The following is a 69731-nucleotide window of genomic DNA, read 5'->3' on the forward strand; positions in this document are numbered from 1 at the left end:
ATGACTACTCTGTGATGTCCAAACTTCCCAGGGAGAAAACTTCACTGATGACAATACTTAGAGACCCTATTGAACGTGTTTTTAGCACTTATGAATTTTCTTTGGAGGTGGCCTCTAGGTTTTTGATTCATCCCAATTTAACATCTGTATTAACAATGTCCCGAAGTGCACGTCGTAAGACATCCGGAGTGAGTACGCTGGATATTTGGCCCTGGAAGTATCTGGTCCCTTGGATGAGAGAAGACCTTTTTTCACGGGTATGCTCAGCTACCGTGATTGAGATTTTCGGTTGAAGTAAATGTTGACATGTACATGTTCTGTCGATATTGATAGTCTTCTCCAAGGCTCTGATTTGAACAATGAATTTTAAGTTTGAATTGTATTCTCTGTGATACATGATCATCATTATTAGATTTTCAGCTTTGGTTGTAATAATGTTTGGATTCAGAAGTCTTGCAGTGTAATATGTGGAATTTTATATGCTTCAAGACCCCTCATTCCTGAGTATTGGTTTTATTAAGAGATATTCTGTTCTATAATATGTTCTTTCATCTATGCCAGAGGGACATTAGAAAACTTAGAGGGCAAATTAATTTAGTGGCTGGTGATCCTTATGACATGGAAGACATTGCGATGCCTCTGCATGAGTACATTAATGAGCCTGTTACTCGAGACATTGTCCACAATGGGGCCACTTTCCAGGTATTGCATTGTCCTCTGTACTTCCAATCTTATTAGGTTATTTCATTAGTAGATATGACGTTCAAAAAGATTTGCTTTAGAAATTCTGTTGTTCTCGCCTCATTTGTTAATATTTTTGCATTTTTAATTCAGTGTTATAGAAGGGTTGTCCCTGCCTGATTCATTTGTACTTCATCTGAAATGACACTATAAAATATTTCAGAAAATTATGTAAATATTCTATTGTAAAGTTACTGGGTCACCTTAATTAAGAGTAACTCTAAGTCTCTAAAGGGCTTTATGTAATAACAACGTATTTTTTTGATGGATAATGACAATGTATTTTTAAGTGAATAATGAATTAGTTCTTGGTGGAAGTTATATTATATTTAAACCGTAGACCATTATTAGTAGTTTTAATTTAACTTGTACTCAGGTTGGATGTTGGATTGCTAGTATTTTCCTCAGAGTTAAGTGGCCATGTCAACTCTTGTGCTACTGCATGATTATCTGTTATATGAGTAATGAAGTAGACAGAGACTGTATATTATCACAAGTTTCTTGCCATACTTACTCATCTTAAGTTACTGGAATTTTAATACCAATATTTGGTAAAAGAATATGGTTGGATTAGAATGGGAGTCATGGTTTTCATATTAAAGTGGAAGACAGGATCTTTGAGTTTGTTCCTTTGCATTTCATTATGTTCATGGATGAACATTAGGCATTTATCCAGCAAGATCACTCTTTCTTTTCTTCCTGTCCTTTTTTTTTTTGTCTTGTTTTCCTTGGCTGCAGCATGGTTCTATTCTCTTACATCTGAGATTTTCAGATTGTAGGTCTCACAAACAACTCTTATTATGCTGGAGCACATGAAGTGCGTCATTGTGTGCTTAAGTATCATTCTCTTGGTGATTATGTGCTTCAAGTTGCAAAGGTATGGTAGAAGGATTCACTAATTTTGATATCGATTATGTCAGTGTTTGTGCAGTCCCATTATGTTTTTTTTCATATTATGGTTCAGTCATGGTAGAGAATTGTGATTCTTGCAGAAGAAGTTGGATAACATGATTTATGTTGGACTGACTGAAAATCATAAAGAATCAGCCAATATGTTTGCAAATGTAGTTGCTACACAGGTGATTTCCAAGCACAAAACATCAAGCTCTAATTCAGATGGTGCTAGCGACAATGACTCAGGTTAGTGATTCGAAGTCATTAATTGTACTAAATCCAAATTTTTTGTGTATTGAATCTAAACAGTGATGATATATTTGTGCAATCTTGGAAGTAGTAAAATTTCTCCAAGTCATCACCTCTGTGTTCTTGCTATAATACTCTTGTAGTTCCGTAGATATGAATTTAAGTTCCGGAGAGAAAATTATTTTTTCCATTGACATATCTGTTGATCTGGTACAGAACAGCACTCACAACTTCCTGATATGAAGACTGATGCTAATGATAAAGTAAGAAACTGGTGTTCTTAATTCTTTTCTCCATTGACATATCTGTTGATCTGCTACAGAACTACACTGTCTTATTTTTTTCTCTGGACTACAGGATCAAAACCAGAAGAACGTGTCATCAACCGGCGAGGATAATGCAATACAGGAAAATGTGAGCCTGTGAATATTTTCTCTAGTCTCTCATGTTTAATATTATGATATTTGCCTGCTTCTTGATTAACTTTTTAGCTCATCGTCTCTGCATTATTCTATCAGTGGACTGTAGGGAAACTGATGAAAGCATACAATTCTTGTGTTTCGAAACTAAGAAACTCTCAAGCAGATAGGCGTGTGAATTCCCTGAAGCAACTTTATCCAGCAAACTTTACAAAAGAGGTAGGGCAAATGGTGGATTGCTGAGTGCTTAGCTACTGTACCTTATTATTTTTGTAATGCTTGCTACTGATGTCAATGTATTAACTTTTTTCAGGCTCGTAAGCGGGTTCCTGAGGCCCTTATCAAGGAGATAACATTGCTTAACAGCCTTGATGTAGAGCTCTATAAGTATGGCCAGTACATCTTCAGAAAGCAACAGGAACATATGACGCAGAGCATGGTTAATGACGTACGTTAAACCTCTCGCTTGAATCTAATGATGAAACTGAATCTATACAACTCCAATTTTTTATAAAACTGGCATCCAAGTTTTTTTTGGATGTATCTGTGGCTAGCATTGCATATGTAGTTTACGGAATGCAATTGGCTTGACTAATTGTTGCATCTTCTGATTTAGTGTCGGTTCAGTGATTTTGATGTAGCTAATTCTGCAGAATCAAACTGTGTCCTGGTTATGTGCTTTTATGTAGTTGTATCAGTATTGGTTGCTCTATGTTAGTGTGAATGCTTAAGTGACATTTAATGTTATGCACTCATTGCCATGTTCCAAGCCCCACTTCCTGAGAATTATAGGTGAAACATCTTTCTATCCCACTTGGGATGGGAAATAGGGTCAATCTACAATAAAAATAACTTATGTATTAACTGGTAGTTTTACACCGTAATCTTGGTGTCTTCTGTTGCTATTCTTCGGATACTAGAAACGGGTTGCAACCCATTATACATGTTGCTTTTGATTGCAGGAAGAGCTAAGTGGCATGCTCTCTACAAGCACATACCGTGGAATCTATAACACCCCTTCCTGGAAATTCGTGTCCTTATCTGCTGCTGCTCTGATGCTGCTGCTTATCTTCATTTTTATCTTTGTAAGTTCAAGAAGAAGAACGTCAAAAGTTAAGCTGTAAATACGAAAATGTCCGAAACTTAATAGATAACCGAGCCTACGCCATGATTTTTCTGAGAAAGTGGTTTTACTTAGCCCAATTTTGTTTCAACCAACAGATGATTTATTAAGAAGACTGCTTTATACACAAACTCATAATTGGAAGTGTCTTATTGCATATTTCAATTTGTTGATTTGGTCTGATTGTTTTCAGCCAAGAACAAGGTTTTTTGGTTTTGTATCAGGTGAATTCTATTATTATTACAGGAGAAATTAAAAAATACTAGTACTAGTATATTTTTGTTGGGTGTGTTTAATGCAGATTCCTTATCCTTATTTCACGTTTACAGGTAGATAAAATATTTATTTATTAATATGTACTCCTTCCGTCCCAGAGAAGTTGGCATACTTTGAAAATGGCACGGGATTTTAGGAGGTTTTGTTTTGTGTGTTAAATGGAGAGAGAAAATATAATTTTTATATTCATGGGAGAGAATTTTTAAAAAAAAGGGAAATGTGACATCTTTTGTGGGACAAACTAAAAAGGAAAGTGTGTCAACTCTGGGACGGAGGGAGTAGCAAATTGTTGATTGATATCGATAAAGTTATTTTTGGCAATTTTAAATCACACTGGTAAATAATACCTTAAAAAGTATATTAGGAGTAGTACTTATTTTGGTTTACATCAGTAATAACAATGTGCATATTTTTGAGTAAAATCAATCTCAATTTGGATAATAATTAGTAATAGACATTGTCGTTCTAGGCAGTGAGAACTGAGAAGAACCTAATTTTTCCTTAGGACTCACGTTCCATCCAATCTTTTCCAACTTTTTTCTTTTACATTTCTTTAAATAAATGCCAATTCCACCTCTTTAAAGTAAAATGTCTTTTTTATACAACACGATATAGTATACTTCCTCCTCTCTTTAAAGTAAAATATCTTACTTATCCCACGTTCACATTCCAAAATATATTTTGGATTTCGATGTATATTAATACTCCTCCCAAATTATACTCCACTACTACTAGTCTACTACTATCACCCTACATAAAAAATTGTCATTTTTTTTCTATTCCGTCCATCAAAATTTAGTTTCTATTATTTTTTTTATCTTTAATAAAATGAGTCTAATTTTTACTGACAATATCGCTTCTGTTCTCTATCTTCTTTTATATTAATAATCTGACATTAAAATTTGTGTCATAATTATTTTTTATGGATAAAAAGTATAGTACCGTAATTTGTAATTTGGAAATGTAGACATGCATCAGCTTAGGATCGGATAAATTGGTAGTATTATTCTGGCAAAAATAATCCCCAAATTCCAAGACTATAAATGTAGACAAGAAAGGGAAAAATAGTAAATATGTTTATAAATTCACATCTTATCTATTCTTTGTTTATAAATTTCTTCTCTGGAGAGTAATGGCGTGACAGGAAGGGTTTATCTACAGGTACGTACTGAAATTAATCTCAATTATTTCCATGCAATTCCCTCTGTTTCTTAAATCTAACATTTCTAATTCCTTTTTCGTGCAGAGGAATTTCATTTTTTCAACAATCTTTTCCTTGTCATTTTGTTATCTCCACTTCCAAAAACAATGAGCTCTGCTCCTCGTTGTATCATTATTTAGTTGCCTGCTAAAGGCGAGGTATCCAAAAACGCAGTTCATTTGAAACAAAAACTAGCTTTCTACTACTATAATTTTGATTTCATATTATTTATTTGAGATTTTAATGGGCGGTTTTGTTCTAATGCTAGTAAGTTTTACCGCTGAAACGGAGTCGTTTCACATAGGTTGCAGAAATTAAATGATGTTGTAAGTTGTAACTGATGCTGAAATGGAATGGCAATTTTTTTTCTAAAATGAAAAGACGTGTTTTTTTTTTCATATTTCTATAAAGTTTTCTTTTCGTCATTATAAATCATCTGTTTCGCTTCACTGGTGTTAGGATTGAAGATTCTGTGTGAGTAAGTTCTCATGTCTTTGAATCGAGTTGGAAACACCGTGTATTTACTTCCAAATGCATATCTATTTTGGGTAAATATTGTCTTAATCCAATCTTTTAGGTATATTTTAATGATTATCCTTTTACAGCTCTGTGATTAGTCATTACCTATCCAAATCACACACTCACATACATACGTGTATATGATACATGTATGTTTTACTCCATATCTACTGTTAGTCTGTTAGCCAGTTCTAGAGAGTCGCCAAGAATAGTGTATAAGCATTTCTAACACTGTGTTCCGACTTACGGCTTTGTTAGATTGATAGGGCTGGAATGTGTTCAGGTTTTCGTTGGTTTGTAGTCTACGCCAATGACTTGGAATTGGTACTAATTTGTGTAAAATTTTCAGAAGTAGGAGCATGGCTGAGGTTGGGGATAGTTTGGGTCCGGATGAGGACTATGATGTCTTGCTCAATATTCTTGACTTTCCTATGGAAAGTTTGGAAGGGGATGAAGTTGCACCCGAATGGGATAGTAGCAAAGCAGAATTTCTCGGGCCTATTCCATCTAGCCTGCTAATGGAGCCACCATTGATGTCCAATGAGGAATTCAATGTTCCTAACTCGTCACCACAACCACGTTCTCATGTGAGATTCTAAAATTTTCCGCCCTCAGCTGGTATATAATTTGTATGAGCTTCCAAGAGTTATAAAGGTCTAACTATATTGTTTACATTATTTATATAGAGTTCATGGCTGTTTATAATGCTATTAATCTACTAAATGGAAAGAGCTGATGCATACAACTGAGGAGTGTGATGTGGGCTGCTCAGCAGTAGTTACAAATATCATGTCAAGTTTGGTAAAGACTTGGTGCAGTATGTGTTTGAGACATATAGAAACTTGTTGGATGTGACAATGCTTCATCATGGGGTTTTATTTTCATCTTAGGCTTTTCTTCCATGCTATGTTAGATTTGTGAGTCTGGCCCGGCCTCTCAATGAAATTACGTGAAGGAAAGTAAGAAATAAAACATTTAAATCACAATGAAAGATAGGAACTAAAGAAAGCTAGTTATTAGTATTTGGTATATTTTTTTTGTATCCTTACACATGACCTGTATAATAGGCATATACATTTGTTTGCTTTCTCACACACACCCGGGTGCCCATTTAAATAGATCATGAGTTTGTCAAGATTTCTGACATCATAAAAATTTAACATGAGCAAGAGCAAAGTTGAAAAAGAGTTCATTGTCTCTACTAAATCAATATTCACCATTGTATTCCTAGTTTGTCTGGTTGGTTGTGTATATTTTCGCTCTAATTTTTTTCTTGTTGATGAATGAACAAACTGCAGATTGATGCAGCTCCAGAGCTAAAGCAGCTGGCCAACCATGTTGATACTTGTCGCTTGCGTATTCCCCAGCTGAGGAAATTCACTAAGGTCCAAGAGTCTCGTTCCTTTTGCACTCAAAGCCCTGTTTCAGTTCTTGAAAGTAATGGCTCCTGCTCGAGAGAAAAGTGCTTGTCTATAAAACCTGAACAGGCTATTCCGGCACAAAGCAGATCAAAACGAGTTAGATATTCAGGTGTAAACCCATGGCTTTCAGCAGCACATGAGCTTTCCACTTCTAAACGGACTTCAAGTTGGAAAAGATTAACTCAGCAGCCTGTTTCCATTGATTTGATGAGAAAATCTGACGAAAATGTTGATAACTTAATAATCTTCCAAAATCTTCCCCATGAAGTGGCTTCTAAGCCCTGTGATGCACTGGTTAAGAAGTGTTCTCATTGTCAATCCACAAAGACACCACTATGGAGGGAGGGACCACTGGGACCAAAGACTCTCTGCAATGCGTGTGGAGTTCGATATCGATCTGGATGTCTATTTCCAGAATATCGGCCAGCAGCAAGTCCGACATTTGTCCCATCTCAGCACTCAAACTCCTACATGAAGGTGGCAGAGATGAGGAGCGCAGCTAAGCTAATGGAAGTTAAAATTAAGGTAGCACCTTTATCCTCCCCACAGACGGAAGCTAAAATTGATGAACCTCCAAAAGCCCCACAGGTAGAAGCGAAAATTTTGGAACTACCAAACTCCCACATGAAGGTGGAAGAGATGAGGACCGCAGCTAAGCTAATGGAAGTTAAAACTAAGGGAGCACCTTTATCCCCGCAGACGGAAGCTAATTTTGATGAAGCTCCAAAAGCCCCACAGTTAGAAGCAAAAATTTTGGAACTACCCAACTCCCACATGAAGGTGGCAGAGACGAGGAGTGCAGCTAAGCTGATGGAAGTTAAAATTAAGGTAGCACCCTTTATCCCCACTGACAGAAGCTAAAATTGATGAACCTCCAAAAGCCCCACAATTTGAAGCAAAAATTTTGGAACTACCATCTCAACAACTGGTGTTTGTTGCCATGAGTAGTTATTTGTTTGATCATAAATGTGTAAAAATAAACTCGAGTTTATATCCTATAGTAGTGTTCCTAATATTGAGCCATGATTAGATATCTTATCTCTTTAGTATCATTAATAGCTTGTGTTGTTATGTTGGATCCCTATATTGTTAAATGATATGTTTGTGGTTTTTTTCCTTATGTGCTTCATTTGGAGACTCTAGTATTGCTCAGATGTTTAATATTTTCCTCTTATTTTACTCTGAGCTGTTGTAATTTTGTTTTGTTGAAGTTATCGCTTATCACAACATGTAGTTAGTTCATTTGCACCTATTATATTCATCTGGTGCACTATTCCCTTGATTTATCGGTTTTGTGGTATAAATGATCTTCTCTGGTGAATGCAGATTGTTGGGACTTCGGAGCAAAAGCAGCCAACCAAGCACGTCAAGCAAATGCAGCTGGCCAAGCATGATGATACCTCTAGCTCACTTCAGATTGCTGGAGCTCCCAAGCGAATGCAGCTGGCCGAGCATGTTGACACCTCTAGCTCACTGCAGATTGCTGAGGTTCCTGAGAAAAAGCTGCTAGCCAAGGATGATGACACCTCTAGTTCGTTTCAGATTGCTGGAGCTCCAAAGCGAATGCAGCTGGCGAAGCATGTTGACACCTCTAGCTCACTTCAAATTGCTGGAGCGCCCAAGCGAAAGCTGCTTGCAAAGCATGATGATACCTATAGCTCACATATTCCTCTGCAGAATAAGTCGACCAAGGTTCAAGAATCTGGAGCCTTCTGTACCCAGAGTCGCGTCTCACTCCTCCATGACAGTAGCTACTTGAGATACAGACTAAAATACGTTGAACCTGGAGGTGTAGATCCGACAAATTCCATGAGTGGTAAAAAGAGTAGGAAGGTGCCTGTTGCTGTTGGTGACTCTAAAAACCTACCCCAAACAAACGACACCTCGTTGCATGGCTCAAATCCTGCGCCTCTGCAAAAGGCTTCAAATTCCATGAGAGGTAAAAAGAGTAGGAAAAGGTTGCTTCAGCTGCCTGTTTCTGTGGATGTCATGAAAAACTCCCCCAAAAACGAAGCTTCCTCATTGTATATCTCAGATCCTGCGGCTTTGAATCCTACTTGCCCTGCAGTTGTTGAGAAGTGTGCTCATTGTAAGTCAACGAAGACACCACAATGGAGAGAGGGACCGTTAGGGCCAAAGACACTCTGTAATGCATGTGGACTCCGATACAGGACTGGACGTCTACTCCCAGAGTATCGGCCAGCAGCAAGTCCTACATTCGTGCCATCTCTGAATTCAAACTCCCACAGGAAGGTTGTGCGGATGAGAATCGAAGCTATGCAGTCGAAAATGGAGATATCAAGGTAGCTCTCACATCCCCACCCCCATATTCTTGTTTCCTCGAGTAGTAGCTTATATACTGAAAAGGATGCTGCTGTCTCACTCCTGTTTTTGTGCTTGTTTCGTGTTAGGACCGTGCATGAAGACGAAGGCCGAGTGTAAAGTAGGGTAACTTTAAGCTAGGATGAGATAGTTTTAACTAAGATTGATTAGCTGAGTTTGTAAAGAGTTTCGGTTCTAATTTGAAACTTACAAGTTAGCTGTTGGAATCTTGAAACTGCTGTGATATCAAAACTGAAGTAACTGAGTTTAGTGAGATTTTATTGGTGCATATCATCTGTGAAATTTTGATGTTTTTTGAGATGTTTTCTTGATTTATAAGATGTTAGTATAAATCAAGAATTTGGATAGAGCAGAGTTATAGGTTTTTTCTCAAAATATTATTGATTGTAGTTGGCAATTGGAGATTTATTTGGGATGTCCAGGTTTGTCGAAAGTGAGGAGTTTAAATAATAATTGATCGACTTTAGGTCCATTTGAAATTGCATTATCCACTCTTCATTTTTCTAATTAGTGAGTATTATCATCAATTTAAAAATTTAATTAAGGGAAACATGTTGGGCCGATATTGAGAAAATAAATAAACGAATGGACTTTAGAGCATCTCCAACGGCGGACGTCGCGGAAGTTCGACCGTACGTCCGCCGTAGTGAGGAAAAAGGTAGGACACGCCCGTCCCGTGCGCCCGTCGGATGGGCTCGGATATTCGCCCGACGTCCGACCGAACGTCCGCCACTGTGGCGTGGGTCGGACGTCCGAGTTTTAATTATTTTTTTTATTTTTTAAAAAAAACTCTATAAATACGGTTCGTTGAAATTTATTTCATTCACACCACTTGTGCTGACAAGTTTCTCTTTCTAAAATCTACAAATTTCATTTCTACTATAAATGGAGTACAATAGGAACTCCCCCATCACGAGCGGAGGAAACACACCACGTTTCCCGCCGGAACGGAGGAAAACTTTAATGCGGGGATGAATCCCCAAATGGCGGGGATGGTGGGGATTACTCCCCAAATGTTCTACAATATGTACAATTGGATGAGTCGGATGAGTGAGATGATGCCCGGGGCAGCGGGAATGGGCGGTACTCCGCCAAATATGGCGGGGGTGGGTGGGATGATGCCCGGGGCAGCGCAGATGGGGAGTATGCCGCCAAATATGGCGGGGATGGGTGGGTCGATGCAGCACAGGAGCCCGAGGACGCCTAGGGAATCTGTCTATCGCTCATATATAGATTTGTTGGCCGATGATTCCCCTAGTACTGTTCCGGAGACACAGTACACCGGCATCGAGACTTTCTCTTTTGAGGAGTTGGGGCAGGAATTGGGCTATAGCCGATCCGTGAACTCCCGATGAGGCGGAGCCTGCTACAAGGGGCAGGGGCAAAGACAAGGGCAAGGTCGGGGCGGGGGGTAGGGGCAAGGGCAACTGGAAAGCCTCAGCTCTTCCTCGCAAACTAGGGCAGAGGACGAGGGTGAGAAGAGGTCGATTTGGACCGTGTAGGAAAATGCCGCGCTTGCGAAGGCCTGGGTCGGTGTAGTCAAGGATCCCTATGTCGGAGCAAACCAGGACCGATTGTGGCATCGCATTAGTGAGGCCTACCTAACACTCAAACCGGCTAGGGCGAAGCCTCGCACTTCCGAGCAATGCCGGAAACAGTGGGACGGTTGAGGCCTAAGCTAAATCGTTTTGCTGCCCTCTACCAAAACAACCTGCGCATGGCAACCAACGGCATGTCTGAGGATGATGTGAAGAACCGGGCCCTGTCCCAGTACCCCGACAAAGAATTGAAGTTCAAAGAGTTTGACCAATGGGAGGCCTTTCTCGTGGTCAGGGATTCGCAAAAGTTTTGTGCGGGTGTCGACTCGGGCTGGAAGCGAACGAAGATCAACTCTTCCGATGAGTACAGCAGCAGTGCTTGGTTCGCACGAGCTCCCCGAAGCCGAGGAAGTGTCCCCGCTACCACGATCAGACTCTCGCCGTCGTCGTCGCCCGATGGGGCAAAAGGTTGCGCAGCGGATGGCGATGGGAAGCGGCAGCCGCAGCGGGTCCTTCGAGGTCGAATCGGAGGCCCCAGCTGAACTAGACCGTCTCGCCCGCGCGCAGCTAACGAAGAACCTGAGTCAGAACATGCATGGGTGGTTTAGCATGCACGATCATGTGTACAAAAGGATGTGCAAGGATGTGATCGACGCATGTCGGCGCGATTTAGGAATGCCACCCATTGATGATTATGGTGTCGAGATTGGGGGCGGGGACGTCGGAGGCGGCAGCAGCACGGGCGACGAGGACGAGGAGGAGTGAGAGCCAAGGGTTGTATTTCTCGACTTTTTATGATTATGTAATTTTTAAGTATTATGTAATTTTTTTTTAATGGAGTATTCGAATTTTTCCGTATTCCGTGTCGAGATTTTAATTCCGTAAATTGAATAATTGTGAATTTAATTTTATTGCGGGAAGTCCTAGTGGAAGTCCTAGTGGGAAGTCCTAGTGCAGGGGAAGTCCTAGTGATGTGGCAGTGGAATGAGAAGTCCTAGTGATGCCGTGGCAGGAAGTTTTTGTGGGAAGTCCTAGTGAAAGTCTTAGTGGGAAGGACGCCATCAGAGGTGCTCTTAAATTTATCGAAACTTAAAAATCCGAAATATTATAAAACTCACATTCTAGCATCCAAGTGATTTTTAATCTGAAAATATTAGATGCGCTATATTAGTTGCAAAAGCCAAAAGTTTGATTTTCTAAATAAATTGACACAAGATCAAGTTGTTGTTTTTAAAAAAAATTTATATAATCTTAACATGGCATAATTTCGAAAATAGATTTGATTTTCTAAATTAAGAAAAAGGAAACTCAACCCACAAATAAGAAGTAAATATTGAAAAGAACATAGTCAATTACTATGATGTATTTTTTTTAAAAAAAGAGAGAATGCTTTTAAATTATGGCGTATATAAGTTAGAATCAAGGGGCATGTTAGAGTGTCACCATCCTTTAAAATAATACCATACCACCAATTTTAGTCAATCATTTGTACATGTGGACGAATAATAAGCTGCCATGTGGCAAAAAAAAATCTGAAAAAGACGGCCAGCAATTTGTTGCTCTATATCCAGCAATTTTTCTTGTTCAGCAATATCCGACACACTATACAACAATCTATAAATTGTTGTGTAGCGTTTATAATATTGTTGTATAAGTGGTGTCACGGTGTCACTTTAAGAGGGTTGTCATTTTAACACAAACATTTAATGCACTAAAAGAAAAAGCATTTTCAAATGAGGAAAATTACCGGTATGAGATCAAAGTTGAGGAAAAATTAATCAATTAGTAACCAAAGAACATTAAATTTCAACCCTAAATTATGCACATATCAAACCTAAAAAGTTAAAACATGAAGTTGGTGTATGTGTTATCTGGTATTTAGGTCGGGCATTAATAATTCTTGTGAAAAAATGAAGTTAGTAAGTAGTAGGGTTTGGCATAAGTAAAAGTTTGGCGCCTAACCTTGCACAAATTGTAAACATGGTCCTTAAACTACGACCTTTTACTTGATTAAAATGGTCCCCTATCTAAAGGAATTGATGAAGTACATTATGCAAATAATTAATTGCTTTCATAATTTTTTAACTTTTTCTTAATGAATAAATAAACAGAAACTTTATAAGTGTGGTCGATTTAAACCTGTGCTGTGACCTTTACACTCTGAACATAAATCACACAATCACTAAGTCAACACACACTTTTATTTTTTGAAAATATTAATTTATTTATCATGGATAAACGAAATTAATTAGCGCAGACTGTTTAGAAGCTTGCCTTAGGGAGGCCCAATAAACAAGGCGGCCCAATAAAAATAACACAAATACATCAACTATCAGTGCTATATTTATGGTTAGAATCAGCGATTACAAACATAAAATTAAAAAATTATTTTCCTAGATAACGAAAATTAATTTTCGTTTCCCTAAACTAGAATTTATGGTGCAAAGATTTAAACTAGCAGCAATAATACTAAAAAAAATAACATTCCAAAAGATTTAAAAGAGAAGACAGCATTCAGAGTGGCAGTGGCAGGAACAGGGCTGGCTATGTCTCCACAATTTCATCATTTAATGCGATTGGTCCCCTTTGTTCTACTATTATTAATTTCTCTCAAGATTGAATTTTATTAGCTTATGTAGGCACAACTAGTGGATAAAAAAATTGTACCCTTGCTACACATTTACCTCGTCTGCAATTAAATTTTATGTGTACAATGGGGGTCCTCAACCTCAAATATGGATTTCATTCTTTGAATAATACCAATACCACACTCAACCTACCACCACGAGTAAAAATTCAGTGATCCGTATGTACTGCTATATAGTGTATCCAGCTAATCATAATTGTAAATGCAATTTTGATTGGCTAAAAACACCACGTAGTAATATATTTGAGCCATTAAAAATATTTCTGGAAAAAAAATCTCATAAAAAATATTAATTGAAAAACTAAACAAAATAAAATGGATTTAAAAAATCGCGGTACAGAGAAATTGGAAGTATAAAAAATGATCATTTCTCTAAATTGATAAAATACGGGCCCTGCCCCTATCCTTTATATAGTAAAGTTATCAGAAGACATGTGAGAAACAAGTTGCTAATTACGGATACTAAATAATTTAGATAGTGTTGTTAATTTAGATACTGTATTCCTCCTGAAAGCAGTGAAGCCAGATTAGATTATGAAATTGGGGTGATTTAAATTGAGACGTATACTATACATGAGTTTATTCAAGAATTAATAGGCTCACGTGCAGTCACATGGAATATTTTCAGTCAAGAATTAACAAAACCTGATTAATTAGTATACACATGTAAAAATTATGCAAAAACAACGCAAGTGTTATGAAAAGCTGTGTGCCAACATGCCTAATCCTAATTAATTAGGCTTAATTGACTTATTTATCAATTGCCAATCCCTACAACAACTTAATTCTTTAGTGGTTCGCTATATGTAACTAACCTAGTATGTTTCACTGATCGGTCCTGATGATCCTGACTACTGTTAATATACTAGAGTCTAGATACGCAAATACTACTTGTGTGCTCTGAGTATGGATAAATTAAGTAATGATTTATACAAATTCAGTATCAATATGCTAATTTTATACTCACTCCATGAAATCATTTTATCATTTTGGTATGTTCCATAATATTCGAGTCATTTCATTTTCTAAGTCAACATATTTCTTCTCTCTTATTCCCTCAATTCCATATTAATTGAGTCATTTTTCTTATCTTTAGAAGTTCCAAGATAATTGGGTCATATCTATTTTTGGCAAAAAAATAACATTCTCTCTTATTTTATTCTCTCTTCATCTTTCTTACTTTATTCATGGTCCACTTAACACACTATTTTGAATCTATGTGCCGAAAAGAAGTTTCTCAATTAACAAAGAATTAATGGAGTACTTTATTATATTTCTCTCTAACTTTTCTATTTCTTACTTTATTCATCATTTACTTAACTCACTTTATACAATTTTCTTAAATCCCGTGTCGAAAAGAAACGTTATCGCTGATGTGGAATGGAGGGAGTAATATTTATGAATGAGAATAAAATTTTGTGTCCAATAATACTCCTCTTTATAAATCGATATACTGATTTATCCCCTACGCATTCATGTTAACTTGGTTCATCCGTCTCCTAAATCCAGCGTTGGCTATTGTTCAATTTTAGTTAAACCCTAAAGGGGTATTTTACCAATTCAAAGCGAATATATATTGTGGATCAACAACGAATTTCCGCGGTATATTAAAATTTTATTCGATGTATGTTCATTTCAATTTTGCAAGGGTAATTTCGAAAGGACAATATAGTACTTTCATAGATTATTGTCCCTAAATATAGGAATTTTAGTGGTACACAACAGTGCCAATTTTAAGCTTGTTTTGGCTTTAAACACGACTTTGCATATAATGATATTCGTTTTTTTCATGATAGTCACGCCCTAATTTTTTTGCTAATAATGAAGAAATTCGGTGGCCGCATGATTTTTTCCAAATAGAGAATCATGTTACACCAATTTTCTGATTCGCATGCCTATTTTTCTAAATCAAAAGCTAAATTCATCATCGAATCCTTTTATGAATTTTTAAAACAAAAATATGCAAAATTATTATACTACTAGTACTATTATTTTCGCATATATAAATAAAATAAAAAAATCAGATTCTACTATTACTCTGCAGTGTGCAGCCATGCCATGCCATAAATTGATGATGAATGGGTGCATAATTTGCAAAAGCAAATGGTAGCGTTTATTGTCGTGTAGCCCAAAAATGGTCCATACACATAGCTGGAAAAGGAGCCCAGCTAATTAATGTGTTTAATTTCATAATTTATCGTTAATTATATTTATATGATCTCATTCATTCTTACAGTAGTTGAGAAACGTTGGATGTCGCATAAATGTCGGATGGACAATCCATTTTGTATGTCTCGTGGCACACTTTGAGCTTCTTGCTTTTTAATCCACTTTTGCCCTTATTAAACCCCACTTCTAATTCTTCAACTAATTAATACTCCTAATCCTTGTATTTAAAATTAAATTTATGCACCAGTGCCATTGGAACTGTCAAATTGGTAACACTTAAAATCACCTTTTACCCACAAATTCCCCATTCCTTTTTCTTGACTTTCTGTGGTCAAACTAAAAAAGTGTGTACTTGTTCAACATTGTTTATTTATTTTAGAGTCTGAGAAACAAGTAATTTAATTACACAAGAAAATGTTGTAATTAGTAAAAGGTTAAGCAATAAGCCAAATGGCTCCGACAGATCCAAATTTAGTGTGTGAACAAATATGGCTAGTGAAATGGACATTCCTCAACTTTACAACATGCAAATTCATACATTCTTGGAATGAAATTAGCATTATTGGAGACTTTCTTTTGACATAGTTGAAGAATTTAGAGGTACAAGAATTCCCATAGCAAAAAAGGTATGTTGGAAGGGACCACTTTTGAAATAAATAAAGACAAGCCCTAGAGCTGGTTTTGGGGGGCCATTGCAATGCTCTCTTCTCTCTCTTTATTCCTATACTACTCCACTTTTCATTTTAGAATAACTACTATTCCTAATTGTTTTTTTTTTCTAATCAGGGTTTATTATTTTATGCTAGTTACAACAAATATAGCTTCAAGATATTACAAACCCTCCAAAAAAAAGATTGCTATAAATCTTCGTGTTTTGTAACATATTAAAAGATATTTTGCATTGTATAATTAAAGCATTAAGTGGCATTTATGGCTTATTGGCCATCTTGAGATTGGGCTTGAGTGGGATCAATGTCTCTGTATTTTCTGCCTTTCAAGTTTCAACTACCTCTTTCAATGTCTGTCTTTTTCCTTGCTACAATCAATTTATGCTAATTAAACAAATAAACTGGTAAATCAATTCAACCTTTAATCACATTAAAAAAAACACACATAAATTAGTCCACATAATGAATAGGACTATCATTGATACATGTAACGGACTTCGACGGCGACATATTGGATTCTGCCTTCTCTTACTGATATAAATAGTAATATTAATTTGGTAACGTATTCATTCCATTACCTTAATTTCATTTATATTTCATTATAGTTATACAAATAAAATTTATACTTTATTAACTTTTTTCAACTTATATTTCTTTAAAACTTCGTACCAAAAAAGATATACTAAGTCCTATTGCTAAACGGATGGATTATTTTATTACTTAAAAGTTACAAAATTTTATAAATTATTTTAGGGATATCGAAAATCGTTTATTTATATGTCTCGATCATTAGTATTTTAATATGTTTGGTTATTTACTAACAATCTGTGTGAAATTGTGAATCTATGTTAGATATTTTCAAGAAGCCAATTAGAATGACAAAGCGAATTTGGGAAGCCAATTAAAATGATTAATGGAGATCTACTACACTGCCATGTGCAGAGACTTGTTTGACGATGAAAAAGAAGGACGTTGGTTTGTGGTTATGCTAAAGGCCAAATTGAAACTCCCACAGGTATATTTTTTTTAACTCTTTTTAATGAATTTTTTAATCATGTAATTTTTTATTTTAATTATGTAAGTTATGAAATTTTAGTTTGTTTTAATTATTTATTCATATAATTAGAAATTATGATTAAAATAATAAGGAAGGAAAATAGTAAAAGTATGTAAATGGTGCGGTGTTTTAAAAACTATGCTCAATAGTCGTAATAGTAAATAGAGTGAACTAAACTAATAGTCCCTGATCTTGTTGAAAAATGTATCAATGGCCCCTAAAAAATTTTTATAGCATATTTGGTCCCTAAAATTACATTTTTAGTACCTGTTGGTCTTTTATATCCTTCTGCATTTGAAAAAGTCCTAAATGCCATGGAGGGCATTTTCGGTATCTGGAAATTACAGTTTTGGACCTCTTCAATCATTCAATTATTTTGGACATACATAAAAACACCTTTTACAAGAAAAAATATTTTCTTTTAAATTAATTCACTTAAATTTTTTAAATAATTACTTGAATAACATATAGATTAAGCTTTATAATGAAAAAAATACTATAGTTCACTTTAATAATTTTAGTAAAAAAATGTTACTTGCAAGAGTTCGCTTTAATTTACGTTAGATACAATTCACTTAAATTTTAATTATTATATTTAAAAAAATATTATTCACTATACTATATTTTAATTAATAATTGAAATATTTATTTTTTTACTTAAGTATAGTAACATTTAAATATTTAAGCAACATTTTTTAAATAAAAAATTACTATAATTCACTATAATATTTTTTCTTCTCAAATTTTAAAAATTTAAGTAAAATTTTTAAGTAAAAATAAATCCCACAAAGAATTTTCTATAGTTCACTTTAATATTTATATTAAAAAATATTAGTATTAAATATAATTTTTTCTTAGCAAACATACAGATTAAGTTGTATAATAAATAATATTTAATTTTAAAAATAAATAAAGCATAATTAAAATATTTGGTTTCTTATTTAAATTTTTGAAATCATAAAGCATCAAATATTATATAAATGAAAGTATAATTGAGTTTATAAAAGAAAAAATGAAAAAAATTAAAAGGAGAATAGAAATGTCCAAAATGCCCCAGAACTTTAAATATTTACAGTCTAGGGTAACTTTAGTCTTATCATACAAAAAATTATATAAAAATTTTTGAAGAACCATTGGTGCATTTTTCGACAAGATCAGAGACTATTAGTGTAGATCACTCTAGTAAATAATTAATGTGAATATCCTTAACACATGACAAAGACAAACTTTAAGCGTGAATATTAGAGATGTATGTTTAATTTAAAGTGTCTACAATCAAAAACTTAATTGCTACGAAAATTCCAGTAGATAAGACATTTACACAATTAAATAGATGTACTTATCAATCGTTTCGATTTGGCATTTCACCAAAATGATGTACATCATTTTGATAGAATATTGATAACAATAAAGATAAATCAGTAGCATTATTATTGTTGTCGATTTGCGTGTATCTACAAACCAACATTGCGCCTTCACGCCCGCAATGACCATATAAATGTTCGACCACTGTGTGTCTTATGTTTAAACTTATAGCTAATTAGTTGGAAGGTGTTAAGCACGGATAGTCCACATCATGTCTTATAGTTATATAGGTATAATGTGTTTGTCACATACTGTTTAATCATCATTTCTCATCTTCATAAGGTTAAAAAAGTGTATCTGGATATTTAAGCTCCCCCACATGTTCAGTTCAACAAGAGATAATCAAATAAATCATAATCTTTACGTGTAGCCAATTTCTTTCTCTCTTCGTCCTATTCTAAGTGAACCATTTTTTTTTAGAATGTCTCACTCTAAATGACATATTTCTACAAATAGAAACATTACTTTTCCATTTTTTCTTTTTCCCTTACTTCATTCTCTCTACTTAACTCATAAAACAACATTACATAAAATCTCGTGTCATAATAGAAATGATCCACTTAAAGTAGGACGGAGGGAGTATATTTTAGGATTCCGATCAAATCAAAAAAAATGTGACTAAATTAATCTTACTTCCTCCATCCCACGCTAAATAAGTCATTTTGTACACATTTCTTAATATAGAAACATCACTCTTTATTTTTTCATATCTCTTAGTAATTTATTCTTTTCTTTAACCCACATAACACTATATAAAATCTCGTGCAGAAAAGCAAATGCACCACTACGGGTGGGACGGAGGTATGTGCCAGTTCATATAAGTCTTACATGCAACATGAACGTGAAAGAGTTCTTGCACGCCTCGTTCAAGACTATGTTGATGACGAGCCTTGATAGGGTCCATGTGTGTTTAGGCGTCACTTCCACATAGACAGATCATTATTCATGCGCATTGTTCTCCGACGGACTTGGACACGGTCAACTCTCGAAGATATGAAAGTGCACGCCACGATTGGTCAGCCTGTATACGACGGTTCACCAGACCTATTTGACAAATACCTTCATGCCTCGTAGCATAGAAGTGGTTCCTACACCAGCATAATAAGGACATGCATCCAACATTTTTTCTTGAAGACGTTGCTGACTAACTTTATGGATTCTGCATGCCTACCATGGCGTCGCTTGGTTGAACAATGATAGTACGTGTCTTAAACTGGTCACTTCTATTTAATGAGGTATGTGATGATAAAACACCGGCTATTTGTTGACGATTCATTATGAGAGACTACTTGCTTGATGAGATTTATTCAGGATGGTTGGTGTTCGTGAAATCAATCATAAGTCTGACTAATTGAAAGAGAGCATTTTGCTCAAAGACTTTGAGGCGACAAAGAATGATGTTGAATGGGCTTTTGATGCACATCATATACGTCAGATGATGGTGAATGTTACATCATATATTTGGGATTGACCAGACATAGTCGATGTCATATATGCGTTCTCCCTCTGTCTCAAGGAATAAAGTAAGAGAGAGATAATAAAATAGAGATAAATGAGTTTCTATTTTTAGTAATGGATCATTTTGGATGGGACAAACTAAAAAGGAAAGCAAGTCACCTTCTGTGGGAACAAAGAGTATATTATAATACGGAGTACTACACTATATAATACTCCATCTCGAGTTGCAGCAGCGCCTAACTTTTGTGAAGTTCTGGATTGACATGCTTCTAGTCGCGAATAGACCTCCATCATGATCTAATCAAAGAGTTTTTATCCCACACCAATGTAGTTTACCAATGAAGTTTATTTTTATTTTTATAGTTTTAGTTTAAGGAAGTTAAATTATACTCACTACTATATTTTATATTTATTTAATGTACTTTTAGTTATTTATTTTTATTTTATAAGTAGTACTTTCTTCAATCCCTATTAGAAGTTCCACTTTGCCAATTTGGTTCAGTCTTCATTAGAAGGCTCATTTTACTCTTATTATTTTTGATAAGTGGATTTCACAATCCATTAACTTACTCCACTTAAATATTTTTTATAAAATCAATATATAAAAGTAGGATTCTACCACTTCAATTATAAAGTTAAACAATTTATTAAAATTCGTGATGGTAAAAAATGAGACTTCTAATGGAAAACCAAGAGAGTAAAACTTAAGAAAATATAAAATTGAATAATAAATAATGGAATTATTTTAATTATAATAATCGTTATGTCTTAAGTTAGCCGAGTCGTATTTCGTTTTAGATGGTCTCAAATTAGTTGATTTGAAGTCATTTCATTTTTTTTTTTCAAAAAAATTATTAACTCTTTTTTTTTTCTTCCACTTTATTTCCTCTCAATTTAATTTTTATACATCAATATTTTAATGGTAACTTGGAACAGACTGAGCATGATTTGAAGTATATGAATGAATTGAAGTAACTTGGAAAGAAATTAGACGGTATAATTCGATATTTAAATTTTATTATGACATCACAACTGAAAAGTAAAGTTATTGGGGGTATAATTTAACCTTTGAAAATAGGAGAGGATTGATTGAGCCAAAAGTGGAAACTGTGTGTGTAGTGTAGTCAGTTTTAACCATGGTGAAAAGCAAGCAATGGACAAACAGAATTTTGAAGGCCCCAGGGTTAAATCTGTCATCTCACTAAAATGACCGGTCCGCTCAGATCCCGTACAGTTCGCTAGCATCAGTCTAAAGCCTGTGTCCTAATATCTCGCGATATCTCCCGCTATTTTCTCAACTACTCCTTAACCCTTTTTTTGAATATTCAATTTTCCTTCACCGAAAATATTTGTAGTTTATTGGAAATCCGGTAATTAAAGGAGCTAAACTGAATATAAATTCCAAAAAGCTGAAAGAAAAAAGGACAGAAAAAAATACATTTCTAATAGGAGCGCATTATTAAGTGTGGAATTAAATAAAAAGGCAATTAATGTAATTGTCCCTATTGTCTGGTGCGTTGAGATTATTAGTACAGAGAGAGAGAAAAAAAAAGATGGACGATAACTACAAAACCAACCATAAATCCATGTCACCCCACACACTGCTCTCTCTCCTTCCAACTTTACCTTTGTATCCTTCTCAGACGCCGTCGTTTTAGCTCAGAGAGAGGGAGAGAGGGCGCATAATTTGTTAGGCGACGTTTTCCGTCAACTACCGGTGGAGGAATCAACGATTTACGGGGCGATGTTTTGGTGATGTTCCTAGTCACATTTCTTTTGTTTTTTTCTACTTTCTCGGGGCCAGATTCGTGAATCACTCGCCTCTTGTATCGTCGATTCCGGGATCAACGGTTGTGGATCTTTTTATTTCATTGATTTCTCTTCTCAGCTCACAAAAAATCCATAAACAGACACTCTGTGCGTTTTACACGCAATCGGTGTGAGAAATTTGTGGAGGTCAGTATACAAATATCAGTATTGGATGAACAGCTTCGTTGCTTTAGATCTTGTCCTTTTTCCTTGTGGAGTGAATTATTCAATTTTTTATTGATTTGCGCCTGATTTGTTCATCTGTTTGAATTACTTGCAGCGGTTATTGAACAGGATTGTGAAATCAGTTTAATTAAACGAGGAAATTGCACTTCTCGGTTGAGATGGGGGAGAGGAGCTTGGACTCCGAGCTGTGGCACGCGTGCGCTGGTGGCATGGTTCAAATGCCGCCGGTGAACTCGAAGGTCTTCTATTTCCCGCAGGGACACGCGGAGCACACGCTCACTTCTGTCGATTTCGGCGCTTTGCCGAAATTCCCGCCGATGATCCTCTGCCGTGTAGCCGCGGTGAAATATTTGGCCGACCCTGACACCGACGAGGTTTATGGAAAGATTAGGCTGATTCCGGTGGGGAAAAACGAGCACGGCTTCGATGACGGTGGAATTCTGGGAAACAACGGATCTGCGTCTAATGAGAAACCTACTTCGTTCGCGAAGACGCTGACGCAGTCCGATGCTAACAACGGTGGGGGATTCTCCGTTCCTCGTTACTGCGCTGAGACGATTTTCCCTCGATTGGATTACTCGGCCGATCCTCCCGTGCAGAATGTGATTGCCAAGGATGTTCACGGCGATACTTGGAAGTTTCGCCACATCTACCGAGGGACGCCGAGGAGGCATTTGCTGACTACTGGATGGAGTACTTTTGTGAATCAGAAGAAGCTCGTGGCCGGGGATTCAATCGTGTTTCTGAGGGCCGAGAACGGGGATCTCTGTGTGGGAATTCGGAGGGCTAAGAGGAGTGGAGTTGGGGGTGAGCCCTCGTCCGGGTGGAATTCCGGTGGTGCAGGGAATTTTGGTTTCTCGTCGTTTTTGAAGGAGGATGAGAGCAGGCTGATGCACAGAGTTGGTAGTGGGAATATGAGAGAAAAGGGGAAAGTGAGGCCGGAGTCGGTTGTTGAGGCAACCTTCCTGGCGGCTAACGGCCAGCCTTTTGAGGTGGTCTATTATCCGCGGGCGAGCACGCCGGAGTTCTGTGTGAGGGCGTCATCTGTCAGTGCCGCCATGAGGGTACAGTGGTGTGCTGGAATGAGGTTCAAGATGCCATTTGAAACAGAGGACTCCTCTCGGATTAGCTGGTTTATGGGAACTATTGCTTCTGTTCAAGTTGTTGACCCCCTCCGTTGGCCTAATTCTCCTTGGAGACTGCTTCAGGTGATTCACAGCTCCTTATTGTTTTAAATTGAAAATATAATTGTCCAAATGATCATTTGCTTTTTTATTCAACTGCATAGTGTCTTAGCTGCTAGTAATCTTCATGTTATGTTTTGGGAGTTTAGTTAGAACTAGATTTATCATGCTTGAACCTTGATTAAAAAAAAAAGTATCAAAACTTGTTTGAAAATCATGCTAAAAAAATGTTGCATATGATAGAACATTTGTTTTCTTTTCCCTTACGTGTAATGGATCTGTTAACTTTTAATTAGTAGTATTTGCAATCATTTCTTCTGGAATCACATGCTCATTACGATCTTGGCTATTCTCCAACATGCTATAGCTTCAGTGGCATCTGATCAAAAAGTCAACTAATACACTCTGGGAGCTGATATAATAAGGCTGGTATTTTCATGTAGATTCTGCAAATATAGTTTCTGTTCTTTCATTCAGTTGTTCTTTACTCCTTGCTATAACTGTTACTTTATCCGAGCACAATAAAAAGTTGTAGGATTGCGAACTTGATTCAGACTTATTCTGCTTTCCTTTTGTTCTCACATTACTTCTTGCACCGAAATGTGGCAGGTAACATGGGATGAACCTGATCTATTGCAAAATGTGAAATGTGTCAGCCCTTGGCTTGTTGAGATGGTCTCAAATATGCCAACAATTCTCCATCTATCGCCCTTCTCACCACCAAGAAAGAAGTTGCGTTTACAGCAACACTCGGACTTTTCACTAGACGGTCAATTTCCAATGCCGTCGTTTTCAGGCACCCCCCTAGGTCCAAGCAGTCCCTTGTGTCTATCTGACAACATTACTGCAGGCATACAGGGAGCCAGGCATGCTCAAATGGGAGTCCCATTGTCGGATTTCCATCTCAGCAACAAACTGCAGATGGGACTATTACCACCCAGTTTCCTACGACTTGATCCTCATGCCAAAATTCCGAATAGGATGGCTAGGAGTCATGTGGATAGTAAAGAAAATATATCTTGCCTATTAAGCATTGGAAGTGCTACTCAAAATTCAGAGAAAACTGGTGACGTCAAGACACCTCGGTTTGTACTCTTTGGTCAAACAATCCTCACTGAGCAGCAGATGGCTAACGACTGCTCCAGTGAAGTAGCTTCTAAAGTAACAGAAGAAAAGAATTCTGGTGGAACACCATGGAAGAATGGAAGTTTTGCTCTAGACCATGAAGATCTTCCAAATAATTTTTCTGATAGCCAGTTCTTGTGGAAACAGGGCTACAATGCATCTGATCTTAGCTTGGATACTGGTCATTGCAAGGTGTTCTTGGAGTCTGAAGATGTAGGTCGAACCCTTGATCTATCTGTTCTCGGATCATATGAAGAGCTATACAAAAGGCTAGAGGAAATGTTTGGGTTTGAAAGATCAGAAATGCTGAGCCATGTGTACTACCGTGATGCAGCAGGTGCTGTCAAACAAGCTGGAGATGAACCATTCAGGTAATGTACTCTTTTTCAATAGTTACGATGTTATAATTTTCATTCGTTGACATGTTTATGCTATATCTGATACTGCAGTGAGTTCATGAAGACTGCCAAAAGATTGACTATTCTTATGAAACCCAGCAATAACACCACAGAAAGGTAACTACTTATCTCTTACCTGTAATTGTTGTTTTTTAAAATCTCTTACCTGCAGTTTTCTGTTGAGGTTGTCTAATTTTATTGCATTTGCTGTGATTGCTTATTCTTCTCATATTGAAAAATCAATAATAATATATGCTAGTAAGGAAGAAGCTGGCGAAACTGAAAGATCTCTTACTATGTATTGAAGGAAATTTATTACTGGTTTGCCAACCGCGGAGCGCGGACTTGATTCCTCCAACCAGGCAGGGGCCCTCAGCATATTCGCTTAGTCGAAGCATCTTGAAAACCATGGCAGAATAGGCGAGGCTCTGGTTTATTCATCTACATATCTAGTTCTAGTAATGTCTTCGTGTCCAATGTGTTAATGGAAACTTCAATAATGTGAAGTTCTAGCTAAATGTGTGTTGTGTATAACATCATTCTAGTCAATGGTGTGGATTCTGTGTTTATGATCTAGCTCAATCAACTCTACTATGTTGGCTGCTATATTTTTATGATCTTATTATGTAATACGTTGACCTATATCTCTATTTCTTCCTTTTGCTTGATTGATTTGTATGATTTTTTTCGTGTTCCAAAAATGGTGATGTGTCATGCACAATTGCCTCTCTTTGGATTTGTAGGCTTCAAATTTTCATAGGGATTAAACCAAAGAGCCAACAAGCCAACAATAGTGATGTCTAAATTATTGTTTTATTAATAAATTTGGCAATTAGAACCTTTAAGTTAAAGGGGGGGCATAATTCTGGTGTTTGACAATCCCGACAAACCAAAATTGAAGCAAGTAAATGTATATTATTGAAATGTTTGAAAGTTGCGAAGAAAAAGTGATCCAACAAAAGAAAACAATTTGGGTGCTTATTTTAATTTCACACGTGAGGTGTGGGGCAGGGTTAAGACAAGAAACCAAATTGGTTGTTAAAAATATGATTATGATAATGATAATGATGTTCATGGTGATGGGTGATGGTGATTGTGATGGTGATAATCATGTCATGTGTGTTTTCCACTCCTCTCGCCGCCTTGTTGCTCGAGTCATTATTGTGCTTAATGCAGCATCTCTAATACTTAATGCCCTCTTTGACTAACCCTCCCTATTAACATTAATAGTTACAACCTTTGAGTTTGGACTCATAAATCAACACTTACTCCAAAGTTGTTAGTGAAGTTGTAATCCATACTACCATAATAATAGACCAGGGCCTTTACTTTTGTGCTAATTTTCATTATTTTTTTCCTAAGTTACAATAGAATATCTATAGATTTATTAAAAGGTTAAAATTAAGACTAATTGGTTTCGAACCTACGAGATAGATAGAAAATGGATATTGGCCTCAAATAAGTATATATCTTTTAAAAAGTTGGATTTTTCCCATAAACTTTTAATTTGGCAAATAATAACAAGAACTTTATCCGAGTTTGTTATTTCTCATTGACGAAAAAATTTAGGCTATATTTAGGATTGAAGAACAATTTTGGAGTGTGTGCTTCAAGAAAAACTATCTTCATAGATTGAAGAACTTGAAGCACTCAAAGTTGTCAAGAAATTATGAAAACAAAGTCTGTATCACCATATTATTTGATGGAATTTTTACGCCAGTGCAAAATTCAGATAAAGTTCATGATATTTTTTGTCAAGTTGAAAGTTCGTGGGAGAAACTCAATTTTTTTAAAGTTCCATGATATTAGGGTCCAATATCCCTATGAAACATGGGGAACAAATTTAGCTTCAAATACAAGTTTATCTTCAAAATCGCACAAGTTGGTTGGCCTATTCGCCCTAGTGATTTTGTTGCACTAAGTTACTCGATCGATTGACAATCTCTGGACTCTTTCCACTTCTCGGAAAGATTTAGCCTGGTTGAGTGGCTTGTATTAGCCACCTCATGGGTTTGGATCCCCTGCTGTGCTGCCCACCACAGCAGGGGCTGCTGGCTGCTGTTTCACGTAGAAGAATATTTTATAATAAATAAATATAATATTTTAATTTTATAATGTATGAATTAAATATTTGCTGTGTGAAACAGCAACCCCTGCTGTGGTGGGCAGCACAGCAGGGGATCCAAACCCGCCACCTCACACGGTCAAGTAACAGTCTCCGTACTCCAAGACTTTATAAAGTCAAAATAATTTCTTATTTTTATTATTTTTCGGTACAAAACTCGATAAATTTAAAATTACAAATTAATAAAAAAAATACTAATAGCAAGGAAAAGAAGTATTTCCCATATTCCACTATAAGTAATTGATTTTCTTTTTTTGGTTGTTCCAGTACAAGTGATAGATTTCTATTTTTAGCAAAATGCAATACATTTACTTTATTTTCGCTTTATCTCTCTATTTTATCATTATTTCTACTTTATTCTCTTTCTTTTTATTCAGTAAATATCATTTTCTAAAGGGATATTGGCACCTAATATCATGGAACATTAAAAAAGTTGGTTTTTTCCCACGAACTTTGAAATTGGCAAATAATATCACGAACTTTACCCCGAGTTTGTTATTTCCTACTAATGAAAAAATTCCGGCAAATAATATCATGATACGGATTTTTTTTTCGTAATTTCTCGACAACAACTTCGAGAGTTTCAAGATTTTCAATCTTTGAGAATAGTTTTTCTTGAAGCACACCCTCCCAATATGTTCTTCAATCTATTAATATAGCCGGAATTTTTCCACTGGTGGGAAATAACAAACTCAAGGTAAAGTTCGTGATATTATTTGTCAATTTCAAAGTTCGTGGGAAAAACCCAACTTTTTGAAAGTTACATGATACCAGGTGTCAATATCTCTTTTCTAAATTATAGTGACTAAATAAAATCAATCATTTATAGCAAGACGAAGGGAGTATAAAACCAAGTTAAATCTAACCTTTAAAATCATGTATGTTATGAATGATCGAATACGGATCCAATAAAGGATTTTCTTGTCATATATCAAGGAATAAGGAAATAAAATTTAATAGAAATAAATCATATCATATGCATGAATACTAGGAGGAAATATCAATTAATCCTCAATCTGATATTGGATTGGATACATTTTGGGTTGACCTGATAACGACTCAATCTGCACGATTTGTCAACCCTAGCATCTATATATATCTGCTCACGACATCAAGTTTTTCTGTAGTGAAAGTTCTAATCAATTATTTGTGTGATATCTTCTCATAATATTTTCATTAGACATGCAGAGTATACTTATATTAGACAAGCTATTTATAACATAAAAGCAAATTAATTATTGTGAAAGATGATCATGGGATGATTTTTATTTCTTTCCTTTTTTTTTGAAAAATGCAATAAAATAAATAAAGAGTAAAAGATACAAAGGAGGCAAGAGATGGATAAAAATGAAATCAAACAACTACTCTAAAGAGCTTCTACCAATGTGACCAATATATACTACTTGTCACAAATTAGTTGGTGGACTAATCGAATCACAAATGTGACATAAGTTCGATCGAAGTGATCTTTGCAGACAATGAGACAAACACAGCTATCCATCTTGCATACTGTTTAATTCCATGGGATCTAAGGTGATTCATGGGATTATTGTATGTACAAAAAACACAGTGTGGTCCACCAAATTTGACCAAGATTCTCTCAAATGCAAGAATCTTTGAAAAAATGAAAGTCGCCCAATTCATCAAATATTTCAATGTAAATAATATGCTTGAATCACGAACAAAAGCTCTGAAATTAATAAAAGTGTTTTCATATTTGACCAGAAAGTTAGGGTTTTATGCTCAAGATCCAAGAAATCGAGAGAGATGACAGTGTAGTATCCCCTAAAATCAGGCATGGGAGAAGCTGCTGTTTTGAGCTTATCTTAATTCTCAAAATAAAGACTTCCCCTTTTTTTATAGATAAAAATTTTCAATGTACTCCATTTTTAGGACTTTCTAATATTTTTTTGTTCATGAATACCAATAAGTACTCTACAAAATATTAAGTCACATTTCTTCTACTATTACTCCCTCCATTCCATAAAAATAGAAACATTTGAGACGTACGAAATTTTTTTATTAATAAAGTAAAAAAAGAAAAGACAAAGATAATTAAAATAATGTTATTGGAAAGTAGGACTCGGGGATATGTTTACATATACTATTTTATTGTTTACTTTTGTAAAAAATTTGAAATTTCTTTATATTTGCCCCTTCTCAACTTCTCAAATTTTTCTCATATATATAATTTTGATCCCTTTCATTTATAATCCTGGCTCCGCCCTTGATTTATATTTTTATTGGGCTCTGGTGATATAAGTTGTAAATAAATTGATATATATAGGTAATGACTTGTGGTTTCCATAAATAAATATAAGTTACTTTTTTTGGAACGAACAGAAAAGGAAAGTGTCCCTACTTTTATGAGACATTATATTATAATCGTTTCTTTACAATACAATACTAGTATGTTTAAAGACGTTGATCATTAGGACATGGTGCGTTAAAATTCAAATAATTTTTATTGTAGAACTATAAACAATGAACATTATACGTAGCGAACTGCCTCATTGTAATTAAGGGATAATCTATTATACTTCATCCGTTCCATAGTAATGGAGGTATTTCTTTTTGGTACGGAGATTAAGAAAAATTGTGTTAGGTGAGTTAGTAAAGAGAATAAAGTGGAAAATGAAAAAGGTAGAGAGATGAGGAGAGAGTAAAGTATATGTGGAAAAATGTGTTGTCTTTTACTAAAAATGAAATGACTTTATTACTATGGAACGTACTAAAATAACAAAATGACTCTATTACTATGGAACGGAGGGAGTACATTACAAGTACATCCAGTACAATTTTCATTACAAGTGTATAAACTGTTCATGATTAGTAGTTTTACAATAAGAATTATACTTTTTAAATTATTTCAATACTATTAGGACATGCACAAAAATTTAATAAGGGAAATGTGAAGAATGATCAGGACTTAGAAAGAGATTTTTTGTTTCAAAAAGACCAATAATTTCTTAATATTTATAGCCGAAAAAGGTTACTCCAGACAAATTTATGCATTAGGTGTTAGTTTAGACAATTTTCTGCATATGCTTTTCGACCTATTTTTAATACTCATTTTGTGCACATATTATGTTACTACATTGTAGTAGTATATTGTTGCGTGAGTGAAAGAGAGCTGGGAAGTTCTCGTGCGAGTGTGTCAATATGTTCAAATTTCTCAGATCCAGAGAATTCACTAGACCACGGGGTCTAGGAACTCAGAGAACCCTCGAAATCATTTGTTGTTGGGCACACAATCACTTCCTGCCTTTCAAAACCCTCAACCCACTGCACTAAAAAGAATTAGTATAAGGAAGTAGGGATCGAATCCCACAGAGATGGATGCGTAACTAAACATGCGAGAAGATTTGGAAACTGTTTATGGCTGCTGCCACGCATTTTTGGGGTTGAGATTAGATTCCTAGACTCGGAAAATGAAATGCTCTATTCTAACAGCTAGATTTAGGCAAGAATAACAGAACATGCATTACGATAAACAAGATGTACTCAAGATCATTCTCCAGTGGAAACAATTACCAGACCTAGTAAACGGCTTCCTAAAACTAACCTAGACAGAGGAAAATTGAATCGTGGGGACCATTTCCCAAAATAGCAGAGTACGAATGAAAAGCTGCAGATTAACTAACTAAAGGCTTAACTAACAGTGACTTCATCTTCTCAAAAACCTTGATCACGAAATGCAGAGGAAATATAGAGCGACTGAGCAAAATACAAAACGAAGCAGAGCAAGCTAGATTAAACCGATTACTACGATTAACTACTGAAACTCAAGCAGATCTACTATCCCTAGACGAGGTAAATAAGAAAACAGAAATTAAACATCAAAACCATGCAAATATGAACAGATCCAAACACTGGATGCTTTATCGACTCCGGATCTAAGCTTCCATCGACAAACCACAGCAATCCCGATCTCCGATCACACAAATTGAACCAGATTCAAACAATCCACCACGATCTCCACACAATTCAACTCCAAACTCAAATCAATCTCAAAAACATTCAAAGTGAACAGAAAATGCAGCGATAACATGAAACAAAACCATAGTAGTAAATTCCATAGCAAAATAGTGCAATATCCAACAGAAATTTAACAAAATACGGCCGAGCTTCGAACAACGAAGACTCGGGAAATTCGGGAACGTAAACTTAAAACAGAAACAGATTGTATCTTCGCCTCCCGTGGAGACGGTGTTGCACAACTCCGATGAAATGTTTAACCGTAAACCCCCCAAACTGATTTCCCCAAAGTGTGTGTGTAGAGAATGAGAAAAACTGAGCTAAGAGCTAAGAGATATGTTTCTTGTATGCCGCGTGCTCTTATTTATAGGCATGGAGCTTCTAGATTCTTCTTTGTAATTTCCGTTCTGCCCTTATCTAGAACGCTCCTTCGTCTAGTAAATTCTTCTTCTTTTCTGCTCGCTTCATCTGCCAGCTTCCTTCTCCAGGCGATTTTCTTCTTCTTCCTGGACCTAGCGTTTTCTCTACACACCTGGCTTACAAAACCTTGTCAGACCCGGGAAATTATAGAATTCAACCCCATAACCAATGCATGAAATTAGCCTTATCAATGAGTATATTGTGGTACATAGTTAGACCATCTCCAACCATACACCAAAATTGAGTTTTGGTGTAGAAATCTTCTCCACTCATACACCAAACTCAAACTCATTTTTGGTGTTTTTGTTGAAACAACACCATATTTGGTGTTACTGCAAAAGTTTTGTGAGACAAAATCTCAAAAATGGTGTAAATCTTAAATTTGGTGTAAATGGTTGGAGTAAATTATTTTTTGGTGTGGCATATACTCAAAAATGAGTTTGAATTTGGCGTAAATGATTGAAGATGACCTTACTCCGTCTGTTCTATAATAGTGGACTCATTTTGCCATTTTGGCACGTTGCATAGTAGTGAAGTTATTTTCTTTTTTAGTAAAAGTCAACACATTTCTTCTCACCTACTTTACTCTCTCTTACTTTATTTTTTCTTCATCTCTCTACCTTTTTCTTTTCCTACTTTATTCTCCCTTTATTTAATTCACTAAACACAATATTTCTTAATCTCTATGCCAAAAAGATATGGCTACACTATTATGGAACAGAGGGAGTACAAAATTTAAGGGATGTTAATATAATGAAATTTTCCAAAAATTTATTTTTTCTCATGAATTTTAAATTTGACATATAATATAACGAATTTAAATAATTGTTGAATTTTTTTCACCGACGACAAAATATAACTATATGAAAATGACATGCATAACCATATCTGGATTGTAAGTGACTTTGTGATCACATCACTATAATTTTTCAGCGGCAATTACCACTCATATTTTATGTGATGTAATAATAAATGAAATGTAGCCAAATTTTGTCATTGATGGAAAAAATTGAACAATTATTTAAGTTCGTGATATTATATTTCAAGTTTAAAGTTGAAGGGAAAAAATAAAGTTGTAGAAAGATACGTGATATTAGGCGTCTATATCCCAAACTTTAATGCTCTCTATGTCCCATAAAATGGATAATTGAAATGCACGAGAATTAATGCGTAATTGATAAAATAAGAAATATGAGGAGAAGGATAGTTAAAGTATTGTTAGTAGATAATGAGACCGTCATTATTATTAGTGTTTAATAAGTTGTAATGTATAAATAATAATTAGGGGACAACTTTACTGAAATTAAAAAACTTTTCCCTCTGTATTAAAAAATAGAAACATTTAAAACGACACTAGTACAATTGGTAAAGTAAGTGAGAAAAATTAGTAAAGTAAGAGAGATGAAAAGAAAAATGAGTAAAGTAAGAGAGAGGAGAAAAAATAGTAAAAGTAGAGTTAGTAGATTGTGAGATCCATGTCCTAAAATAAAAAGATTTTAAAATTTTTACTTTTAAGGAACGGCTCAAAGTTGAAATAGTTGCTATTTTTAAAAAATGGAAGGAGTACAATATTTCTATGAGATAAAAGAAATAAAAATTACCACATATTTTTTATACAAATAAGGGATTACTAATATTATTGTATTAAAATAAAGATAATGTTGGGTTTTTTTGTCCCATAGTAGGAGTGGGGCCAACTGTAAGTCTGTAACCAATAGCGACAGAGATGTGATGACGTCACTCATCCATGCGGTTCTAATTTTTTTTATTCCATCTTGATATTATGTGGACGGCCACGATTTATTTGAACTTATGGTTGTTTTTGTCGCCATCCATCGCCAACTTAAAACGCGGTATCACCAAAATATCGTATCACCATTCGTCTCGCCGCTCCAATTTATTCAGTTTAGATTCTACAGTATAATTCTAATTTTTCTTTTTGTTTATATTTAATACTTTTGGAATTTGGCGAGTAACTAATAGTATATGTATTTAACATGATTAAAAAAGTTAAAATTTTTATTTTCTAACTTTATGCGATTTGACGAGTATTAAACTTAGACTAAAACTGTAGGAGTACTGAAAATTTTACATTCTATTCTACTCCTAGTTGAAAACTGTGTCACCTCTATCTGCGTACATTGATTTAAAAAAAAAACTATTGAGTATTGAATATTTTACATTCTAAAAGTTTGTCACCTTTGTTGGCGTAAATTTTAAATTAGTACTCCCCTATGTCTTCCTATGCACACATACTAAAAAAATAGTCTACCCAAATTACCCTTAATAAATATTGGCTAAATAGTGAACAATAAAAATGTGAGTTTAGAGGTGACTTAATCAGGGACAGTTATGGATTTATTAAGTGAAAATGTCAGAACGACAGATATTCATATTTGTTTAAGAACTTTATCTAAAGGTATTTCTGAATAACCGTTGTATATTATTCATGATAAGAAAATATGTACTGTGATTAATCTTTTAATTTTCTTAAAGAAAATGACATTTTATTTGTAAATAATCTTTTGTTTCTGAATATTTTCATCTGATTTTTAATATTTTGTTTTTTGTTCGATTTAGTATAAAATACCGTCGTTATTCCACCAAAATTGTTCAGGTTCTTGAGCTTTAATTCAACAAAACTATCATTTTGATTAGTAATTATCCATGAAGAAATTATCATTTTAATTTACTACTATTATTTAAAAACACTCTTAAATTTATAAGTTTTCCGCAACCATTTGACATTTGAAGAAATATATTTGCTTAACTGATAAAATGAAGTTATTAGGGCAATCACGCTTGATTAGGAACTTTTTAAGTCTAACCTTTAAGAACATAAAAATAACACACATTATTTTATTTTGAAATAGATCTCAAACACATCCAAGATTATTTGAAATTTGAATTACTAGTCAAAAGTGAAGCATCTTATCAAACAAATAAATTGGATTTATTCGTCGTACATTATTCTATAATTGTCATTGAGGAGTATAGTTTTAATGTTGTCAGGAAATAACTCACGGTCTGAAATGTATCTTTTACCTATTAAATCAATAAAAGCCATTAAAATTCAGATGAGTACTGAAGGGCAATGTTACACCATTTTCAAAGGTTTCAGTCCCTCAATAAGCTAAAAAGTAGTAATAATCTGAGTAGTGAGGACCAAACTAGCCACATAAATGTTAATGAACATGCATTTTATTTCTAAGCTACTACACCTAATTCCTAAACCTAGTGTTTCTTTTTTCAACAATCTGAGCCCCTACCAACATTAGTGCACATCTTCCATAATTCAAGTTAAATTCAATAGCATGCTCATTTTGGGCCTCTATGCAATATTTGTAAAGTCAGGAATTATGAACTTTAACATAAAACTTAAGCCCAACTAAAAAAAAAGCTTGAAAGTGATGTTGGGCCGAAACAGCCAGTGGCCCAAAATATGCTTATGAAATACTAGTGTCTAAGACGTACTGCAATTTGTATAGTTGCTATTAAATCCAAGGCAAAACTAACTTCTCTCAGCGAAAGCAGGATAGGCTTAATTTAACTACAATAAAATGCAGAAACATGAACACTAAGACAGAATATCATTGATAAAGAAAACTAACACACCAATCACATGTCATTTATGGTACTAATAGCAGAAGATACCAAATCAGTCATTGAATACAAGGTAGTCAAGGGCAATACTTGCGTAATAGGATTGGTACGCATGGTCATCAATTTATACATTTTTAAAGAGTAATAGCCTCAAAAGCTTAGGAAAATATACATGATGATAACCTCCATTCATTCTTCAAGTGCAGAGCTGGAGAAATATATATCCCTCATCCGTCTATCCTGCAGCACCAAACACCAAGACAATTACTATCTCAATCAAGTCCTACAATAAAATAAACAATTGAACAATAACAACACGCTTGAGCAATAATTTAGCAAATTAATCGAGCATATAAGTTCATCTAAAACATAGACTGTAGGGCTGTCCGAATGGGTATCCGCAAGTACCACGCCCAAAAATATTGGGTAAAGTCCCTAAGCACACCCGAACCCAAACCCAAAAAACCCGAATCCATGAAATTCCAATTTTGTTCTTTGGAAACCAAAATCACCCAAATTTCCAATATCCAAGCAAAAATTAAAATCGCACCAAATTTGGATACATTAGGCTTTGATGTAACAGTGCTTTGGATTTCTCATTTCTAATAGTTTTAGTTAGATGTCTACTGCAACTTTGATGCAAAGCAAAATCGCCCAGAATTTCAAAATCCTGAAAATCAAAAACCTTTTCACATCTCTTCCCTTCAGCTTTGTCTCACTACCACTTCACTCTTCACATGTACAGAAGAAAGGAAAATGAACAGAACAGAACTGAATTCAGTCTCATGGCCAATTAATTCCCTTGCAGTCGAAACAGCATTTTCAGATCGAGGCGGCGTAAGCCTCTCTCGGGTCTAAGCTGCGGCGGTTGGAGATGGTGTCTCGTGACTCATGTGTGGGATGGGGGAGAGCCTATAGATGTAAGCGAGAGGCAGAAATGGGATGGGGACGTCGACTTTCTACTAACATACTACTAAAATCCTAAGCTGCTAAATTAATTGTAATTATTTAATTTGAGTTATCCAATCAGGTAATCGGGTAATCCGATACCCGATAATATTCAGATCGGGTCAAGAAATACCCGATATCAGATTTGATGATAGATTTCCAAATTGTGGGATTATAAGAAAAAATAACAGTACTAAACATCAGACCTCATAGGCACAACCGCACAAGAAATTTGGTTTTGCGTGTAGGGCAGTTCATTCAAAGAGGAGAATTACAGGTGATATGAAAATTTGAAATCTAACTGTGTTCTAAAGCAGCACTAAACAAGTAATTTGGTATTCAACATCCCTATTCCCTACCAAACCCAGGAATATGTGATTTCAAACAAAGATAGAGCTATTAGACGGCATAACGAACCCAGCATAGGCAAGGCATGCAATAAACTTCCAATCTACGATGATGCTATTCCAGTGTTGACCCTGATGGATTGATTAATTTTTAACTTGTTTGATCATCTTATCCTCTAAATACTAGCACTTAAAGCAAACGCCCCTAACTCTCTTGGTGAATAATCTTTAACAGATATTGGTAGATACAGCCTCGGACAGAACTTAACAAATAGGTTCGGAAAGTACTCAAATCACACTCCCTATTCATCAATGGAAATGTTTTAACCTAATCTAAATTCGATAAGCTTCCAAAATTCCAACACAAGCACACACAAACAGTAGCTACTGCATCTAGTAAACTAGGCCATGTTTAGCATAATCGTAGACCAAGAAAGAGGGAAATCACGATTGAAATTCTGAAGCGAATCAACAGCAAGTAAGAGAGAGAATAGGGGGAGGGGTTACCAGAGAGGATTGGGGACTAGTTGTAATAGAGCTCAAGGCCCATTCCGTCGTGGATCTCGTAGTCCTTGAGGGTGATATGGTCCTTGTAGACGGTGTACCATTTCTGGATTCTGATCTTGTCGGCGCGAGTCCCCGTCTGCGCCGCCACAAGCTTCTTAAGGTCGCCGATCGTGTCGTCGTCGTTGCACTTGACGCGGACCTTCTTCCCCAGTCGATCGTTCAATACCACCTCAATCATCTTTACACTTGCTCCGCAAACCCTAGAATGTGGAATTCTGGCCCCTTTTCTTCCTATTTATTCACGCGGAATTGTGGAATCTGATCCGGTCCGGTCCAGGTATAAGTGGACTCAAATTCAATATATTTTATTCTCATGATTGAATTATTTGTAATAATAAAATTCAATTTCTTTAAATATAACTTTACTCTCTTGAATTATTTACTGTATTTAATCACTTATCTTACTTTATTCCCATTCCTTTTAACTAGCTACATCTGTGTTCCTTTAAGTTTAGTGTAACTGAGTTTTGGCATCTGAGATTCTGACCGAGGATTATACGAGGAAAATATAGTACTCCACCTGTGATCAAAATTATCCAAATAATGGTGATTAATCAAAAAACATGAATCTGTCCAAAAATTACAAAGGGAGTAACATTTATAGGAAAAGAAAATTTTCACATTCGTTTAACATCTCATTCCACTTGTTGGCGACCAAGGATTGGGTAGAGTACGAGTACGAGTAGACCTGAGTTTGAAGATGATGAACGTAGAGTATGAAATGAAAAGTTTACTGATTCATTTTGATGATCCAACCCTTGATTCATACCGTCTCATCTCTGCAAACAACGCATTCACTAACGTGAAAACATCACTTGATATTTCATTTTACACAACTAGTCATCTTTCATAGTAAGCAAATGCAAACGTCAAATACTTGGTCAAAACTGAACCAGCCCTGAATTAAATAGCCCAGACACAACTATGCAGCATCATGTCAGTCATACCGTACTGTACCAATGGCAGCGGCTTAACTCCTTCATCATTCCGGCCGAGGTTGATTATAGCTTATTCTGACACCACAACTTCCTGATCAACACTCCAATAGTTAGAATCGTTGAATTCCTTTTTAATACCAGCACTGCCATCATCCGACTCCTCTGGTTTTGTTGGTATGATATTCCTTTTCAAGGGCCCAGCTTCCCCTACAATTCCTTCCTTGAGAGCATGCTCCATAGCTTTTTGTGTACCTTCTATCTCCACACCAACAAACTCAACATCCTCTTCGAACAAAGATGGTGCAGCAACACTCCTCTCACTAGAATCAAACATATCTGACTCATGGGAATCAGCACAACTGGATTTCCCATTTGGTAGGGAGCCTCCTCCACTTGAAGTGGTACTTATCGAAGCATTACTGGCCTCTACCAAATGCACATTGTTGTCTGTCGTGCCGCCTTCATCTTCAAAGGGGTTCAGGCTAGAGCCACCAACTTGAAGGTCTGCTGAAACTTCACCCCATGCTACCCATTCAGGCATTGGCCTGTCTTCAAATGGATCCTCATATTCTGGTGCCTCAAATTGAAAGAAACTAAGATCACCAGTTCTCTCATTCATTGACTCGACGCCACTGGAGTTGTTTACAATGAGCTCATCAACAAAAGGATTTGTGGTAGCAGATGAGCCATTGCTAGAAGTTTTACTTGCTGATGATTCCTCAATCTCTCCTACCACTACCTCATCATCAGCACTGCCGTCACTACCATTAGATGTACCATTGAACTTAAGATCATTACCACCAGATTGGTCATCTTGGAAAGCAAACCAGTTGGAATTTGTGAACAAACTGCTGCATAGAAACAATAAGAAACATAACATAACAATTTGATGTGCCTATAATCTTGAAGCTATTCTAACAAAACTCACTTTTATTTTGCCATCTGGCATTCTGCTATGAAATGTTACACTAATACCTCATCAGAATACCAACAGACCCTAGAAATCACACTATTCAATTTCTGCACGCAAATTTTATTCAGAAAAGTGAACTGACAGAACTCACCTCCCTTGGTCGTCACCCAACCTTAAGGATGAAATTACAACTTCTGCAGACTCATCGTCGAAGTAAACATCCTAGAAATTTCATCAAATTTAATGGGTCAACATTCAGGCAATTTAAATAAGGATCAATACTGCCAAAAATAACCAGCATGGTGGTTCTCCAAAATAAAGGAATGTGAATAAAAATGACATTTTATTAGAAGTTTTGCAGTCAAGTAATATAGGAGGCCACACTACCTCATCGCCGCGGTCAATAGATCCATCCCCCTGCACAGGAATACACAGCTCAGTGGGTATCTTCATGCATGGAGAAAATTATCGCATTTGCTCCATCTAAATGCTTGGCAGTAATTATTGATGAATATCTTACACAGTTGATTTGTGCTCATCTTCATGCATGGAGGGTTAAATTCAGGTTTCTTTATACTAAGTGTTGGCAGTTATGCTAGAGTTAAGGCAATTAGAACAGAACAAAAAACCTAGAAAAATTAATAGAACTGAACAGAAAATCCTCATACAAAATGTCCCAAAATCCAAGATTAAAACTACTTATTTGACTCCTAGTCTGACTCTAACTCTAACAGATAAAGCTGACTCTAACAACTCGTCTCCTCAACGAAACAAATAACTAATATTCCCTTGATGGCACATGATTTTAGTGAGGAGAGAGAAGAGAGAAAGTTTACTCCAAATATGGAAAGAGGACACCTTGGTTGCGACAAACTATTAAGGAAAGGTGGACATCTTGAATGGGATGGAGGAAGTGATTACCAATCAATAATCAACTATATCTATTAACTGCTCCAAAGCTATGAAAGCATATAAGACAGCCCAAATCAGCCATGGCTTCAAGCTAATTTCTACCCTAAAAAACCAGATTCCCCTTTGCTGCACAGTGAGCCCAGGAGAAGTTGTATAATGTTTGCAAGTGTATGGCAGTGAAGAACTCCTTAGTTGACTCAATTCCTTACAATCGCAAATGAGCAAAGCTGTCGTAGATCCTTGTTGGGGCAGAGGAATTTGTTGGAAGAGGAGCGCCCCTTAGTGGAAGGAATGTCCTTGTAGTAAGAGAGGCAGCAATAAGAAGATTTGTCGGGATAGAAGCACTCCATCAAGAAAATTAAGGCGTTATCACGGAAATAGGAGGTTGAGGTGGAGGCGGCAGAGTCGTCACCATATCAGGAAGTGGAGGTGGGGGCAGGATTTGCACAACTCAGCCCCTAATCTGACTCTAACACTAACAGATAAAAGCTGACTACTAATCCGAACTCTATCAGATAAAAGCTGAGTCTAACAAACCTCTTACAACTCAACTCCTCAAACAAACAAATAACTTAATAATTAATATAGTAATCAACAATCTCTATCAAGTTACCTCGGCATTATCATTATCATATATGTTGTATCTAAATGCTTGGCTCAAATTATTTGCCAATGCTGCGACATCATAATCCCTGTCATGAACATCTTCCTCATCACTATCTCTGGTCCTGTCTTGAAGTGCAGTTGGTCGGCTGAAAAGAAGAGACAGTTATAAATTTCAGAATTTAAAGTCTAAATAGGGTTGAAAAAACATGTCGTCATTGCCATGTGGAGAGGGAAATAAAGGATTTGCGATAACCCAAATATTAATAAACACATAGTGATCAAAAGATAAAATTGAACACCACCCACACCATCAACCACACAGCAGGTCTGTTAAAATCATTATCAGAGGCAGGAACGTAAAAAACTTTAACATCACTATGTACTTGTGAGCTTCGTCCTTATTCTGACTCCTCAGCAAGTTTATCGAAGACTAAAATTCGCAACATGTTTCACTACTGACTAAACTTTGGTGGTAATAAGATAACATTAATAAACACCTGCAACCATCACAATCTGTTCATGCCCATTGGGGAGAAAGGAGAGAATGCATACCCACAAGCCCACCGGTGAACATTCTCAACTATGTTACGCTCCTGTAAGATAGTAGTCTGCCACTCATTCCACTCACTGTTTTCCTGAAAAGCATACAAAATATATCATAAACCTACGATAATCAAATTGAGAAACATAGGAAACATGTTTGCATACTACCTTACTAAACATAAATCAAAGGTTTTATTAGAATAATCTATGCACCTTAGATATATATAAGATGCAGGGACTGCCATCAATTTCAATATTGGAGGAATTTTGAACTTGTAGCTAACCTGGAGATGCTTTTGAATTTCATCATTTCCCATCTGAATTAATTTATTTGATATACGTGTCAAGTGCCCAAAGTATCCTGCTCGAGGAGCATATCTTCCGGTTGCTGGCACAGTTGGCTGCTAAATCACAACTATATGTCAAAACTCAAAGAAGAATAGAAAAATGGTAAGCACAAGCTTTATGATTGTGCACGACAATCAATCAATATCATATTAAACAGAATGCAAAAGTAAGAGAACATTGTATCCAGATTATATTATCTGGCTTCCTGAACCACACTACTAATATTCTCAGCTTTCCAGTTCTTGAACGAACAGAACAGTCTGCACAAAAGACATGCACGCATGAACAATCAGAAACTAATTCAGGAAAGTTACCTGATTCAGTTCACCAAGTGTTGAATTTTTCTCAGCTTTAAGAATCTTTGGTACCAAACTACAGTCGAGAAGAAGATGATCAATAATGGCATTATTTTTGCTTTCCAAGCATGAATATAAAATGCTCTCCACGTGATGATGTAAAGCATTATTGTATGGGTACCTGCACCAGAAAAAGAGGATCATTGGAGAGAGGACAAGGCAATACATCTTAAAATGTGGAGACACTGGGCTCCATTATGGCCATACTTTGCTTCTTAACACAATATAACTATGCAGGAATAAGCTAAGTGGTAGTAGAAAATGAAAAGTCCTACTCGAAAAAGAGATCAAGGACTCTGTGAATTGCCCCAGAGCTGACCAATTCCTTCTCTGCCACTTCATTGCCAGTTTTTAGCAGCACAGCAAGGAATTCCACAACCTGAAATCAGATACCACAGTAATAATAAAGTTGAGGACGGAAGCAGAGTCACGCCAACGGCAAAGTATACAATTTTCCTACGTTTCTAAATGAATTGTGCACGTTATATCTCATAGTATTATATTGATGTAAAAAGAGTAGAAACTAGATCCCACACATCAAGATAGAATTATTGAATTATTGTACAATAGCAGTAGTATTGGCTTGTTACCCCCACAATAATACTGCGCTGGCTTCTATATTCAATTAATTATTACAGTAAAAAGTAGTCACGCAACTTTGGGATGATCTCATAATCTAATGTGATTGCAAATGCAGGGTAGGGAAGAACAGGTAATGAGAAAGCCACAAGAACATGTTAGCTAACCTTCAATCGATGCTTTCCAAGAGGAGGCCTCAGTTCACCATATGTCACTGGTAAAACCTTCTCATCGGATGAAACATTCAAAAGCATCAGGAGCTCTCCTGAGCAAACAAAAAAATTCAGAAAATTTGTGTTGTTCAGAAATCAGAAACCATGGACATGTATAGAGAATGAAATAAGAATCTAAATGTAGTTAGTGTTACTGTGTTAGTGGCTTCAGAAAATTTGTGTTGTTCAGAAAAGCAAAAGGCAACTACTACTAATGAGCTATATCCCGCTCCTTTTCACCTCAAACACCATATTATATAAAATGCATTTAATCAACAATTTACAGTTAGATACCTAGTTTGGGGAGCATAGCACCAACTGTGTCTGGATTGACATGCACTGGTGGTTCATACACATGTTGACTTCTGAACGAGTAAAATACTGGTGAAGGCATTGATCTTTTTGGATCCAATAGTGAAATACAAACAGAAATACAGTTGACAAGGGCAGATTTTGAAAGGGGGTCTTCAAGTGCATGACCAAATATTCTACCCACAAAGCTGCACATTGGGGAAAGTAGTGAGATTATACATATACACAAACGTCTGTGGTTAAAATATATGTATTTGACAGTTACGAACCCTGGACTGGATAGTTTAGTGGCAAGAGGAGATGGCATGTTCCTAGTAATAGCGCATAATGTTTCTGCTGCATTAGCATGTACTTCAGGAGGATTCTGGATGACAAAGAAAATTGTATTTTCAGATAGCACAAACAGGACTGACCCATTATCTGAAGTGAGCACTAAGCAAACAATTTCTCAAACTTACAAGCTAAACCAGTCAAACATTACAGTAAAGCATAGTCCTTTTAAGTTCATATTTTCAATCTCAGAGAAAGCCATGTTAAGATCTGGAAGAATGAAAAACCTGAGTGAAATCCAAGTTACAACTTAAGAATGGTAACGGATAGTTTGATCGGCCCAAGATGCACAACAGCACAAGCAATGAACACCTATGAAGTTCTTCCTCATTATATTATTTTAACAACCAATCCCTGATAAACAGCAGATTGGTATTACCAAACATGACTTAGCAGTTCCATCAGCAAGTACATGCATAGAAGACCATATGAACTTAATCAAACACAACCAAGCATTGGATTATATCATGTTGCCAACCAAAGGAGGCAATGCAATTATTTGATAGCATATTGAGTAATATATTACTCCCTCCATTTCCTAAAAATAGGACTTTGGAAATAGCACGTGTTTTAATGCAAAATTGGTAAAGTAAGAAAGAGGAGGAAAAAAAATGAGTAGAGTAAGAAAGAGGAGTAGAAAAGTGGTGGAATTAGTGTTGGTGGATTGTGGGGTCCATTTCCTAAAATGGAGAGTTTCTATTTTTAGGAAACAGACCAAAAAAAGGAAAGAGTTTCTATTTTTAGGAAATGGAGGGAGTAAGTAGCATGCACTTGAGGTGTCGAGAAGCGGAGGGAGGGCAATCAAGAACAATCCTTAAATGTGAGCATTTGTACTCATAGTAAAAATATGTGGATCACACCATTCACCTAGCCATTAGAACTACACAACTACATCAATTGTGATGATTTTAGGCCAAAAGCAACAGGTTCTTCAAACATCCACTTACTGCGTGATTAAGTTTATCGACAATCATTTCTAACAAATTGCTGTCAGCCAACCACTGCATGACATCCAAAGAATTCGGGTAGAGATGGTCATCTCCACCTACAAGTCGCACTAAGACCTGATAAAAAACAAACCAAATAAGAATAGATACCAAATGTGCTAGTCAGATAGCCCTATGGGACACAACAAGAATTTACAGAAACAAACAGTTGAAAACCAACCTCCATTATGGATGTGATACCAATCAAATCAACCAGTTGTCTAAAAATATCCTGATGAGCCTGAAGGAATATCAGAGTATATTATATGAACATATAAGAAATATTTCTACCAAAGTGATAAAAGGAAGACATGCTACACAAGTATCAGAAGAAACTTTATACGGAGTATATCTTTACCAGTCAATGTGTTTAGCATCCCAGCAAAACTAAAGAAATAAAACTAAGCCCCTTTAATCCAAACATTATTCAACCCGACATTTTCATAAATACATAATAACATCTTCCTTTAGTCATTAAGACTCTGGTCCATTAAGAACAGTCATAGAGGAAGGATTAGACATGATGAAACAAATAATTACAACAATTTCAGATTATTAACAACATACAAGTCCCAACAATGAGCTTATTCAGATTTCCGTGGTCAACGAAAAATAGATACTAAGTATCATTCACTTCTTAACTAAAAAGGGATAAAGAATTAACAGACAAGGTTTGAGCAAATTATAGAACAGCAAAAGCAGTTTATAAAGTATCCAATGGATAGACTCTCCACCTACTGACCTCCCAACCAAGAGAAGATCAAATGTTAGCGAAGCATAAGATCACAAACACAGTGATTTCTCACTCCAGCTAGCTCAAAGAACGTAAATGTGTCTAAAGTAATTATGAAGATCACCTTAACATAATTCATTAGAGGAACGGTCTTCCTCAGCATTAAGCATACCACAACCTGAAATGCACCATACAGTTAGCAAGTGGAGTAATTTCCTAAAATCCACTGACAAAAAAATTATGCAAGAATAATCAATCAAACCTTACTAAAATACCCAGCCAACGGTGCGCTATGGTAACGGTCTGGTTCCAGAAAAGAGAAGAGTAAATTCATAAGCTGCATGAAGACATATAATCCAATTAAACAATTAGGTGCGCTAGCCTCAAAATTGACATCAGCATGCACTTCTCAGTGTACAGTAGCATGATCTCACCTCTTCCTCATCCACCAACATCTTCAAGATAACATCAATTTCACACGTAAAAATTTCACAGGCAATGAAAGGAAACCTGCATAACGAAAACAAGGTTTGAAAACAAAAATTCTTTTAAAAATGACTGGTATATTTGTCTTACATTCTCCATTGTTCATTCACACTCATTACAATAGTAGATTATTAGAAGAAGAAAAGGGAGAATCTTTAGAATCTGGGTTGAAGAATATGGAACCATATGATTGATATCGAAGTTGAACAACATTGACATACTTGAAGGTCCGTTTGTTATCTGCATCTTCAGGAGGCTCCTCGACAATATAGTGCAGTAGCTGCTCCACCTGAGCCCTATCCCTCAAACTGAAATAAATGTACTTAAGAACTTAAGCAGATAACCAAGAAATCTACAGTTGATTATTCTTTCCACATAAAAGAAAAACTAAGAATTCTTTCAACTGATCATACAAATTAATAAGACGGCTATTCAATGCTTTGCATTCTTGGATTATCTCTTCTTCATCCAAAAGCTCTTCCAAAGTAAAATTTTCCTTATCCAGCACAGCCTCAACCTGAACCCAACATCAGATCAGAACATCATTAGCGTCAGCCATGACAGAACAAACAAGAACAAATAGCCAGCCAGCAGGCAGGAGATATATCAATGTGCAAGCATATCTCTGCAAGTTGGGCTAATTGTAAACTAAAGCTATGGATGACATTATATCTTTCAAGCCAACAATACAAAACAATTAGAATGATTTAAAATGGATGTTACTATTTCTTTGTTCATCACTTTCTACAGCTAAAAGTAACAAGATGCAGCTTCAAGCATGTCATCACAACCACCAGTTGCAGAGCTCAATCGGCAGTAACACACCAGAAAAAAAAAAAAAAAAAAAGTAGCACAATAGCACTGCCATCAAAATCTAAACCAGGTCCCGACATAAAGCACGAGCTACTCTTTACTTAAATCGGAAAATGTAGAAAAAAAAAAGAGATAAAAATAATTCCATAGCTATTCTAAATAGTAAAGTGCTAAGCAAATGATGAACAAAAGTTTGTCAGACCGAAAATTCAAGCTCAAATGTATTAAAACACAATATTTAATGACTTAATTATTCAATTAGCTCAAAGGAAAAAATGGATGCAGAAAAAAGAACAACTTCCCCTCTTTACTCACCGGAGATGAGGCGGACATAGCAGTGAGCTTCCAGAACATGGCGTCTGCGCGGCCGTGTCGTATCCGTGGCGGCAGATGGCTAAGCAAATGAGAAACCGGGCGAGCAGAGCAGATCTGTGAGCTAAAAAACTGAATCAGGATATGAAAATTGAGGATTTAGCTCAAACTCAGAGCGAGGGATGCGGAGGAATCGGGCCAGAGAGGAGCAGTGGAGATTGAAAACCCTAATACTTTGAAGATCGAAAGAAACGCAAAGATCAAGCGCGGCTACAGACTTTTCATTTTTCTTTCAATTTTTGCAGTTGTTTTCTTCTTTTATGAATTGAGTGAAGGTATAAAGTTGAAACAGAAACAGACGAATTCGCCTGATTGCATACACATAGATATAATAATCTCAACAATTTTACAATCAAACATTCTACTACTATTAAAATAATACTATTGGGTTATTGGATTCAATAATTTGATCCAAAAAACATAAATTTATGAAAATAAAATTTTAAATTCAAATAAAGCACAGAATAATAATTTATTTGTCCACCAAAAATAATCTCATAGATGAAGTAGAAGAAAAAGTGGATCAGTACGAGAGGGATAGAAAAAATGTGTATTGAATAGTGTTAAAATATTTGAGATAAATTTTCTATTTTTGGATAGAACTATTTTTGTGCATGCCTCATCATGAAAACATGTGACTATTTTTTATAGAAGATGGTATATATTTACATTCATTAAAAATAATATTAATTCTTATATTAACCGGTTTATCTACCTACATAATTAGGGGTGCAACGTTAAATTCAATTTAAGGGGAATTGCAATTACGGTAAATTCAATACAATACAATACAAGTTGGTCATATTAGCCTTACAGTTCTTAGTTGGCAATAAATATCAAATTTCAGACAAAATTTAGTACTATATTATTTATGGGCCATTACTCTATAAATAAGTATTTTCTTTTTTATTGAACCCAAATTCGAACAGGGAATCTTGCACTAACCTGAGAATAGTGGAACATATTGGGTGCAAGTTCATTTTGCATCGGCCAATAAAATAAATTAAAAAATATATTTTAGTGTGTTTCAACTCCAATCAGTAATTCAAAGACTTGCGCAAAATAGAGTATTATTTGAGTACATTAAAAATAATGTTGTTTCTTATATTGATCGATTATCCACCTAAATAAATTAGTGTGCAACATTAAAATTAAATATAGGGGGTGAACTGGAATTATGGTAAATTCGATATAATATGTAAGTTCACGATAGTAGTGTTAATGTTTTAAGTTGGCTATAAATATTAAATTTTGCCCAAAATATGTAATTTATAGACCACTAGTTTATAAATAACTATCGAACTCAAATTTGAACAGTGAATCTTACACTGACTTGAGAAGAGGAGAATCTATTGAGAGTTCATTGTGCATTGGTGATTAAAAAAGTTCAAACTTGTATTTTAGTATTTTTCAACCACAAAAATTGTACTCCATGGTTTGGTACATCATTCACAACTAAAATTTCAACAATTAAATCAAAACATAATATTCATGAGTAGAAGTTTATTTGTGTGGCCAAATTGTCTTAGTTTGTCAATCTAATCATCGATTCACTGATTTCGGCTTGAAAATTTAAAACGTACACAATAAACTAGTCATTAGTTTGGAGTAGATAAATTAAATTACATTACTGAACCCACACAGAACTGAGTAAAAATAGTTTCGCAAATATTAGTAGATAATCCATACATATAATATTAAAACAAAATAATAGATGCAACAGTGCATGCAAGATCTACGTGAAAAGCGATGGTCACGTGCGATCCCAGCCCAATAATTAAATTATTTGAAATTCTCAGATATGTCCTCGCAATGTCGATCTAGTCACGTGGGATGGGATTATTAATCTTTTGATTTTTGAATTCGGAAAGCCACCCACCAAATGTTTGCCTTTTTTGGTTGTTTGTAATAATGTTCTGGCTTCGCCTCGCCACTAACTCCTATTTTGCGTTTAATTAATTTCAACATTAGTTTAAGTGGGATGGCGCTACTAGGTACTTAAATTTAATTTGGTTTGATTAGTAAAAGATAAAGATGAAAATTCATAATTTAAGCACAAAGTGGACTAGTGAGAATGCGAGATAAAGTAAATCAAAAGCAGTAAGTTGAGGTTGTTACTTCCTCCTCCCTACTCATTTTACTATTTTTATATATCCACAAAAAATAGTCTTATTTCATAAATAAAAAGTTTTTCTTAAATTATTACCATTACATTCCTACTTATTTACAATCTATACAGATTAACATCCAACAATAAGCCTATTTTACAGGGATTATAGATAGGAATCAAATTTTGTACCTTACATTAATACAGGCAAAATTAATGAGTCGACAGTCGACACAATAATTTTGAATCAGATTCATGTGTTATTTGTAATATTCATTATTTAATTCTTAGTTCACTAATTATGGTGCATTTCTGGACCAACATTCCATCACACCTCCAAATTTAAAGATTTGCAAGAAATACTAGTAAATTTTAGTCAAAGTTCTTATATTTCAGAAAATATATATATATATATATATATATATATATATATATTTGTAATACTTCAACATGCAATTCTAGAAAATATACTATAATATTTATTGAGTTCAAAACTAGATAGATAAGAAAATATAAATTAGAAAAAAATAAAGTACAAAACACAATAAAAGAGAATAAAACATAATTTTACATTAAAAAGAAATCAATTGCTTGAGTTTGGACATTCCAAAATACTAAAAAATTGACCACATATGTACTACATCGATCAATTATACCTATGTCACAATGTTATTGAATGGTCAATAGTGAATAGTCAAATTTGTCCTAAATAATCTTTTGCTAAAAATAAATGTTGCAAATGTATTCAAAATCAATCATGCAAACAGAAGTCAACAGTGATAATATGAGTTCATTTTAGAGTGGGGATCCCCATCCTTCATTTTATGGCAACACCACAATTCAATCGATGTGAAGGGAGGACATTGCTACTCCAAAGCTTGGAGTGTGTGATTGTGATTTTGAAAGTACACTAATTTATGTTTCCTTTATAGTTCTACTACCACCCCTCATTTTCATTTGTACACATAAACAAATAATTACTTGAATTGAGGAGTTGTTTCTCTGCAATGCATTTTCAAAACTGAACAAGATGAGAGACAACAACAGAACATAAATTCCAGCAATTTCAAATAAATTAAGACACAAACCATGTCCAGCCTCAAAACTTGATTCACACAAAGGACCAATTCACAAAGGACAAGGCCAGGCAGTGCACCGTGGTGTCCTCCGCCGCAAACACCTTCCATACGATAGCCTGCTCGTACGAGACATGGCGCCCCATTGTCGACATACAGATGCCACCCGGCAAGTGAGTGGACCCCTGCATATAAAATACATCATTTGCGATTACAAATGAAAGCAGACAACTACAAATCCAGTGCTTGACTAACTCACCTGTTGCATGATCTTGGCCAACTCCGAGAACAACCCCTTCCGCCCAGCATCGTCGAATATCTTGTCTAGAGTAATATCTTGCAGCGAAACTAGTGTTGTCTCCAGCATATCCAGCCCTGCTTGGTTCGCAAACGTGAACACAGGTACCGCCTGACAATCATAACCGACATTTCAATCTCACCACTCGTAAACACATATTCAGCTATGAACGTGTGCATCAAGTTTTATGCAATAACGGTATTGGCTACCTAACAAGAATGTTTAAAGATTATCTTAAGAGCGGCATGTACCTTCAATGAGCAGCATAAGATGGCGTCTTGGTGATGCCAAAGCGTTTTCAAAAGTGCTTCACTACTCGAAGATTCCACAGCAAGCAACTCTGCCCCAGTATGAAGGCTGCAAAGAAAGACCGGAGTGTTGAGTGTAAGTGTGTGTTTTGCTGACCAGGAACTAACGGAAGGATGTATAACAATCACTATACCTATAGCTTTGACAGATCCAATGCGCGAGGGTCACAGCTTCTGGTGAGGCTGGAGATAGCTTTGAGCCTATAGAAGGGCTTACTCCTGACTGAGAGATAGCCATAGCAACCCTCTGCACAGAGGAAATCACACTACGAACATACTGGCGTGCCATTGAAGCAACATTATCCTGCAAATTGCTCTCAAAAGGGAACTGGAATGCGATAGTCAGAATAGACCGGGCACTGTAGGCACCTCCAGCAATTTTCCCATGGCTGCTCGTGGCTGGGCCAACTTCGAGACTTGACGTCAAATCTAGCGTTTTGTGTAAGGCTAATGATTCTTGCAAGTCACCCTGCCAGATTGTTAAGATGTTAAGAAATGCAAACGACTAAAAACAAAATCACAAGTATTGCACACAGGCAGTTGATTTAGCAACTCAACTGGTTTTGGATCGAGTGGGATTATCCGAAAACCAGAAGGCAGCAACTGCGCATCCTCTGGAAACATCTCGTCGATTGGTGCAAAAACAAGCTCGGAGCAGGATCCAACAGCACTCTCATCTATTCCACTACACATCTACAGATGAGGACCATTTCCAAAATGTCAGGCACAAAGAGATCACCAGCTTCTATAAACCATCATCATTTCACAAAAAACACACCTGCAAAAGATGAATATCCCTCGACATAAAAGCATCTTCATGACTGAGTAGATGTCCTTCCAATCGAATTACTTCAAGCATCTGCAATGGAAATTTTGATTATGATTATTAGTTTCTCCATATGTAGGAGAGTTTATACATGGCCATGGAGTTACGGTAGGCAGGTTTACTGTAGGAAAACACAGACCTCTTCATGTTCAATAGTATGTCCTAGAGGCATGATAATTTGGCTTCCGGTAAATTTAGTGGGCCTCATCCCTGGGTAAGCATACGTGTTTTTCAATGATGCAGCAGCATAGGCATCAATGTTGAAGTCCGCCCACTCTGATCGATGCTCCCGTAGGAAGCGAACCAGCACAGCTGGAGGGACATTCTGATACATAAAAGCACAGAATCAGCATAGGGTTAGTAAAACAAGTAAATGACCCAATCCTATAAAGTTGCATTAACATCTCTGATATTCGGTGGTCATTGAATAACCAGCACCTGAAGTAGCATAGATGCTTTTGCACAGAGAACTCCTCCAAGCATGGGAAGAGCATTCAACCCACCATTCAAGTTTTTCCCAGAACTGATGGCAACCACCACATCTTCAGCACCGTCACAGTTTAATATGGACCATCCATCATCATTGAACCCATTAACTGCATCATTAAAGCCTCTGCAGAGAACAATCATTTAGGTTGGTAATCACTCTCATATTCTTAAGTGTGGCGTATGTGTAAAGATTGGTGCATATTTGTATAGCCATATTATATTTGCAATGTTTACAATTTTGAGAAACATAAAAGCGAATCACCTGCTTAACCTCTGGCTGAAAGTGCGCAGAACAGCCGGCTGCCTGCCAAGACCATATACGATCTCACCACTCATCTCCTGAGCTATCTGCCGGATATATTTTATTGCCTGCATGTTGAAGTAACAGAGCTTATTAATGACTTGCACATCAAGACATGTTTCTATCAAATCTCGGACAACAATTATACTCATTGTACTCACAGCTATAGTTGTCTTCTGCGCTAACACTTTCGAAGATTCATAAAGTGGGCGCAGGACCTCCGGCACACTCCATGCCTAGACAATGGGCAAAATTGTTGGTTAAGAATAGCCATCAGAGAAAAAGTATAGCCTGCAAAGTAAGTTAAAGATTATAACCTCGAGACTAAGGTGGTCTACAATGTGAATAATGGAACCTCCACCATCACACGGTCGGATCAAATATCCGGATGGAAACATTTCAGCTCTCACAAACTGTGAAGCTGCAGCTGCGTTTGGCCCAGACCCAGTACCAGAGAGCGACCTCTCACATACCTTAATTGACCAAAAAAGGGGGGAGTCAGTGTGAACATCAAAAATAAGAAAAACACAATCTAGCTGCGTAGTAAGAATCATCTAAAACAAGCAACACTTGCTAATTCAGAAAAAATACATACTACAAGGCTGCCATTGTCCAACGTGGTTGTGTATCTCAGAGTCCAAAAATCACGGGCAGGAGCCAGAGTAGTTGGGGCGTACGTCTGAACACAATCAACTGCTGTGAGTTTTCCAACAAGGCAACAAAGGAAGAGAGAAACTTAGTATGAACTTTGTCACTAAATTAACCTGTGTATACAGCAGCTCAATGGTTCCACCATTTCCTGCAGGGAACATAGTGAAAACTTCAAGGCTCCGACAGTCACGGAACCAAGTAGGACGATCTTTAAGGATCTCTGCAATCTGTAAAAGTAAAAAATTCATTAGACGGAGACCTAAAAGATGGAAAAATATAACACAAGAACTTAGCAACATTGATTACCTTTATAGGTTCTAGACTCACAAGACCGCAGGCTCGTGCTGCCACTCCACTACAACTTTGTGAAATGGCAAAGATCCCAACCGAACCCGGACCAGGCTGACAATAAATAGCAAAATTTGCTTCAGTCGAACCGTCATATGAAAAGGATTGCTATATGAAATTTAATGGAAAGTAATAAAATGCTGGATTCGATCATAAGACCGCACAAACCTTCATCCCAGGCATCTGGACCCAATCAACAGCAGTTCCTGTAGCCTTTGAAAGGAACTCTGTCAATGTCTCCTCTGCGATCGAGAGGAGTCTGCCAAACGCAATGAAGAAAGGAAATTGTAAGTCCAAATAAAGAACTTTCCATCATTCAGCAGACAAAGTGTTAGAAATCATATAACAACAGAAAAGAAACAAGTTGATGAAACTACCCAGCAGGGTTGCTAGCATCTCGAAGAGAATGCTGAGGAGTCGTGACAGCTGACTCACAACTCGCATCAGTGGCGGGAGCAGGCCCCTGTAGGAATTATTAGCAACAGAAAAGGATTCAAATTACATAAATTTGTTTGTCCAGCATCTCAAACGAGCAATTATACCAATTTTCAAACTCTTCGAAAGACTAATAGGCGTTTAAGAGGGAAGAACATTTTCATGGGATGCATAACTAATATAGCAACAGCAACATCTATTCAAGCAACTAATATCAAGAACATTGATAACGAAAGAAAAGGTAAGACAGCATACCAAGTGCTGCCGCATGTATCCATTCTCGCACACCAGCTGTGAAACCTGCTTCTGGAGGCGGTCGTTTTCCTCCATCAGCAGCTTGTTCATTGCAGACAATTTTCTATTCACACTTTGGAGTCTAGTAGATTCCTTTCGCTGCTTCTCTCGACACCTAAATTCGTTTCACAAACATTCATCTCTCTCACCCCAACAAACAAATACTAGTACATTCCCACATTGAATCACATACATAACTACGGAGTATAATGCACCACACAACAACAACTTGAACATCAAAAGGATCCCATATTTCTGAACACCTACTCAAATACATTCACATTCAAAGTCAAAACCACCAAAAAATCTATTCTTAACAAGAATCAATACCCCATCAAATAAAGCACCCAAAAATGAATATCACAAAGAGGCTGCTGTTATAACATACCTCCGATTCTGAAACCAGACTTTGATTTGCTTGGCTTCAATGTTTGAAAGAATAGGGCACTCCCGAATCAGCTGCTGCCGGCGTAGAGAGCTCGGCTTCGGACACTCAGCATACACCCTCTCCAGCGCCTCCACCTGCTCCGCCGTGTACCGGACATACTTTCCGGCATCAAGATGTTTACTAATGCTCCCACTGCTATCCTCCCGGTGAAGATGTGCCACCATAGCCATTTTTTCAAAACTTGAGGAAAGGAAAAGGTAGTATCTTGGATAAAGTTTGCAGCTTTATACAAAATTCTCTGAAGCAGGGAGAGAAGTTTTCGAAAAGAATACTTTTCCTGCTGATTTTGGTGATGGCACTTGAACAGCCTTCGCTCACACGAGAAGAGAAAAAGGTGAAAGAGCCAAAATTGCTCAACGAAATCTAAGTAGCTTTGTGTGAAAGAATGATATGCATAGTGACAAAATGAATCTGTTCTCTTCTTCCCTTTTTCACACAAGAAACCACCTTCGTGCACGACTTGGGCGCAAAAAGCGGTTACAAATTACTATATTTGTTCACCACCAAAAGGCCTCGAATTCTCACCAAATGAAAGGTGAAACCACCAACTTGTTCACAGAAAGAAACAAAAATACAGCTCCCCTCTTCTGCACTGGCTACCCACAGAATCCTCCAATATTTCTCCACACTCAGAAACTAGTAATGTTATCAGCAGCAGATGCGATGCTCAACCAATAAATTTTCCAGCTGAAATAACTAAAAGAATCGATTTTTTTTCCACAAGGATCTTCAAATATCACACCACATCCAAATGAAACACTCTCTCTCTCTCTCTCTCTCTCCTTTTTCCAAGAAGAAGAGAGGCAGGCGTCTTAGAGCGTCAAAGAGCCACAGGAATGAAAACTGAACGTGTAGACATGTTAAAAGGGCTCAAAGAGATGACACATGGAGATACAAAAATGTGAAAATAGACGCAGCATTTCTTTCTTTTGGTATACTCCACTATAAAATTATAAACACAACAAACAAAGACAGATGATGGAGGGAGGGATTTCAAATTGAGAGGATAGAAAGAAATGTGGATATAGGAAAAAAAAAAGAAAGATAGTGCGATCAGATAGAGTTAGTAGGTTTGAAGAGGTAGGGTGTGGGTGAGTGTTTTATGAGGAGAGAGAGAATGAAAGAAATGGGTAGCTCGGAAATCGGAAATGGGGCAGAAGTGTGTTTAAATTTATATGGTGAAGATGGTGGTGTTGGCTGCTGCAGAGCTTGCACACTGCTGCAGTGCCCCCTCTGCTTCTGCCGCCTGCCTGCACCTTCACCAATTTACTTTTTTCTTTTTAATTTTTAAATTTCGAAGTGTACGCCACCAAATGTGATAGTGTAATTAGTGGTTGATTAAATGAAAAAATGAGAGGTTAATTATAAAAAAAGAGATTGACATGACGTGTTAGGACGACCCACAGAGATGAGATTTTCCTCCGATTGTCTGCCTTAAATGCTTTTGTCAAATCACACCTCACAGGATCTTCTGCCACCGGCTAACCTCCCCCTCCCCTTTCACATTACCAAATTCGTTTTTAACTTAATCTTCATTTAATTTTAGACTCCACGTTCCAACTACTCCTACTAGAAGTTTTAAAAATTATCTGGAAATTTTATACAATTATTCAATTTTGTACTAATGTGATTTTTTTAAAAAATATTTCACTATAAATTATTTCACTTTATTAAGAAAAATAACAAGAAAAAAGTAGTTGACAGAATTGAGATTACAAAAATTGAAAATTTTAAAAATAAAGAATAAATTACAGATTTGATTTTTTTTAATTTTGGGTGAGATCATTGATGATGTGTCAACCAAAATATCTGCACGAAAAAAAACAATGAGAAGAAGATAAAATAACGATGACGTTTTACCAATTAAATCACTGAGTTTGATTAAAATTCTATTTGAAAACAGAACTATTAATCATAAATCACTAAGTTCGAAGAAGTTCGCAATCATCTCATCTTTCTTAATTTGGGTGAAATCAAGGTCGTGCGTTAGACAAAAATATATATGTGGACAAAACAATAACTTCCAATAAAAGCATCCATAATAGGGTGGACACTTTGGCTGGACACTTTTACGTTTTTTGTCCATAGCCACTTTTTATTTGTTCACGGCCACAAAAAAAAGTCTCCGCAACAATAGTGGCCACTTTTTTTAGCCACATTTCACTTTATTTTATTTGTTGTATATTTTAATTCAATTACAATTAAAATTATCGGACTAAAAATAATTAGATAAAAACGGCTAATAAAACAAATTAAAATTGAAAACTAAATTTTCGTCGGATTAAAGTAAGGGGAAAATTACAACGAAAATTGGATCTACGGAAAATCACACATGCTCTTCACGCTACGCCGCCTCCCCTACGTGCCCAGACCTTTTCAATCAAATCGACCTGGAGTTGGTCATGTGCTGTGCTCCTGCGTATATCAGCGAAACGTTGGATCAGATATTTATTACTACGTGGTACACCCATCTGTATCGGCGCGGAGGCAACGCTGTGACTTGCTTCCGGTGCCCAACGTTCTGCAACAAATCCTTCATCTTCTATTATCATATTGTGCAATATGATACATGCTAACATAATATTCGCGACATCATCTCCGTGCCAAACTCGTGTCGGGCAGCGTATAATGGCCCATCGCGCTTGGAGCACACCAAAAGCTCGCTCAACATCTTTCCTAGCGGCCTCTTGTTTTCGCGCAAAATATTGTCTCCTCGCTCCAGCCGGTTGGCGAAGTTTCTTGACGAATACGGGCCAACGAGGGTATATTCCATCTGCCAAATAGTATCCCCTGCGATACTGCGTGCCGTTTGCTACGAAACTGATCTCTGGACCCTCTTCTCGGCACTCATCATTGAAGAGAGGTGACAACTGCAGAACGTTGATGTCGTTGTTCGAACCTCGCAACACCGAAATACGCATGCCGGATCCGCAAACGGTAGTCAGCAACGGCTTCCAGGATCATCAAAGGATGTTTGCTTTTGAAACCAGTAGTGAACTGGCCTTTCCACGCCACCGGGCAGTTTTTCCACTCCCAATGCATGCAATCAATGCTGCCCATCATCCCTAGGAAACTGTGCACCGCACCGTGCATATCTACCAGTCTCTGGCACTCATCAGAGGTTGGCTTTCGTAGGAACTCCGGACCAAAGACTTCCTAAGCATGCCCTTACAAAACTGCCGGAGCACCTCTAGACTAGTCGTCTCACCCATCTGTAGGTATTCGTCGAACATATCAGCCGGGTCCGGCATAGGCAAGCTGCCTTATTGCAGAGGTGCATTTCTGAAAAGTAGACAGATCCGATCCGGCCAGTGCAATCACTCCGGAGGTTGAAGCAACCGTACCGGTCCGCCAATGTCGTCGCTATATGGGTGAAGAGCGGTCGCGACATTATGAAACGCCGACGGAAAATCTCAGCTGGGTAACGGGGGTTAGCGCTAAAGTAGTCTGTCATAAGCCGCTCAGCCGCTCCGACATGGTCTCGTGGGATTGTCCGACGATGACGAATCTCACGAGGGATCGCCGCCGCCGCCTCATCCTCCTCGTCGGCTTCCCTCTGCACCTCTTGAATCAAAGAATCTCATGCTTCATTCCACAAATTTTTAGAGATATAAAAATTGGATAGAAAGTGAAATGGGTGTGAAGATGTGTGTGGAGAGACGATGAAAATGGGAGGAATATTTATAATAAAAACAATTAAAAATTTGAAATTTAAAAAAATAAATAAATATTGGAAATCGGCGACCGCCGCGGCGGTTTCGCCGTGCAATAGATAGCCGCGGCGGCCGCCGTTTTTCTCTCTCCTCCGGCTCGTCCTCGGCGCTTTCGGAGCGAAAGCCCTTCCGCCCCACAAAAGCCGTCCGCCTCCGGGGCGACCGCTTCCACCACAATAGACAGCCGCGGCTTAGCCGCTATCGGGGCGGCCACCGCGCCGCCCCTATTGTGGATGCTCTAAAACACTCATACTGTTGTGTTATAAACTTATCCTACTAGAGAAATTTGAAGCTATATATAAGTGTTGTCCAACTAGATTTAGTTTGAGGCCTTTTGTGAATGATTCATAAACAAATCCATGCGAGCGTACTCTGCCCAAAACGGGCAACATCAAATTAATATGCAATTGATATCCCTACGAGTAGTATCAGAGTCAAGATGGCTTGGGTCGGACCCTAGATGACCCATGTTTGAGTTGGACCCAGGATGACTCAAGTTCGAATCGAGCCCATAATGTCTCAATATGTCGACTATGTTTCCAATATGATTTCGGTTTGAAAGGAGCTTTGAGGCCTTTTGAGAATAACCCAAAAACAAATTATTATGGGCTCGCGAGCTCAATCTAAAGCGGCAAATATAAAACTTAAATGCAGTTGACTGCCCCTACAAGTGGCTAAAAAAGTAGTATTTGAGGTAAAAGAGACGAGTTTTTTTTTGGGTGGGGGGGAATATACTCCCTCCGTCCCCGAAAAATTGACCTATTTCATTTTACGCACTCGTTTTGAAAAATAATACTTCGCGTCCCGCTTTTGCAGTCTCATTGACTTTTCTGCCCTCTTTTCGTAAAAATGATAAAAAATAGTTAAAGTAGAGAAATGGTAAAGTAAGAGAGACAATAATGTAGATAAGACTCTTCTCTATATTATTCTCTCTCTTAATTTTCCATTTCTCCTCTTTAACTATATTTTATCATTTTTACAGAAAGAAGGCAGAAAAGTCAATGAGACTGCTAAAGCGGGATGGAGGGAGTACTTAATAAATAGTTAAAGTGAAGAGAAAGTAAAATAGGAGAGAGCATATTGTCATATTTCATTTCATGCCATGAAATGTCTAATTTTATGAATATTGTCATGAAGTTACTATGTTAATTAAATACTGAGAAATTATGTGGACTGCAAACATTCCTTGAAAAAGAGTTCAGATGCCAATTTATTCTTTATGGCATAATGATGCTTGGTGGAGTAGTATTAATGTTTTACTAATACTACTACACAATATTATTCAATTTCCATGCAGGTTTTCTCGATACTCAGCATTAATAGAAGATTTAAAACCAAGGAGTACTACAATCAGATCAATAAAATTGATAAATACCAAAGACCATGCATCTAGTAGACATCCATATAAAATTATTTTTATAAGGTATGTGGTTGTTCTTCTGTTTTTTTGTTTAAGGTAATACAACATGGTCTATCTAGTGGCTTAAGTAAGAACAAAATTATTTGAGAAGATGATCCCAAATTGGGAGGTGGAGAAGATGGTTATATTTGGAAACTAGGTTTGTTGACTAAAGGGTGGTGTCAAAGTTGTTCATCATACTTAGTCCATACCGTGGCAAATGTATGAATTGACCAATATTAGAATATGGATTTGTAGCAAAGATAAGACCAAGAATACAATCAAACACTATTAAAGATGTTACCGAGTACATTTTTTTTTTCAGTTTGTTGTTTAGTGCTTTTATCCTTAGTATTGATTGCTCTAGTTTTGATGTGTACTTGTGTTTCAGATGAGGAATTCTGTGCCTTCTATATCTTTTTTTTTTTTTGGTTTTGTGTTAACACTAAGTTTTCGTTGGACTTGGCTAGGTTGTGTTCGTATTGTTTTATTGTTGAACTCTTACTCACTATTCTTTGATTTGAGCCTTTATTTTATTACAAATTTAAAATATTACCATCCATATAAAAATTTACTACATTAATTCTTTCTTTGCTTCTAAATACATATACAGTACACACATATAGTATTGCTGATAATTGACTAAATATACATGGATATTGCATGAAGGCCAAAAATGTTTGGGGAAGATTACAGAAGATTTATTTGGTGAATAGCGACAGTGGCATCATGTCCAGTTAGTTAGCGATTATTAATTTATGTTGTACTACCAATCTTTGTTTTTTCTCTTGATGATATGACTGATCAACCCTCGCTATATATAAGTATTTATATTATATACTAGTGTACTAACTCTTTCATAATCTCTGCAGTTGATATTATGTGCAGAGAATTTTGAACATATGCTTGTAACTTTCACTTTTTATTCTCACTTTTTAGCCTTGTAAAGTCCCAATCACTTTCAAGACTGCCATCTCAAGCATTTATTTAAATAAATTGATAGGAGCAGTACTACTTTTTTAATACTAGTATGAAATTGGGATAAATTCAAACTCTGGCTTCCCATGGATGTTTTTTTGGCTTTAGCATTGTTTAAGCGTAATTTAGATCTACCCTTATTGTTGGTACAATATAATTGCCAATGCTGGATTTTGTTGAATTTGGGTGTATATTTCCTTTTAAAGTAGTGTTACGGTGCTTATGAATTTATAGTAACCGTTTCTTTTAATGATATGTTCATTTAATGCGTGGGACAATATTGTCACGATCGACATTAATTGCACAATACTAAAAATTTTCGAAGCTTGTACACACTTAATCCTTTTCAAATGGTATCTGTTGTATATGTGATATTGCTTTGATTTGAATCAATTACAATTAATGTTCCTTTTCGGTGGAGATAATTTTTGCGAGTATCGTTAGTAATTGTGTTCTAAATAGATTTTGTTTTATATGAATCTTAGGACCATTTTTTTCCAATATCATTAGTAATTGTTGGGTTTGAATACAAAATAAATGTATAGCTTAGAGGTAGCTGTGGTGCTTTGTCGAAAATTGGAAATTCTCGATTCAAAAGTGAATCCCCTTAACCTAAATTTTTTAGCATTCTTTATTTTTTTTTTGCATTCTTGTTTCTTCCTTGCCTTTTTATTAACATATGACTTTCATTAGTACTCGTATAAGAATTTTATTCACATGCGATAATATATAACATATGAATTTAATTTGAATTTAGTATAAAATTGTAAATAAATTAATAGTAGTGTCATTTTTTTATAATAAGTTTTTTATTTTTATTTAATTTAGTTTTAGTACTGTAGTAGTAGTAGTAATAAATAAATAAAAATGTGAAATCTATTAATAATGTAAGATCAGAAAGAATGAGGAGTTGTGAATATATTTTATTAAATAAGAGATTAAATAAAAAAAGTTGTGAAATCCAATTAAAGAAAGTGAATTGTGATAATATATTAAAAAACGCCAAGTTCTGCTTTTCTAAAGCGACAAAATGATAGTATAATAAGTCACAACATTGTTAGCATAAGCAACGAAATAAACAAACAAATGACAGAAAATAAAGTTGGAGATAATAACCTAAAAGCACATGGGTTAAATTGCATCTTTGAGGTGCAATCATACATATTTTATTAACTAAATCTATGCATATTATATTAATCCACTACACCATTATTTTAATTTAAGCGTGAGATTATACTAATCCGGCTATTGGTCCCACCAATTTACTATTCGGTTTGACCTCTGTACCCACTGGTCCAATATATGACATAATTATGACGTCACATTCCGTTTCTACAAATTATACAACCCTATTTTATGATTCGATTTCCAATATGATTTATTAATTAATTTCTTAATTCATATTAGAATGCCATTACAAAATTTAAAGGTTGATTAATACGAACACACAAGTCAACACCGAAAAGTATATGCAGTATAAAAGTTACTACTACTAATCTCACAAACATGAAAGATTCTTGTTGGCATGAGATGAAAGATATTTCATCGGCATGATCATTCTTTAAACAACTTTTGGATTTCACCTTTTTCACCCTCCAACCTTTTTAATGAGTTAATTAGGAATATTATGCACTATTAGTGGGAAAAAGCTATATGCTACTATGATTGTAAACTTTCGATTTAACTCAAATGTCAAAAGCAAAATATATTATCCAATCTCACCAATATTGTCCCCCACCCTCTACCCCCTAACATAGTCCTACGTGGAAATTTGATAGCATTACTTGTATTGGCTATTGGAGACACTCTATTGAATAGTAGAAAGTTGTATAGAATAATCACCCTCATGATCAACTACTAATCTACAAATTTAAACTAAATGGTCAAAATTATTTGTATACACGATTTTAATCATACAATTTAACTAAAACACAAAAAACTGAAAAAATATAAACTGTGACACATATGGGACACCAAAGAGTGGGATAGACGATTCCAAGTGGGTGACACTAAACGCAAAACTTTACTAAATATGTTCAAGTTAGGTATATTTGCCTGAAATAAGGGAAAAAGGTTTTGTTTGAATATATATTAGTTGGTTAGTTGCAACTTAAGTCAAATTACTAATCTAATCAAAGTTCCATGATACGAGAGTGGATTTTCTTTGATCAATCAAAATATCAATTCCAAGTTAGTAGTAGTAGTAATAAATACACGAAGAGGATCTCCTAATCCACTCTTCATACTCCACCCCTATTCCATCTTTCACAATGTAATAAAATAATAATACGATCATGACCAATTTTGATAAGTGATGGAGAATTATTTTATTATATTATGAGAGGTGGAGTAGAGAAGTAGATTAGGAGATCCTCTCCGGTAATATATATAAGGGAGTCACTCAGACTATGGAAACCCCAAGCACAAAAGAACACCCCCAAAAGAACAAAAGTTAAGAAACAAAGATTGTGCCATCAAAAAAGAAAAAAAGAATAAAAAGATTGACTACTATACATACAACATTAAGTACATTCTAATACTATAGTACAATCAGTGGTCCATTAGAGCATCCACAATAGCGGCTAGCCGATTCGCGTCGCTAGCCGGTCGGCCAGCCGCGAATCGGCGAAAAAATCGGCGTGGGCTGGCCGATGCGCTGGCCGCCATTGTGGCGTGCCGGTCGACCAGCGCTATTTTTTAATTTTTTTATGCATTTTTTTTATTTATTGCATTTTTTTAATGTATTTTTTATGTATTTTTTTATTGTATTTTTAATGTATTTTTTTTATGAATTTTTTTAATTATGTAATTTTAAAATAGGCACACAGAAGACGGGCTAGGCCCAATACAAAATTAAGACCCCCGTTCGGCTAGCGTCAAACTATAACGGATTCAAGGCATACTAACATTTTTTAATGTATTTTTTTAATAAATTAATGAGGAGTAGAGTGGGGCGGTGGCTAGTGCGTGGAAGCCCAGATTTTTTTTTATTATGTAATTTTTTTTATTTTTAGTTAATGTACTTTTTTTTTATTTAAATAAAATTAACGAATTTTTCTCGTATATGTGTCATAAATTTAATTCCGTATTTTGTATTTAATTCCGTATATGTAGTTGTTTTTGAATTATTTTTATTGCGGCTGGCCTATGGCTGGTCTAAGGCTAGCCTATTTGAGTAAAATGCTTGATGTGGCAAGTGGATTTTTAGTGCTGATGACGTGGCAGAGAGAGAGTGACTGACCTATGGCTGGCCTATTCTTATTGTGGATGCTCTTAGAGCATCTCCACGTAAATAGGCTAGCCATAGGCCAGCCACTCTCTCTCTCTTGCCACGTCGCCAAAGACTAAAAATCAACCCGCCACATCGTATTTAGGCCAGCCCATAAAGCCAAATTTTCCGCAATAAAAATAATTCAAAATATACTACATTTACGGAATTAAAATTATGATTAATTTACGGAATTAAATTTACAACACATATACGGGAAAATTCATTAATTGCATTAAAAAAAAGGTACACAGATAAAAAAAAAATTACATAATACGAAAAAAAAACTAACGGCGTGCAGTCCTCCGTGCCTACAACTCTTCAATTATATCCTTTTGGAGTTGAATATGAGCTTCCACTTGGCGCATAACGGCAAATTCCTTGAGGCGGCCGGCTTCATCGAGAGGTACCCCACGTCGTACGCTAGGGGTGGCCGTTCCGTGGCTTGGACCGGCTTCATCGCCATTGGCCCAACTAGTCAGTTGTACGCCTTCGTCTTCGACGATCATGTTGTGCAGGATAATGCAGGCGTACATTATTTGGGAAACGCATCCGACATACCACAAACGCGTTGGACCCTTAATTGCCGCCCATCGAGACTGGAGCACACCAAATGCGCGCTCCACGTCCTTGCGCGCCGAATCCTGTCGTTCCGCAAAGTAGGCCTTCCTTTCATCACTTGCGTGCTTGATCGTCTTCACAAAGACAGACCAGGCCACCTAGGGTATATCCTATCCGCCAAGTAGTAGCCCATATCATGCTGGTTGTCGTTGGCCACAAATGAGACGACTGGACCGACGCCCTGGCACTTCTCGTTGAAGAGGGGAGACGAGTTCAGGACGTTGAGGTCGTTGTTCGACCCGGCTACCCCAACATACGCATGCCAGATCCACAGCCGGTAATCAGCTACGGCCTCGAGGATCATCGTGGGATTCTTTGACTTGTAGCCGGTCGTGTATGCCCCCTTCCAGGCAGTCGGACAGTTCTTCCACTCCCAATGCATACAATCTATGCTGCCTAACATCCCGGGAACCCATGCTTCTCTCCGTGCATCTGCATCAAATTCTGACGATCTTGGGGAGTAGGGCTTCGAAGGTACTCCACACCGAAAATGTTTTTCACGCCCTCACAAAAATACTTCAGACATTCCAGGGCAAGTCGACTCACCGATGTGGAGGTACTCATCCCACATGTCTGTCGCGCCTCCGTAGGCCAACTGCCCGATTGCCGCCGTGCACTTTTGAATAGGGGTGTGGTCGGGTCTGCCAACCGCATCGTGCCTGAAGCGGAAACACAGATATCGACGCTCCAAAGCGTCAACGATACGCATAAACAACTCCCCGCGCATTCTAAAACGCCGCCGGAACATGTTTGCGGGAAACCGCGGGTTCTCTGAAAAGTAATCGTCATACAGCCGCTGATGTGCAGCTACGTGATCCCGATCAATCACCGCTCGGCGGTGGACAACCCGTGGAGGGCGAGGTATCGCCTGCTATTCCACCCTACGCATGTACCGCTCCATCTCGCGGTTCATGTAGGCCTCCATAGCCTCGTTCATCCTCCGTTCGTACTCCTCAAGCATCCCCACCACTACCACCACCGCTACCACCCGCGTTACTCATCGCTCGATGATGCTCTTGTACAGAAAGTTAGAGAGAGAGAAACTCGTTAAAACAAGTGGTGCAAATGAAAATGAAACTAAAATCGCGTTTATATAGGTTTAAAAAAAAATAAAAATAAAAAATAAAACTCGGTGCTGGCCGATCGGGCCGCCACAATGGCGACCAGCGCATCGGCCAGCCACACGTGATCGGCTAGCCCTGGCCGATTTTTTCGCCGATTTGGCGCTAGCCTGCTCCAATGGTTCGGCTAGCCGACCGGCTAGCCACGTGAATCGGCTAACCGGTTGGCTAGCCGGCATTAGAGATGCTCTTATGAGCTCCATTGCATAAACCAAGTCAGATTTCATCCTATTTTTCTCAATTCCACTTTGTTTTACTGATTTTATATTGTATCCGATTCTCTGAACACAACATTCATTCTTAAATTTCTAAGTCTCTTGAGAAAATAAATTTATTTCAAAGTATTTTTGAATAGAAATGAAGTTATTGGATGTGTTCCTATAATGGTTGGAGGGTTCCCATCTCACTCACATCAACTCTCTTCCCTTTTGTGTAGAGCCATTGCTTTTTATTTGTGTCATAGGGGAAGGAATAAATCTGCCAGTTACTTCTTAAATCCTAAGTGGGCCCTGCACTGTTGTGGGCCTATGTGTCTGTATGGACATGGGCCCACCAAAAATATTTGTTTGCGTGAATCAACAGAATCGTGACGTGGACATGCTTTGATGGGTTGGTGGTAGTGGAATTAGAGGCCCACCACCTCTACCCAAGAATTCACCACAAACATTTTCTCTCTCCTCCAAAAATTGCTATTGTAGACAAGGGCAATAAACCCACCTCATAATCCCCATATGCATGCCCTATTCTTTTCACCATAAAGTTTAAACCCACAAATGGTTAAAAAGATGCATGCCACTCCACTACCATTGTCTCTTCATGCTCAACCAAAATCCTCTCTCCCTCCACAACTTTTTGAACATATAATACATTTTTAATTCAAAATGGGAAAATGACAAATAGTATGTTTTTTGTCACATTTTAATTTAAGTCAGTTAAAAAAGTGAAACCCAATTCAATGGATCAAATTTACGAAGAGGCCCAACAAGCTCAACATTATACTTCAACATGCATATATCGTTTATCATAGTCATAACCAATAGCGGATCCAGACATTTCATATTGGGGGCACGATAATAATTATATTGACTTGGAAATGTAAAATTCAATTTATCTTTTTTCTTTTCTTATCTCAATTTTTCTATTAAGTCATTTCATTAAATAAAAAAAAATTAGTGTTATTACTTGAAAAAATTCACTATTAAATTGGGGGTGGTTTTTAGATATTTATACAACAAAGAATTTATTTTAATTTATAAAAAGTTCAAAATATTTAAACTAAAAATAAAATGCATCATATTTTCTATAGAATCTAAAAATATGAGCATAATATAAATTATAAACATATATTCAAATTCAACCATGCATGTTTTATTACATTTAATCAAACATTATTAGATAATAATATAAGCATAAATAGACAGAGTCAACTCGAGAGAAATTATGCTTTATAGAAATGAACTTGAGAGATATAGCCAAAAATCATTAGGGTTCGAACCCGGGGCACCACTGTGGAGATATGATGCTTTTACCACTAGGCAAATTCCACATTTTGGGGTACGAAGGTCCCCCCTTGTTTTTAATTGAATCCGCATCCGCCCGTGGTCATAACTGGCAATCTCAGATTTTTTAAGGTGGCCATTTCATACTTATATGAACAAAATAATACTGTATGCGTGTGAAATTTGTTCATGATGATATAGCCTAAATTCCAGTGTCAATCATTTATAAGCTGACAAAATTATCCTTAAAATTGAATGAAAGAAACATGCCGCAATAAAACTTTCATTGACTATGTGAGTATTTTCGTATTAATTATTGGACTATAATTTTCAAAGTTGGATGTGAACCTCAGTTGTAAAATTGAAATGAAGATAGTGACTTGCGGAGTTGATTTATTTGGAAATTTATGCGTGCACAAGTAAAATAAATGAAAACTAATCATGATATGCGTGTTCGATACATGGTACAGTACTTGAAAACAGTCAACTAGGGAATTTTATTTTGTCCTCCTATATTCGACGATATTAAATAATCCACCCCCCCCCCCCTTTTTATATTTTAGATCGTTCATTTGTGATTGATTTTGTAGTGTAATTAAAAGTATTTTAAATATAATGAGATATATTTAATAATAGAATATTTAATTAAATACAATAATTCTTCCTTAAAATATAAATAGTGTAAATAGTTTAGGACGAGTTGAAATAAAAAATAGCGAGTAACATGAGATAAAGAGAGTATTGAAAGGTGTTATATTTAATTTTTTTTTATAATACTACCAAACAATACTTTATAGTAGTACGCAGTTTTTGTTCCTTTTCTAATTAGTAAATTTATAAAATTATTATGCATGCGAAATTATTTAAAATATCACAAACCAATAATGCACGTCCTATAATTGACCGGTTCTCCAATAAATCAAAATTTAAAAATGAGAGGATTTTTCGCTTTAGAGGTTGGGTTTAGGCCATAACAAAAAATAGGGCCTTCACAAACTTTTCCAAAAATCAGACGCATTGCCACTATAGCAAATTAGCAATTATAGTATCTAGGGGAGTGTTATATTGCTAACTTAATACCTAATTGCTAACTATAACTAAATAATAGCCATTAGATATTCAAATTAAGGGTCTAGATCATCAATCAAGAAATATCAATACGATCAACAAAAAACGTCAATAAAGCCATAGGATTAATTCCATAAAATATCAATAGGGGTATTAATGTCAATTAACTACATGTTTAGTTATAACTAACTTTTAAAAGAAATCTCAAAACTTTAAATTCATATAACATATATCAAATTAAAGATAATTTTATAAGGATTCCAACGATATCATATATGCATATGTTCCGATGTCAATTTTTTCGTAAAGCAGAAATGTCAACATACTATATAAAATATGTTAATATAATACATGTAGAATGTCAATATAAGCAATGGGTTAACATTCTTAAAGCATCGTGTTGACATTCTCAAAGCATTGTGTTGATATTTCCGAAACACTATATTGACATTTTCATCTAAAACCCTAATTTGACATTTTTTTTATCTTTTTTTATTTTATTAATAAAAACGAAAATTACACGTGGCAAATTGTAGACCACACGTTTTCTAAAATCCTATGGCCTTAAATTAGTTGTAGTTAGCAATTAAATAATGAGTTAGCAATTGATCACTCCTTAAATTGTATTTAAAATCACTTGGATGTTTGAAACTGTGCAAATCAGATGGTACCCACACTTTGGATACATACACAGCAAAATACTACTCCATGATTATGAATATGAATTCAAATACAAGTGCCTTAGGTAATGTTTTACTCCATGATTTAATCAACATTTTACGTATATACTTCACAACTCACAGTTTGACTCTTATGAGGTAGCAGTGAGATTATTCAAATTCATATTTACACCATAATCCCCACCAAAATATAGCTAAAGAAAACATTCTTGATATTAATCATATACTAATATAATACTACATAGATATAGAGTAGTTTTTAAACTTCAACAAGCTAAAATGCCCACCATTAAAGCAATCAACAACAACAGTATATAGTAATATCTTGAATACAGATTAGCTAAGAAAATTACCACTTACAGTCTTACACCTTGATCAGAAGAGGAATCGGATATCTCGAGCTCCTTCAGACACCGGACGGCTGTGGACTCATCTACTTCGCATGCTCCAATTACCTCGACCTTCTTTGCATACAGGCGGAGGCTGGTGATGAGAATACTGGCACTGCAGTTCGTATCGTTACAGGTGGAGCAATGCCTTGGCAGGGCGACCTACACTGTTTGTAAGAAGCTGCATGAAACCTCTGAAAGACGCGTGGCGTTGTCCTAATCCCAGGTGATGGCTCAAGTTGTGGTAACGGTGGTCTAGCACGTGAATCGGCTTTCTGGCAGCGTTGTGGGCTTGAGGGCCGCGGGGTTGGAGCCATGAACTCCCTTTGGAATGGTATGGAGGCATTGTGTAGGTTTGGCATCAATAACTTCTCTTTCGAACGATACTTCTGCAACGCCCTTGCAATCCGTACCTGTTCCTGCTCATCGTTGCATTCGCTCTCAGACGGAGAGATCACTTCTTGCTGTGCTACTGATGAAGGAAAAACATACCAAGTGTTGCAACACAAAAGAATAGTTGAAGTGAGGAAGGAAATTAAGCAACACTGACATACAGCCAAGCTGCCAAAGCAGCATACTTCTCAGCTTGCTTCTTGTTCTTTGCAGGCTCTCCGGTGAATATGATTCCAGCCAGCTCCACAGTCCCGGTGCCCTGACCCGGACCTGAAAGTTGTGTACTGTGGCAATGGAGACCCCACTCTCTGTGCAATCTCCCACACGAGGTTCTCATATACTCCCGACTCATCCTGAACACGAATTTACACAACGATCACTCAAACTGCAACAATGGCAATGTCAGTAACACCTATGCTAAGATATTCACTTACAAAGTCATCCTTATTTTGTTTTGATCCAAATGACGAGTCATGCCAAGAACCATTATCCTCTGTATTTGACAACTTAATATGATAGCCATTTACTTGAAGGGTAGATTAGATTGACTATACATAAAATCAAGAAATGATCAAACAAGCTTATAATTAGTGAATCCTTTAAGTAAATGGTCGCTTAAACTATGTAAATCCTTTGTAAAGAAAGCCACATCCATGGCTGGAGCTAAGTATGTAAACAAAATGTTAACAGATTTTACTTGTTTATGTAATAATCTCAAACCAAAGACAATAGTTCTGAGGTAAAGAGAAAAGCTGATTTCTTCAGCTTCCAACTATAGGCTTAATTACAGTATCTATTAAATGT

The 69731-nt window shown here is 36.3% G+C and overlaps 8 protein-coding genes across 24 annotated transcripts in view; 3 read left to right on the plus strand and 5 right to left on the minus strand.

Annotated features, from left to right (window-relative positions):
* Positions 1-3585, plus strand: part of LOC125191124 (protein-tyrosine sulfotransferase) — a 5585-nt gene extending 2000 nt beyond the window's left edge. For all 3 annotated transcript variants that reach the window (XM_048088595.1, XM_048088594.1, XM_048088596.1), the window contains exons 5-13: positions 1-257; positions 562-702; positions 1514-1618; positions 1734-1881; positions 2101-2147; positions 2242-2298; positions 2403-2522; positions 2617-2751; positions 3266-3585. The exon at positions 1-257 is cut by the window's left edge and continues 32 nt beyond it. In XM_048088595.1, coding sequence (XP_047944552.1) covers positions 1-257; positions 562-702; positions 1514-1618; positions 1734-1881; positions 2101-2147; positions 2242-2298; positions 2403-2522; positions 2617-2751; positions 3266-3427 — 1172 coding nt within the window. In that variant the 3' untranslated portion in view covers positions 3428-3585. The remainder of the gene's footprint in view (positions 258-561; positions 703-1513; positions 1619-1733; positions 1882-2100; positions 2148-2241; positions 2299-2402; positions 2523-2616; positions 2752-3265) is intronic.
* Positions 3586-4746: 1161 nt separating this feature from the next.
* On the plus strand, positions 4747-9454 carry LOC125190610. 6 transcript variants are annotated; one of them, XM_048087946.1, is made up of 6 exons: positions 4747-4863; positions 4949-5061; positions 5772-6009; positions 6721-7671; positions 8170-9146; positions 9255-9454. In XM_048087946.1, the coding sequence occupies exons 3-6, from the start codon at positions 5782-5784 to the stop codon at positions 9283-9285; spliced, it is 2187 nt and encodes a 728-aa protein (XP_047943903.1). In that variant the 5' UTR covers positions 4747-4863; positions 4949-5061; positions 5772-5781; the 3' UTR covers positions 9286-9454. The 6 variants fall into 6 exon arrangements, with proteins under 6 accessions (XP_047943903.1, XP_047943904.1, XP_047943902.1 ...); XM_048087948.1 differs by lacking the exons at positions 4747-4863; positions 4949-5061 and adding an exon at positions 5420-5451 and having other exon boundaries at positions 8170-8782; positions 8879-9146; XM_048087950.1 differs by lacking the exons at positions 4747-4863; positions 4949-5061 and adding an exon at positions 5420-5451 and having other exon boundaries at positions 8170-8782; positions 8912-9146.
* A 12136-nt stretch (positions 9455-21590) lies between these two features.
* LOC125188716 (auxin response factor 22-like) lies at positions 21591-25462 on the plus strand. Of its 3 annotated transcripts, XM_048085727.1 has the most exons (6): positions 21594-22044; positions 22178-23291; positions 23877-24036; positions 24118-24763; positions 24842-24907; positions 25098-25462. In XM_048085727.1, exons 2-6 carry the CDS (start codon positions 22242-22244, stop codon positions 25177-25179), a joined length of 2004 nt encoding a protein of 667 aa, XP_047941684.1. In that variant the 5' UTR covers positions 21594-22044; positions 22178-22241; the 3' UTR covers positions 25180-25462. The 3 variants fall into 3 exon arrangements, with proteins under 3 accessions (XP_047941683.1, XP_047941684.1, XP_047941682.1); XM_048085726.1 differs by having other exon boundaries at positions 21591-22044; positions 23877-24763; positions 25050-25190; XM_048085725.1 differs by having other exon boundaries at positions 23877-24763.
* Positions 25463-34884: 9422 nt separating this feature from the next.
* LOC125189066 (ubiquitin-like protein 5) lies at positions 34885-37042 on the minus strand. 2 transcript variants are annotated; one of them, XM_048086249.1, is made up of 2 exons: positions 36719-37042; positions 34885-35151 (listed from the first exon to the last, which is right to left on the minus strand). In XM_048086249.1, exon 1 carries the CDS (start codon positions 36954-36956, stop codon positions 36735-36737), a length of 222 nt encoding a protein of 73 aa, XP_047942206.1. In that variant the 5' UTR covers positions 36957-37042; the 3' UTR covers positions 34885-35151; positions 36719-36734. The 2 variants fall into 2 exon arrangements, with proteins under 2 accessions (XP_047942206.1, XP_047942205.1); XM_048086248.1 differs by having other exon boundaries at positions 34885-35156; positions 36719-37029.
* Positions 37043-37301: 259 nt separating this feature from the next.
* LOC125189065 (serine/threonine-protein phosphatase 6 regulatory subunit 3-like) lies at positions 37302-46554 on the minus strand. Of its 5 annotated transcripts, XM_048086247.1 has the most exons (20): positions 46161-46554; positions 45446-45549; positions 45254-45340; positions 44981-45056; positions 44809-44883; positions 44671-44724; positions 43995-44054; positions 43775-43891; positions 42767-42861; positions 42480-42685; positions 42141-42238; positions 41670-41773; positions 41353-41515; positions 40975-41094; positions 40700-40782; positions 40155-40293; positions 39017-39046; positions 38781-38851; positions 38645-38713; positions 38445-38564 (listed from the first exon to the last, which is right to left on the minus strand). In XM_048086247.1, the coding sequence occupies exons 1-19, from the start codon at positions 46197-46199 to the stop codon at positions 38680-38682; spliced, it is 1755 nt and encodes a 584-aa protein (XP_047942204.1). In that variant the 5' UTR covers positions 46200-46554; the 3' UTR covers positions 38445-38564; positions 38645-38679. The 5 variants fall into 5 exon arrangements, with proteins under 5 accessions (XP_047942202.1, XP_047942199.1, XP_047942203.1 ...); XM_048086245.1 differs by lacking the exon at positions 38645-38713 and having other exon boundaries at positions 37302-38567; positions 40975-41091; positions 46161-46534; XM_048086242.1 differs by lacking the exon at positions 38645-38713 and having other exon boundaries at positions 37302-38567; positions 46161-46534.
* Positions 46555-49290: 2736 nt separating this feature from the next.
* Positions 49291-55094, minus strand: LOC125188788 (homeobox-leucine zipper protein REVOLUTA-like). Its single transcript, XM_048085843.1, has 18 exons — positions 53739-55094; positions 53312-53465; positions 52999-53084; positions 52790-52880; positions 52580-52675; positions 52387-52500; positions 52218-52301; positions 51940-52095; positions 51784-51858; positions 51584-51690; positions 51271-51445; positions 50972-51157; positions 50785-50865; positions 50565-50699; positions 50141-50475; positions 49950-50055; positions 49660-49809; positions 49291-49585 (listed from the first exon to the last, which is right to left on the minus strand). Exons 1-18 carry the CDS (start codon positions 53966-53968, stop codon positions 49436-49438), a joined length of 2511 nt encoding a protein of 836 aa, XP_047941800.1. The 5' UTR covers positions 53969-55094; the 3' UTR covers positions 49291-49435.
* Positions 55095-56137: 1043 nt separating this feature from the next.
* Positions 56138-56719, minus strand: LOC125189678. The gene has a single exon (XM_048086930.1). The coding sequence runs from the start codon at positions 56717-56719 to the stop codon at positions 56138-56140; it is 582 nt and encodes a 193-aa protein (XP_047942887.1).
* An 11698-nt stretch (positions 56720-68417) lies between these two features.
* The window catches only part of LOC125190744 (double-stranded RNA-binding protein 6-like), a 1619-nt gene continuing 305 nt past the window's right edge, over positions 68418-69731 (minus strand). Inside the window, exons 1-3 of one of the 3 annotated variants that reach the window (XM_048088125.1) lie at positions 69362-69731; positions 69089-69280; positions 68418-69006 (exon numbers count right to left, since the gene is read on the minus strand). The exon at positions 69362-69731 is cut by the window's right edge and continues 305 nt beyond it. In XM_048088125.1, the coding sequence (XP_047944082.1) occupies positions 68976-69006; positions 69089-69280; positions 69362-69450 (312 nt within the window). In that variant the 5' untranslated portion in view covers positions 69451-69731 and the 3' untranslated portion in view covers positions 68418-68975. Of the gene's footprint in view, positions 69007-69084; positions 69292-69361 lie in introns of those variants that run through there. The other 2 variants (XM_048088126.1, XM_048088124.1) reach the window with 2 other exon arrangements.

The sequence above is a fragment of the Salvia hispanica genome, chromosome 5 (assembly GCF_023119035.1).
Source record: "Salvia hispanica cultivar TCC Black 2014 chromosome 5, UniMelb_Shisp_WGS_1.0, whole genome shotgun sequence".
Lineage (NCBI taxonomy): Eukaryota > Viridiplantae > Streptophyta > Magnoliopsida > Lamiales > Lamiaceae > Salvia > Salvia hispanica.

Excerpts from the sequence above, each read along its gene's own strand:
- LOC125190610 (XM_048087944.1), top strand. Across the intron at positions 6,010-6,720 it reads CACCACAACCACGTTCTCAT|ATTGATGCAGCTCCAGAGCT; the intron begins GTGAGATTCTAA and ends AACAAACTGCAG. Across the intron at positions 9,147-9,254 it reads TCGAAAATGGAGATATCAAG|GACCGTGCATGAAGACGAAG; the intron begins GTAGCTCTCACA and ends GTTTCGTGTTAG.
- LOC125188716 (XM_048085725.1), top strand. The coding sequence starts at position 22,242 with ATGGGGGAGAGGAGCTTGGACTCCGAGCTGTGGCACGCGTGCGCTGGT. Across the intron at positions 23,292-23,876 it reads CTCCTTGGAGACTGCTTCAG|GTAACATGGGATGAACCTGA; the intron begins GTGATTCACAGC and ends GAAATGTGGCAG. Across the intron at positions 24,908-25,097 it reads AGCAATAACACCACAGAAAG|GAAATTTATTACTGGTTTGC; the intron begins GTAACTACTTAT and ends TATGTATTGAAG.
- LOC125189066 (XM_048086249.1), bottom strand. The coding sequence starts at position 36,956 with ATGATTGAGGTGGTATTGAACGATCGACTGGGGAAGAAGGTCCGCGTC.
- LOC125189065 (XM_048086242.1), bottom strand. The coding sequence starts at position 46,199 with ATGTTCTGGAAGCTCACTGCTATGTCCGCCTCATCTCCG. Across the intron at positions 40,294-40,699 it reads GTTCACCGGTGGGCTTGTGG|CCGACCAACTGCACTTCAAG; the intron begins GTATGCATTCTC and ends TCTTCTTTTCAG. Across the intron at positions 39,047-40,154 it reads ATGATAATGATAATGCCGAG|GGGGATGGATCTATTGACCG; the intron begins GTAACTTGATAG and ends ATTCCTGTGCAG.
- LOC125188788 (XM_048085843.1), bottom strand. The coding sequence starts at position 53,968 with ATGGCTATGGTGGCACATCTTCACCGGGAGGATAGCAGTGGGAGCATT. Across the intron at positions 52,501-52,579 it reads TGAGTCTAGAACCTATAAAG|ATTGCAGAGATCCTTAAAGA; the intron begins GTAATCAATGTT and ends TTACTTTTACAG. Across the intron at positions 52,096-52,217 it reads TGGACAATGGCAGCCTTGTA|GTATGTGAGAGGTCGCTCTC; the intron begins GTATGTATTTTT and ends TGGTCAATTAAG.
- LOC125189678 (XM_048086930.1), bottom strand. The coding sequence starts at position 56,719 with ATGCGTATTTCGGTGTTGCGAGGTTCGAACAACGACATCAACGTTCTG.